General features: G+C 55.1%; 1 protein-coding gene and 1 pseudogene across 3 annotated transcripts; one reads left to right on the plus strand and one right to left on the minus strand.

Annotated features, from left to right (window-relative positions):
* LOC134729051 (keratin, type II cytoskeletal 8-like) overlaps positions 1-4,056 on the minus strand; it is an 8,395-nt pseudogene extending 4,339 nt beyond the window's left edge.
* Positions 4,057-15,241: 11,185 nt separating this feature from the next.
* PSTPIP1 (proline-serine-threonine phosphatase interacting protein 1) lies at positions 15,242-58,590 on the plus strand. Of its 3 annotated transcripts, none has more exons than XM_055098686.3 (15): positions 15,242-15,721; positions 38,368-38,468; positions 38,678-38,752; positions 45,487-45,521; positions 45,703-45,809; positions 48,055-48,117; positions 48,745-48,843; positions 49,721-49,766; positions 50,796-50,875; positions 51,474-51,572; positions 52,597-52,693; positions 53,163-53,253; positions 55,809-55,864; positions 56,105-56,238; positions 57,331-58,590. In XM_055098686.3, exons 1-15 carry the CDS (start codon positions 15,686-15,688, stop codon positions 57,460-57,462), a joined length of 1,251 nt encoding a protein of 416 aa, XP_054954661.2. In that variant the 5' UTR covers positions 15,242-15,685; the 3' UTR covers positions 57,463-58,590. The 3 variants fall into 3 exon arrangements, with proteins under 3 accessions (XP_054954661.2, XP_054954662.2, XP_054954663.2); XM_055098687.3 differs by having other exon boundaries at positions 56,114-56,238; XM_055098688.2 differs by lacking the exon at positions 48,745-48,843 and having other exon boundaries at positions 15,264-15,721.
* The last annotated feature ends 1,182 nt before the right edge of the window (positions 58,591-59,772 follow it).

The following is a 59,772-nucleotide window of genomic DNA, read 5'->3' on the forward strand; positions in this document are numbered from 1 at the left end:
GAAGGACAAATTCATTCTCCATCTCTGCACGCTCATTGATCTCATCATCCTACTTGTTCTTGAAGTCCTCCACCAGCCCCTGCATGTTGCCAAGCCCCGCCTCCAGCTTCAGCTTGTCCTGGCCCAGAGTCTCCAGCTGCTGCCAAAGGTTGTTGATGTAGCTCTGGAACTGGTGGTCCACGTTGCTCCGAGCCTTCTTCTGCTGCTGCACAAGGCTCCACTTGGTCTCCAGCATCTTGTTCTGCTGCTCCAGGAACTGTACCTTGTCGATGAAGGAGGCAAACTTGTTGTTGAGGCTCTTGATGTGCTCCTTCTCCTGGGTGTGCATGGCCTGGATGTTGGGGTCCACCTCCAGGTTAAGGGGGCTCAGCAGGCTCTGGTTGATCATAACAGCTGTGATGCCTCCGATACTGCTGGCCTTGCCATAGCCTCCACCCAGGCCACCCTGGAAGCTGCTGCTGCCCACTCAGGAGAAGCTCAAGGAGCTGATGTGGGCACCAGGCCCACTCATGTAGGAGCGGCGGCTGAAGGCCTGGGGGCCAGAGGTGGACACCTTATAGGACTTCTAGGTCACCCTGATGGACACGGTGGAGGCAGGAGTGGAGGCAGATGGGCTGAACCAGGTGGACATTCAAGAAGGAGCAGAGAAGCTGCTTCTAGGTCCCTTCTAGTAGTTTTCTAGTTTGGGGTCTTACATTTAAGTTTTTCATTAATTTGGATTTAATTTTTTTAATGATGAGAGATAAGGATCTAGTTTCATTTTTCTGCATATAGATATCCAGTTTTCCCCATACCCATTTATTAAAGAGACTGTCCTTTCCCCCAAAGGACATTATTGGCAGCTTTGTTGAAAATCAGTAGACTGTAAATACATGGATTTATTTCTGGGTTGTCTATTCTGTTCCATTGATCTATGTGTCTGTTTTTATGCCAGTACCATGCTGTTTTGGTTACTATAGATTTTTTTAGTAAATTTTGAAGTCAGGTAAAGCTAGAGGTGTGATGACTCCAGGTTTATCCTTTTTGCTTAAGATTTATTTGGCTGGCCACGCGCGGTGGCTCACACCTGTAACCCCAGCACTTTGGGAGGCCGAGGTGGGCAGATCATGAGGTCAGGAGATCAAGACCATCCTGGCTATCACGGTGAAACCCTGTCTCTACTAAAAATCCAAAAATTTAGCTGAGCGTGGTGGCGGGTGCCTGTAGTCCCAGCTACTTGGGAGGCTGAGGCAGGAGAATGGCGTGAACATGGGAGACGGAGCTTGCAGAGAGCTGAGATTATGCCACTGCACTCCAGCCTGGGTGACAGAGCAAGACTCTGTCTCAAAAAAAAAAAAAAAAAAAAAAAAAGATTTATTTGGCTATTTATTCTTTGTTAGCCTGCTTTTTTTGTAGTTGTTATAGATAGGGTCTCTGTAGCCTCCACCTCCGCCCCCACTGCCTCCCCAACCCCCTGCCCTGGGCTTAAGTGATCTGCCCACCTCAACTTCCCAAGTAGCTGGGTCTACAGACACGTCACCACACCTAGCTAATTTTTGTATTTTTTGTAGAGACTGGGTCTTCCATGTTGCCCAGGCTGATCTTGAACTCCTGGGCTCAAGCAATAAGCCTGTCTCAGCCCCCTAAATTGCTGGGATTACAGGTGTCAGTCATCACACCCCGCCTAACCTGCTATTTTTATTTGGTATTATGTAATAAACATTTGCCCTATAATATTATAAAACTCTTGGTAAATATTTTCAATGTCTGTGATGTATTTTCTGTAAAGCAATGCCATAGTTTTTAGGTTTTTGGTTTTTTTTTTTTTTTTTTGGCGAGGGGAGTGGGGGTGGGTCTCATTCTATCGCCCAGGCTGGAATGCAGTAGTGTGATCATGGCTCTCTGCAGCCTTGACCTTCTGGGCTCAAGTGATCCTCCCACCTCAACCTCCCAAGTAGCTGGAATCACAGGTATGCAACATCACATCCAGCTAATTTTTTGATTTTTTTTTTTTTTTTTTTTGAGACAAGGTCTTGCTACCTTGGCCAGGCTGGTCTCAAACTCCTGGGCTCAAGTGATCTGCCCACATCAGCCTCTCAAAGTGCTGGGATTACAGGTGTAAGAAGTAGGCTTGGACATTTAGTTTCGTTTTCAGGTTTTTTCTTTGACAAATAATACTGTTACAAATATCTTTGTACAGAATTATTTCCCATGATTCTTATTTCCTTGGGGTAGATTTTTAGTCATGGAAATTCTGGACACAGTGTGTGAACATTTTAAACTCTCTCAATAATCCCTTGATACTTATGGCCTGAGTGACTTTCTGAGATGGCTTTCTGGTGTGTCCAGTCGCAGTTATGGCCTCGTCCTTGCAGCTGTGTGGCGATATGGGAGTTACAGAAGAAGAGAAGGTGGGCATGGAGTGTTTTGAATCACACGGCTTTGGGGTTCTTACTAATCACAGGGCTGTGGCCACATGGCCTCATCCTCCTGAGATTCATTTCCTCGTCCGTGTGATGGAAGTAATAATACTACCCTCAAGCAGTTTTGTGAGGACCAAGGCCCGTGAATGCGCGGCACACAGCTCAGGGTCTGGCACACAGAAGAGCACAGCAATTGTTTATCGCGATAGCATGGCATCTCCTTGGTTGGGACTGGTGTAAACGTTTGGCCTCTGGAAGCTGAAGCTGCAGAGTGAGACCCACCAACCCAGGCATGTGTGTCCCTACATTGACCCAGCCAGGGCCCCCAGGATCCCTTCAGACAGATGGGCAGAAAGCAAAAACCAACACCAAGGTCCGAGACCAGAGAAGGTGAGCAAAGGGCTCTGAGGGCAAAACAGAGTGGGGAAGTGATCGTCAGGCTGCCTGGGAGAGGAAAAAACGGGGACTGGGAAGGAGCGGGAGGGAGAGAGCTTGGTCGGGGAGAGGAGGAGTGGACAGGAAAGGTCGAGACCAGAAGATGAGGTCCAAAGGGAAGGGTTGGTTCAGTACCAGGACATAAGGTGAATCCAGCTACTAGGTGGCCAGAGGAATGGGCAGGAATGGGTCCCAGGAAGTTCTGACAGCCAATGCCTAGTTCTATGACTAGCTCAGTGTGTGACCCTGAACAAGAACCTCACCCTTACTGCGCTCCGGTTTACCCATTTGCAGAAGTTCCTGGGTGTCCTTCGAACTTGGACAACCTCTGGCCTGGCAGTGTCCTGAAGAAATTGACAACCCTCCATCTGGACCTCCGCATAAGTTTAAAAACCTAGCAACATAGCTCCTCTGCAGGAGACAGGAGACAAGTGCTAGTGTAACCGAGTCTCTTGGAACAATGGGAAGCCTTTTCGGAAGGATTATTGGAAGAAAATCCAGAGGGAGGGGGCTTGCTTAAAGAGAGTGACCACAGCCAGAGCAGAGCAGAGTGGTGGGGAAGGAGTGGGGGGCGGGAGGGAGGCAGGGGGTGTGGACAGAGGGAGCATGGGTGAGAGGAGTGCCGAGGTGGGAGGTGCCCAGTGGGGAGCCCCAAGGCAGGGCAAGGATTGTCTTGGGCTCCCTGCCATTCACCCCGTCCCTTAATGAAGATTAGAAAATGTCGCCTGCTTTGGCTGATGAAGTCTCCTGTTTATATCGCTTGGCTAGAAGAATAAGGTCTTGTTTTCAGACCTCACTCATTCCCTTGGCTGGATACGCTTGTGTTTCAGGTTGGGTTCTGCAGAAGCAGAAACACTGAGACAGAATTTGAGGTACGTGATGTTTATTAGTGGTCAACAGCTAGGAAAGGAGCGGGGAAGCAGGCTTGGGCAGAGGGAAGCTGACCTGTGCTGCAGCTCAGCAAAGTCTCAGCTAAACCAGCAGTGTTCATCAAAGTTGTCCAGCATCAGATCTAAGTGGATGGGCCTCTATACTCCTGCCACCATCAGTCACCAGATGTAGGCTACCCCAGCAACGGCATAACCTGAGATGAGGTGGCCCTCAGCAGTGGAGGCAGGCTCTGCAGGAACTGAAAGCTGAGACTGTCTGATGACCTCTCTCCCTGCAGCTGAGCAGCAGGTCCTTCCTTGAAGGGGGAATCTGGGCTGCACATCTCCATGTCTATCACACTTTAAGCAGTGAACCACCCTCTCAACTGTACATGGCAGAGAGACAAACTTTAGAGAATACAAACCTATGCTTTGGACAGATGCTTTGATAAATGTGGATAGGGAAAATAAGTCATTGTGTTTGTACTAAAGGAGTCCCAATTAGGACAGTCAGATTCTCTGAGTCCATTGCTTCCTGATTTTCTGGCCTGGCAGTTTTGAAATATCTGGCTTGTCATATTTCACCACTTCCCTCCCCTCCTGCTGTGCTAGCTCCTGGGCCTGGTAATATGCTTCTGCTGGATGAAGGTGCCACGTTGTTCTGTTTAAAGCAAAGAGCATTGTTTCCCTTCTTTTCCTATTTCTGTGGGATTTGGCCATGAGGCCTTGAAGTCAGGAGTAAGGAGGTAGCCCGAAAGACATGGGACCTGAGTCCTCAAGAGGAGGATGCATCTGGCTTCAAGGCCTTTAGTGCCCTGCTAGTTCCCTTAGCTTGAAGTCCAAACCCTCAGCCTGGCATGAAGTGCCTGATGAGCTGGGCTGCTTCCTCCCAGCCTGGCACAGAGTGGGGGCTCAGTGAGTAAGAATGAGGAAAAATACCAGGCACAGTTGCTCACACCTGTAATCCCAGGACTTTGGGAGGCCAAGGTAGGTGGGTCACCTGAGGTCGGGAGTTCTAGACCAGCCTGACCAATATGGAGAAACCCCGTCTCTACTAAAAATATAAAATTAGCCGGGGGTGGTGTCGCATGCCTGTAGTCCCAACTACTCTGGAGGCTGAGGCAGTAGAATCTCTTGAACCCAGGAGGCGGAGGTTGTGGTGAGCCGAGATCGTGCCATTGCACTCCAGCCTGGGCAACAAGAATGAAACTTTGTCTCAAAAAAAAAAAAAAAAAAAAAAGGAAAAATGCTTATTTCTGTTAATAGTGATAATAATAAAAGGACGCATGTTTCTCTAGGCTCCACCAAACCATAGGTACTCATAGGGGCTCAGTACCAGCGATAAGCTAAAGTTGCTTGGTTCATCTGCTCATACAAAACCTCAAGTGTCGGCTAGGCGCGGTGGCTCACACCTGTAATCCCAGCACTTTGGGAGGCCGAGGCAGGTGGATCACTTGAGGTCAGGAGTTCAGGGCCAGCCTGGCCAACATGGTTAAACACCGTCTCTACCAAAAATACAAAAATTAGCTGGGCGTGGTGGCAGGTGCCTGTAGTCCCAGCTACTCAGGAGGCTGAGGCAGGACAATCACTTGATCCCGGGATGCAGAGGTTGCAGTGAGCTGAGATCGCACCACTGCATTCCAGCCTGGGCGACAGAGCAAGATTCCATCTCAAACAAACCAAAAAAAATCCTCAACTGTCTCCTCAAGGTCTACTCCAAACAATTTCTAGGAGATAAGAGGTAAAGAATAATGAGTTAAGAGCCAGAGCTCTGGACTCACCACTGAAACGAACCAGGGATCCTTGGAGAAAGGTTGATTTGAGAGCGAGGGGCAGGTAACTTACAAGATAAGCCTGAAAACTTGGGCCAGAAAGTAAAGAAGTGCTCAATAAATGATGGGGCCATAACAGAAGGGAACAGAAGCCACCCTAAGGGGCTCGCAATGGCCAAATCTGGGATAATTTGAGCATCATAATAAATAATAATAGTAACAGATTATAACTCATTGGATGAAATAGAACTTACCAATCCCACACTAATATAATTAAATGGATAAATAATTGGGAGAAGGGAAAATTCTTCCTTACGGTATAATAAATGTAGATGGAATGATGGAGTTGGAGAATCACCAACGGATGCTAAAACTAGTGGGCAAAGATGCAAAGAGAAACATGATCTACATATTTACATAGTCTCAAAGGATTTCCCCGCAAGATACTTACAAATGACTAAGGGAAAAACAGTAACTTTAAGGTGGAGAAAACTGGTGGACACTACTTTAATCGAGTGATCAGAGTTAACAACACCAATAGTGGGACAAATTGACATCACGTGCCTCCTGTTATGACGCACTGAGATAGACGCAGCATCACATATGTGGTATCTTTTGCCAAAAACACATCATCTGAGTCTAATCATGAGGAAAGCACTTGACACAAACCCAAATTGAGACGCTTTCTATGAAACAACTGGCCTGCAATCTTCCAAAGTGTCAAGGTCATGAAAGTCAAGGAAAGACTGGGGAACTGTCACAGAATTAAGGAGACCAAGAGAAAAAAACACAAAATTTTAAAGGACATTACAATTAATAAATTAAATTTGAATATGGAGTGCAAATTAGACAATAGCCTTATATTGATGTTAAATTTCTTCTTCTTCTTCTTCTTCTTTTTCTTTTTTTGAGTGAGGGTCTCACTCTGTCACCCAGGCTGGAGTGCAGTGGCATGATCAAGGCTCATTGCAGTTTCCACCTCCCCAATTCAAGCAATCCTCCCACCTCAGCCTCCCAAGTAGCTGGGACTTCAGACACATGCCACCATGCCTGGCTAATTTCTTGTAGAGATAGGAGTTTGCCATGTTGCCCAGGCTGGTCTCGAACTCCTGAGCTCAAGCAATCTGCCCGCCTCACCTCCCAAAGTGTTGGGATTACAGGTGTGAGCCACCGTGCCTGGCCAATGATAAATTTCTTAATTTAAAAAACTGTACTGTGGTTATATAAGAGAATTTCCTCATTCTTAGGAAATATACACTTGAATAATTTAAGGGTGAAGGGATACCATGTCTGCAACTTACCCAACTAATAGAAAAAAATCAGTATGCATACATAAAAATAGAGAATAATAAAGCAGTTGAAGTAAAATTTGAACAGTCTGATGAATCTGGGTAAAACAGACAGGAGTTTTTTGTACTCTTTTCTCTGAATTTAAAATTATACCAAAATAAAAATTTACAAAAAAGAAACATGAGAAGGCCTGCCTCTTCTAGATGACCTGAGGAGGTATTACTAGGGCGGGGCTTGGGAGGCAGCTAGAGAGCGAGTGCCTGCACCCTGAGGATGTGGGCTTTCATGGGGCTGGGAAGTCTCTTTGCTACTCTGGCTTCCAGCCGCTCCTCAGCTTGGTTCTACAATTTGAAGTCCTGGGAATGAGGCTTTTCCAGCTGAGCAGACAGGGCTGTCAGCAGCAACACTGTCAGGTCTACTGACTCACAGAGTCAGAGACTCACCCTGGTTGTGAGTCTACTGTGGGTGAACCTGGACTAGGTGCCTTTTCATGTTATCAAACACTGGTGTAGGCATGTATCTATCTATCTATCTATCTTTCTTTCTTTCCTTCCTTCCTTCTTTCTTTTTTTTTTTTTTTTTTTTGAGATAAGGTCTCACTCTGTCACCCAGGCTAGAGTACAGTGGTGCAATTATACACATCTCACTGCAGCCACAACCTCCTAGGCCCAAGTGATCTTGTCATCTCTGCTTCACAGGTAGCTGGGACTACAGGCACATGCCATCATGCCAGCTAATTTTTTTTGTAGAGACAGGATCTTGCTTTGTCGCCCAGGCTGGTCTTGAACTCCTGAGCTCAACCGATCCGCCCACCTCAGCCTCCCAAAGTGCTGGGATTACAAGCGTGAGCCATTGCGGCTGGCCAGAATCTTGTTTAAGCTTTAAACAAGTAACCTGCTTAAATATGTAGGCTCATCATTTCTGTTTTCCAGGTGAGGTAACTGAGTCTCAGTGAGGTGAGGCTGGACCTCTTCCAACTCTGACTCCAGGGATCATCTACCCCCGCCCCCCCCCACCCCAAGTTCCACTCCTTGCACAGGCTGGGGCTTCCCTACTCAGAGCCTCAGCACATGCTGCTCCCTTTGCCTGCACACGGGCCTATTGATTTTCCGGCCCAGCCAAGACTGAAGTTGGGGTCTCCTGCCTCTGAATCCTAGGTTTTCAGGGAAAATTAAATACCAGCTGGGCTGAAATCAAGCTTTGCCTTACTGTGAACAAGTCATTTTCCACCTGAATTAAAACCAACCCAACGGGGGAGAGGATGCTAGAAACACATTTTTGAAGCTGTTTTGAGAGACAGCTGCCATAATGGAAACAAAACAAAACAGGCTAGAAAAGGGGTTGGGGGGTGGGAGATGGTTATGCCTTTCCTTCCCTGTCAGTGAGATCATTCTACTGGTCCCCCTCTGGGCCCTGCCACCCCCACTTATTGGGCCTCAGTTTCCCATTTGTAAAATGACAAAGTAAGGAAATAGCAGGAGTTCTCCTCCAAGGTGTATGACTGACTCACTTACGAAACCTAAAATCTATACTCCCTGGCCCCACCCAGTCAGTAGGCCAAGGTTGGGACTTGGCCTTTTTCTTTTTTTCTTTTTTTTTTAACAAAGTCCCACTTCTGGTAGGCACACTTTGTGCTGTTTGAGCACCTCCAGATGGTCCCTGCAGGCTCTTCCATCACTGCAGGCCTCCGTCCTCTGACCAGTGATCGGGTGGCAGTGGATTCCTGGGACTCACTGAGGCCGCTTCCCCATGCCCACCAGTTCCTGGGCCACCTCCCGAAGGGCCACTTTGCACCTCTTTGCTGTCTTTCAAGAATCCTGACCAGCACTCGGCTTCTGACGACTGATAATGCTTGGAAACTCAGAGTCACACTCTTGTGGCTGCAAATTAGTAAACCTGAAAGCTCCTCGTCAACTCAGACGAGCTGTGTGAGTGGGAAGAGGCCTTAGTTTTTGCAACTGCTGTCCCTGGGGGCAAACTGAAAAACAAACTGTATCACATCCTGAAGGCCAAAGGCCACACCCTCAGCCCCAGTGGAGGACTCTGGGGCAAGGATATTTCCTGGAGTCAGAGGAGGGGAGCCTCCATCTGAGCGCCACACCCCTACCCCGCATGGGCTCTGCACTTCCTCCTCAGTGGGGACTTGCTTTTCCCTTGTTCCTCATCCTGTTTCTGCCCCAGGCCCTGGCCCCTCACTGCCAGCCCCACACACTCTGGGGAGGAAAGACCCTTTTTAGCGATGGGACTCCGAAAAGTTAACTGACCTGTCTAAGCCTCAGGTTCCTTATCTGTTGAATGTGGCTGTAATGCCTCACACTGTTTTTGGGAAGATTAAGTGATACATAAGGCATGGGAAGTGCTTACAGCAGAGTCTGATGCAGCATAGCCCTAGTAGGCTATTAGCGTTATTCTGGAACTCCCTTCCTGCCTCCCGGGTGAGCTCTTTCCCATTAATCAAGACCCAGCTCCCCTCCTTTGGGAGGACTTCCCAGGCCAGGCTCCTCAACAGCCTTTCTCTGTTGTCTGCGCTCAGCACATTTTCCCTTCCTAGGCTGCCTCCCTCACCAGACTGGCAGGGGCTGAGCTTGTTCATTTGCATGTTCCCAGACAGGAAGGCTCAGTCAGTGCTGGGGGGTGTGCTTCAGTGGAGCTTGTTCCATTCTGGGACAGGGTAAGTGGGGTGGACAGTGGTTGCCCCAGTACAGTAGGCATGTGCCTCTGGCCACCTGGAGGGACCCTACAGGTATTTCCCCCAGCAATAGTGAACCATCATGGCCAGGTGCTGGAACATCCCACTTCAGCCATGGGATGGGTGGACAACCCTACAGCCATGGGCAGCGTCATGACAGTGCATCCACCGAGGTCTAAATGGCCGACTCATGAATGCCCTTCTGGCCATAAGCTGATGGCAGGTTGAGAATTACTCCTGCAGGACAGATGCTCCCCTGCAGAAGGGAGAAGCGTGCGTCACTTGCCCTACCCCTTGGACTGGTGGCAATGCCATCTCCAAATGAAATTCATGGCAAGGGCCTCCTGGCTCTTCGAATGTCACCAAAGAGCTTTCAGACCCTCCTTCTCTCCCTCTTCTTTCCAGCCCCTGCCCCTCTTCAGAAGGCTGGAAGCTCTCGCTTTAGATTCTTCCTGGATAACAAATTAGAATCTTAGGACCCTCAGAGTGCAGTCCCGCCCTCCAGCGTGGTGTCAGCCTCACCTCTGAGGGCTATTCCCCCAACAACGTCTTCTCTTCCAGCCCCTGAGAACTTGGCCGAACTTCCTTCAAAATGGTGTTTATTCGGCCAGGTGCAGTGGCTCACACATATAATCCCAGCAGTTTGGGAGGCCAAGGCGGGCAGATCACCTGAGGTCAGGAGTTTGAGACCAGCCTGGCCAACACTGTGAAACCCTGTCTCTACTAAAAATATAAAAATTAGCCAAGCATGATGATGCATGCCTGTAATCCCAGCTACTTGGGAGGCTGAGGCTGGGAGAACTGCTTGAACCTGGGAGGCAGAGTCTGCAGTGAGCCAAGACTGTGTCACTGCACTCCAGCCTGGGCGACAGAGTGAGACACTGTCCCAAAAAAAAAAAAAAAAAAAAAGGAGAAAAGAAAAAAGATGTTTATTTGCTTTCCATCTTGCCTGCATTTTGTCCATTTGTCCATCCATTTATTGGTCAGGAAAGGCTTTCCTGAAGAGGTGACATTTGATAAGAGGGCCAAGGGATAAGGAGTAGTTAGCTGGGCCAAGGCAGGGTCTAGGATGGAACGGGAAGAAGCTTCCAGGCAGAGGGGTGATCATGTATGAAGGACCCGGGAAAGAAGAGAATGAGGCAGAATGGAGGAATTGAAAGATGGTCCAGGAAGCAGTACCAGAAATTGAGAGAGGCATAATGGGAGTTGAAGTTTTGAAGAGTAGGCTGGGACCAAATTATGCAGGGTCTGTAGGCCATGTAAGGGCAATGGCCATTGTCCTGAGAATAATGGAAAATCATGGCAAGGTGACAGTGGGACATTGATATGACCAAATGTGGATCTGAAAATGTCACTCTGCTGTGTGGAGAGCAGACAGGAGTGAGCAGGGTTGGTTTCATAGATGTACAACTCGTGTAAGCAAATTGTACTTGGGGTCTAATGCTCTGAGATTGCTGTCTTGGAATTCTTAATCACATTATTTTTGAATTTGCTTTTCTTAAGTACAGTCTGGTGGGACAATGAAGCATACATCACAAGGACTTGGAGCCTTGGCTCCTGTGGTCCTGCTTCCAACTGCCTCCCCTGGACTTGTTCTCAGTCTCCTCCACTTCTGCCTAGCAACCACTGCCACACTCTGCCCCCAGCAGAGACCTGAGTGCAGGCATGGGGACAGTCCGGGTCAAGGGCACACCTGGTAGCATCTGAGGATTGGCCATGGCAATGTGGCCCCTGCCCCAGGCTGGCAACACCATGGCAAATTCAACAGGCGACTCAGGGGGCTGAGCCTCTCACTTACTTCTGACCCTGGTTCCTAGTGCATCCTGGCCTGGATTTTGCAACACCCCTGGGGACTGCCTGTCCGCTGTGGGTTGGTGAGGCAGGTCCATGGGAAATGGCAACGCCTGGCTTGACTTCCCCAACCTCCGCTGGGGAACGCAGAATGCAGATGAGCATGGTGGCTGACAGGAGGAGAAGTCCAGCAACTGGTGAATTTCACACAGAACTGAGTCAAGTCAGAGGGTGGGGCGGGGCAAGTTGTCCCACAGATATTCCCATGCCCAAGGGAGTGTAACGTTAAATAACAAATCAAAAACACCATTCCAGGTTGAGAGAGAGACTACAGTAAAGAAACAAGTTTTATAGATTAGTACCTTTAACGGCAATTTTGTCCCTGCTTTTTGAGTAAGAGGTCTCACATTTTTATTTTGCACTGGACTCGCAAATTATGTAGCTGTCCAGGCAGTGAGCAATCAGTGAGATCAAGCTTGTGAAATTGATGGAGGTCCTGTAAATATTGATCCTCCTTCTGTGGCAGCTGTTGTTACTGGTTTTGTTGTTTCTGTGGCTCAGAGGGATGGATGAAGTGTCTTCAGGAGCTGAGTCCTGCCAGTCAGTGGTGGGGGCTGTGACAATAAATGTTATAAAAACTGATTTTGCATTTTATTCTCAATCCTTGGAGCTACTGCTTCTTGAATTCTTCAAGCAGATGTGTTCAGATACCAGGCAAAACAGGCAGGGGCTCTGCCTGGGAGGGGTATGCCCCCACAGCCTGGCCTGAGGCACAACTGCACAGACCTCAAGGCAAATTGTTTTGAAGCAGCTGGAACAGTCACTAAAAAGCGGTGATTTTCAGTAATGGATTCCTCTCCCCAAGGGCCTGGGCCTGGGTGTGGGTGGGGCTGGTGTGAATAGGGGCCCCCTAAGACAGTACTCTTTTCTGAGGGGCACTCAGACATCTCAGTCTTGCTCCTCCATCTCCCTGACATCCCACCAATCCACTCAAGCCCCACCGCACCTGCCCCAGCCAGACCTCATTCCTGTCAAAGTCATCACAATATCTTCTTCTGGTCTCACCCGCTCTGAGCCACTCCTTATGGAGAAAGAACTCCCTAGAACCTGTCTGTCAGTCTCTAGGCCCCTCAGAGCAAAAACCAAGTCTGCCTCCCCTTGAGGCCCCGGTCCCAGCAGGACCCTGCAGGAGTTGGTGCTCAGCAGTGCTTGTGTGCCTGGGCTGAGGAGAAGGTTGTGGTGGTCACGTGGTTGGCTTTCGGCATCCCCGGCTGCCCATTCGCAAGGCCAACCATGGGGAAGTATGAGCACGTGACCCACTTAGGGCCAAGGAGACACAAGGGAAGGTCTCCTGGGGAGCTGGGCAGAAGGGAGGGTGCAGGGGCTTTGGAGAAAATGAGACACAAGGGCAGGTGTCCTTTTCTTTCTCTGCTTGTGGCTGTGTCTGGAGTTGTAGATGAGCTGCTGCAGCTCCTTGGCCTCCAGCCCAAGGAGGAAGATCGTAAATGCAAGAGAAACTCAGAGAGACTGAGCTGAAGCCCTCATGTACCACAGCTGGAGGCTGCCCTGCCTCCAGCCCCCTTGTGTAGATGACAGCACACGTCGTCTGTGTCAGACCCTCTGGTTTATGTTCTTTGCAGCCAAAAGCATCCTCAACTGATGCGAATAACACAGTGATGCAGAATAGCATGTGCTAAGGGCTGGCCTCTCATTCCTATGGCACCATCAGCCCTGGTGGCTTCCCTAGATTGTTTTTCCATTTATTGACTTGGGTGAGAGGGTCTCGAGGTAGAACTGGAGAAAGGAACAATGAAACGCTTTTTGAATAGAGGGCTGTTAGTAAAAGTTAACTAACAGTTAACTTTTACTGTGGAAGTTAAGAGCGTGTGCTTTGGCTTCGGACAGATCTAGGACCAAAGCCCAGCCTTCCGCTTATTGCCTGCTACTTGGGTGCGTTACTTACACTCTTTAATCACTAGTTTGCCCCTCTGTAAAGTGGGGATAATGACAGTGTAACTGAGGCGGTCCGTGTGAAAAGCAGAATGATGTACCCGGTGCTGGGTAAGTACTCCAAAGCCGAATTGGCTGTCTGGTCGCCCAGCCTGGGGACCTGCAACAGGTAAGGGTGGAAGGGAGGGGAGGAGGAAGGCCTCTCTAGTAGAGAATTGCAGAGTCTCTCCAGAGGTTCCTCACATTACTTCCTTCCCCAGTTGCTCCAGCCCGTCACCAGCATGGCCCTCCATCCGGGGCTGCCCTGGCTGGACAAGTGCAGTTGGGAAAGGAAGGCCTCATGTGTGGGAGCCTTGAGGTTGGCTTTGAGGGGTGGGAGGATTTGCCCAGGTAAGGAAGATCAAGGAAGGCTTGCCAGAAGGGAGGCTGGGAACAGAGCAGGTGGGAGTGGGAAAGGTGCCTCCGGGGAGAGGGAAGAGGCCTGGCCGGAGCAGAAGTCTCTGGGAGGTGATGGGAAGGACACCTAGAGAGGCAGGGCAGGGAGCCCAGCTGTGAAAATTTCTGCCAATAAGCGGGCAGGAGCCTTCTGTTAACAGAGGGTCTCTAGTCTGCTCCAGACCTAGAGGCATCATCCCATCTGATGGATGGAGAAACTGAGCTCAGGGAGGCTGAGCCAGTGCTATCAGAGGTGGTGGTGCCATTGGGAGGTGAGGTGCAGCCTAGCTCACTCTATGGCCTACAAAGTTCAAGGGGATTTTTACACTATTAATTGTCTTCAGCTGCAAGTAACAAAAAACCTGACTGGGGCGCCTTACAGATTAAAGATTAGCTCAAATCCAAGGTTTCTGGAGGTGAGGGCCTTCTGGGGGCAGTCCCATTGCTCTGCAATCCTCCCCAAAGTGTTTCCTCTTGGGTGGCTATTTCAGAGCCTGGGTGTACCCCCTCTCTCTAAACCCTGGGCATGCATAATGGGCACTTGGGAGCTCAACTATTTCATCTGCAGCAGCTCTCATCTTATCACCCCGTCAGCTGTAAGGCAGACATCAGTGAGGGTGGTGATTTGCGGACAATCCCTGACTCACCCCATTTTGCCAGCCTGCCCTGGGCTCAGGACTTCCTGCTGCATCTTCTGCTGAGCGGGCAGGGCATGGCGTCTCAGGGCTGGGGCTGGGGCTCTAGTCCAGGGCTCTTCCTAAGGTGGTACCACACAGTGCCCCCAGCACCTGCCCACCAAACTGGAAATTCCAGAAATATTCTCGACACCGTCTCCTTTCCAAAGACTGGGTGTGGCAGATGAGGAAGCTGAGGCTCAGCGAGTTGGAGGGTCTATTAAGGTCCCTCAGCCCCTGAAGGGTGGGGTCAAAATTAAACAAAAACTGGGCCTCAGACTGGGTTTCCAAACACCCCACTCTGTGCCTTGATAATCCTGTTTCTCTCTCCGTCCATTCCCATTCACTGAGCCGGAAGCCTCCATCTTCAGAAGGGGGTTCTCTGCCCCAAACAGCGTCTAATCTGGAGACTTGCGGTGGTGGCGGTGGTGGTGGGGGGGGGGCAGTGCTGGGGCCTCAGGCTGTTCTCCCTCATCTTGCTGCCTGCTCACCTTGCCTCTGTGTGCTCACAGCCCCCCAGAGCACAGCTGTGTCTGCTCCCAGACTATGGGCTCCTTGAGAGCAGGACCTGGTTTGGGTCCCAGAGCAGCCAGGGTTTGATGAATGACAGATGCCCTAGACCTGGGTAAGCCCCTCCAGAATGGCTTGCTAGTGCGGGGTGGAGAGTCTGGCATCTCTGGGCCCAGCCTGGAAGGGTGCCGGACTGGCTGGCGGGTGACACACCTGGGGTTCCTGGGCCCCTCCTGGCCACACTGTCAGTGGGCCTCAAGCTCCCTTAGCATATGGCCTCTGGAATAAAGTGAGCCCGCACCTCGGGAGGGGCAAGCAGAGGCAGGAGCAGGATGGCAGGTGGCAGGCGGGGCTGCACAGGGGAGCACAGCAACTCCACTTCCTGTGGGCGAGGGCCCTGTGCCTGCCCCGGGGGAGGTTGCACAAACCTTCCTGCGCAGGCCTCGGGCTGCCTGCCTGCCTGCCTGGCCCGGCCCGAGCTCCAGCCTGCCTCTTCCACTGGCCACTGCCTCCCACCCAGGGCTGGCATCCCTGCTCCCTGCCCTGGGTCCCAGACTGTGTTCTCCATCACCGCAGGGTCGGTGAGGGGCTGGGCTGGACACCAGGGCCCGCCCTCCCATCACTGAGCTCCACTCCTTCCTCATTTTGCTGCTGATTCTAGCCCCAAACAAAACAGGTTGAGCTTTTTCCTCCCCTCAGAAGCTCCTCTCTGGCTCGTGGCTGCCTTCTGAGTGTTGCAGACGGCGCCGGCCGGGAAGGGGGGCCTGGGCCAGCCCTGCCAGGACTGGGACGCTGCTGCTGGCGCCTGGCCCTCCATCAGGCCAGCCTGTGGCAGGAGAGCGAGCTTTGCCGCGGCAGACGCCTGAGGATGATGCCCCAGCTGCAGTTCAAAGATGCCTTTTGGGTGAGTGAGGATGGTTGGGGGCACTGAACAAGTGGAGCGGGCAGAGCTAGGCTGAAATCTCCATGCAGGTGATGTGATGCGGCTCCGAGAGGGGAGCTTTCTCATAAAATAGTGGTTGATTCTTGGTCTTAATTGTCATGGAGGTGGCCCAGGCCCCCACCCCTTCTGGATTGGAACGCAAGTGGACTCCGTGAATGGGGGTCCTCCTCTCTGCTGCCTCGTCTGTTTTCTCCTCTGGGAGACCTCTCCCCACAGCAGGAACTCCTCAGAAGAGGGTAACACATGGGTGGGGGCTTGAGGAGGATGTGTGGGGCAGCAAAGGAGGGGTCACAGATTTAGAGACCAGACAAACTTGAGTTCAGGTCTTGGCTCTGTTACAGGCTGGGCAAGTCATTTCTGTCTCCGAGCCTCAGTCTCTCCATCTATATAATGGTGATAAAATAGAAATCAACACACCAACTAAAGCATTGGATCAGCAAGGGGATCCAAGGCACTAAAGCCCCCAGCACCTTGCCTCACTCCAAATGGTAATTCTGTTCCCCTCACCCAGCCCCTTGTCCCTTGCAGACCTTAGGGGTCCTTCAAGGAGGCAGCCAGGTGGGCAATGGCTTGCTTACTTTCTTAAATTCAACACGGGCTTAAATCAAGTCATTTCCCCCATGAAATAAGGGCGCCCAGCCAGTGGTAGAGGTAAAGTGGCTTGGCCCGGGCCACGGAGCCTGCAGCCCAGCTTGGACCCCTGGTCATCTCAGCACTTTTCCAGCTGTCCTTCAACTACCCCTCTGCCCCTCAGCTCTGGCTGTGCCCAGGGCTCTGGGGAAAAACTGAGACCTCTCTGGTTGGAGCTGGGGAATGTGGCTGTCCCGGGGTGCTGCCTCCAACCCCGAAGAGGACGCTGTGGCCCGCGGCTCAGCCGGCTGAGCCCCAGCCAACAGCCCTGCCCTCCCCGGGCCTTTTCCTGGGGCTGCAGCCAGGAGGATGAGAGCTATGGAGCCAGGCCTTCCTTCCCTTCCGGCCGGCTCCACTTGGGGCCTGTGGCCAGCGTGTGAGTGTTCTGCTTCCTCTGCTCTGACTGTACAGTAGGCAAAGGACCCCACGTGGGGAGGGCACCTTGTGCCTTTCTGGGCCTCAGTTTCCCCATCTCTACAAAGACAGGGTGGGCCCAGCCCAGAGAAGCCAATGGAGGCAGAGCTGCCTCAGCCCATCCGGAGGACCAGGCACCAGGATGCTCAGGGCCCAGGCTGGCAGCTGGAGCCCTGGGGGATGGGGGATGTGAGTCACCACCTAGCTGCCCTGCCTTGGTGTGCAAAGTTGGGGGAAGGGGTAGGGCCTGGAAACCCAGGCCACTCTGTAGCCCAGGGCAGGCCAGGACCCCTTGACTATTTTATCACTGAGACCTCTGTCCAGTCCTAGAGCCCCTGGGCCTGCCTTCCCTAGGGCAGAGCTGGGCAAGGAGCAGCCTCCATGGCAGGATCTGGGCACAGGTAGGGGTGGCGTATAAGGGAGCAGGGTGTGGCAGCAGCAGCAGAAGCAAGCAGCCAGCCCCTGTGGAGCTTCCTGAGCGGCATCCTGCCCACACTCTGTGCTCGTCGCACCTCTGGGCTTCCTGGCCTCCAAGTGCCTTGTCTCCTCTGTGTCTGGCTCCCTGAGCCTGGGGCGGGCATATAGTTTCCCTAGAGAAGGCCAGAGCAGGAAGGGGAGAGAAGTAGCCAGTGGGAACCTCTCACACTGAGTCTGGGCCGATGCCCCGAAAGGTCACTGTAGGCATCACCTGCCCCAGGGCTCTGGATTCTAATACCTCTTCCTGATGCTCAGCCCATCCCAGTGCATAACAACTAACATTTGCTGAGCACGAAAGATGTGCCAGGCGCTGTTCTCAAGATGTATGCATATTCACTCATTCAATCCTTCAAACACATGCTACTGTTATCTCTCTTATTCAGATGAGGAAATTGAGGCACGGAGATATTAAGAGACTTGCGCAAGGTCACACTGCTGGGATTAAACCCCTGGCAGTCTGGCTTCAGCACTTGTGTTGTTGCAGGATCCCTCTGTCTATCTGACATATCACTGGATCTTTTGGCTTCGGGGTAAGATAAGAGGTAACCCCTCTTATCTCCCAGAAGGGTAAGAAGATCAGACAAGGTGGCTAGAACAATATTCTGAAGCTTCATTTGTAGACAAATCTGTAAAACAGAAAAGGCACACTACTCTGGCCACAGGTGTTATATTAGGAACAGCCCAGCCAGCTTGGCCCATGTCTGGGCCTTCCCCCACCCCAGCCCAAGGCACTGTCATTAAACCCTTCAGCCTGCCAGCACACTGTTTAGAAATGACTGGTTTTTAGGCGGGGTGCAGTGGTTCACGCCTGTAATCCCAGCACTCTGGGAGGCCAAGGTGGATGGATCACTTGAGGTCAGGAGTTCAAGACCAGCCTGGCCAACATGGTGAAACCCTGTCTCTACTAAAAATACAAAAATCAGCCAGGCGTGATGGCATGCTCCTGTAATCCCAGCTACTTGGGAGGCTGAGGCAGAACAGCTTGAACCCAAGAGGCAGAGGTTGCAGTGAGCTGAGATTGTGCCACTGTACTCTAGCCTGGGTGACAGAGCTGACAGAGTGGAGGGACCCTACTTTGGCTAAACTGGAAAGATCATGTTTGATATCACAGCCCCTCAGTTATTGGGCAACCTCACCCATACAGAACACGGGGCGGAGGAGGGGAGCCAGCCCTGCTGTTTCTGGCTTTAGCTCACAGTAAGGGAGGAAGCAAAAGTGGTTTCTCAGGAGCCAAAGATGATTTCCCTAAGAGCTTTCCTTAAAGCTCATATACTACACTCCTAGGAGATGTCCCCTAGCTTTTACTCAGGTCCTATGAACTCTAATTTCACCCACAATTTTAATGAGCTTGGTCATGGGGTCTTTTAGCCTATAGATGTAGCAATTAGTGGCAGTCTGCACAGTACCTGATATACAGTTGGCGATGGATAAATGCTGATGGACCTGGACTATGAAAGGACGTTTCACAGGCAGCTAGCAGCCTGATTGCAAGGAAGGAGACAGAAACAGTCTGAAAAGCAGCTGTAGTGGCACAGAAGTAGTGGGGACACTCAGCATGGGAGCAGACACAGTCCTGTCCCTCAGTCGGCCTGTTTTTGCGATTTTGTCAGTGTGGCCACACAGTATTTATTTATAGCCTGATTTTAGCTGCAGCCGAGTGTTCAGATGCACGCTGCTGTAGGAGTGAGGCAGGGCGGACCAGCCACAGAGGGAGGGAAGGGATAATGTGATTTCTGTGATACACACAGATGATAAAGAGCATCACACCTTGGCAGGAAGTTTGTAAATGAACCTCAGAGTGGGACCTGTCAGTGAGACAAGGTCGAATCTGAGAATACCAGCTGTCCGAGCGGAGAGGGCACTGGCCTAGCACTGAGTCTAAGGCGCTGGGAAGCCCAGAGAAGGAAGGGTCCTTCCCCTGCCCCCAGTTTGTCGTGGCTCCACTCCCAGCAGGTGGCCAAATTATTGCAAGAAATATCTGTCTGTATCCTCTGCACAGGGCTGACAAGTGGGGTACTGGCTGAGGACGTGTTCATAGAATAAATGAACAGACAGTGAATGTCTCCATGGTCCATCTCCCTTCCTGAACCCATTTTTTACTTCAGTTCACTTTTTTTTTTTTGAGAAAGAATCTTACTCTGTCACCCAGGCTGGAGGGCAGTGGCACAATCTCAGCTCACTGCAACCTCCGCCTCCTGGGGTCAGGTGATTCTCCTGTCTCAGCCTCCCGAGTAGCTGGGATTACAGACGTGCGCCGCCACATCTGTCTAATTTTTGTATTTTTAGTACAGATGAGATTTCACCATGTTGGCCTGGCTGGTCTCGAACTCCTGACCTCAGATGATCCACCCGCCTCAGCCTTCCAAAGTGCTGGGATTACAGGCGTGAGCCGCCGCGCCCAGCACTTCATTTCACTTTTGTTATATTCTGCAAATATTTGGTGAGTAGGGCTGTCTACTAGGTGGTCCATGCTGGACCCCTGAGCTTCTTCACCCTGCAACATCTAATCAGATGAATGAAACTGTCTTGACCTGAAGGAAGCCACAGTTCAGTGCCGGGGCTGGAGGAATAACTGGGTCAGGCAAGGAGTGCTCTGAGAGGAGCAGTATCTCAACTGTGCCATCCTCTCCCAGGTCCCCCATCCCCTGCAACCTGTATGTCTATCCAATGGCCTTTGCAAAGATGTCATTAGATATTGTTTTAAGAGGGAAAATCTAGTTCTGGACCAGATTCTATTGAGATCCACATCCTATTCCTTTTAGGGTAGTTAAAAGGAAAAGTAAGGACCTGGGGAGGCTGGGCCACATGCACTACAGTGACTGTCACCCACCCTTTGGGTGGGAACCACCAAGGGGGTATGGGGACAATAGGCCTGAACTTTCCCCTTGACATGTGGGTGTATCTCTCCTTTGAGGCTGGGCTCTGGCTCTATCTAGAAACCCCTGTGCCACACTGGGAGGAGCTGAGCCTCCCCAAGCCCATTTAACAGGTGACAGCACCGCTGCTGAGTGGGGCAGTGACTCACCAGCTTCACACAGTGGGACCAGCTGGGCTGGTCTGCCCCTTCCCTATGTGGCACTCAGCCACTGGTGCCTTTTCCCTTCCCAGTTCTGAGACGCTGAGGTGCCCATTTATGAGGCTACAGAGAAGGGGACTGAGGGGCCCTACTCTGATCTGTCATAAAGCTGCCTGTCCCTACCCCCAGACCTGTCTACCATGGCCCAGGGGCATCAGGAGAGCCTGACATTTGCTGGGCACCTGTTCCATCCTGGGCATTTAAGGATATATATATATATATATATATATATATATATATATATATACATACACACACACACACACACACACACACACACACTTTCTAAAGAAACAAAATCAACTAATATAAGATCCTAAAAGTAAAGTGGGGAAATGGAGAAAAATAGGAAAAGAAAAAGCACCTTTAGTCTCATCACACAACTGCTAATATTATGCTGTGTTTGCATAAGATTGCCTTACATAGGTGCAAGCATATTGTGTACATAATTTTGTATTTTCCCTTTCTTTTACAAATTTTTTATTTTTGCAGAGATGAGGTCTCCCTGTGTTGCCCAGGCTGGTCTCAAACTCTTGGGCTCAAGCAATCCTCCTGCCTTGGCTTCCAGAGTGCTGGGATTACAGGCGTGAGCCACCATGCACGGCCCTCCCTCCTTTTTTTTCTAGTATTTTAAATTTTATTTTAAATTGTAGTGAAATACACATAAAATGTACCATCTTAACCATTTTTTTGGTGTATGGTTCAGTAGCGCTAGGTTTGTTCACACTTTGCCACCCTCCCCTTTTTTTAGCATAGGTCACTCCATCAGGATCACTTGTGGGTGTGGACATGGGTTCCTCATTTTCAGCAACACCACTGTTCATGGCTGCACAGTTCTCTAGCTTGTGAATTTGGTGACCATGCTGTGATTTTTTTTGCCCAGTCCTCCATTGCTGAACATTTAGGTTACTGCCAATTATTTATTATTCTGGACAGTGACACCATGGGTAGATCTTTGACTATAAAGGTTTTTCACTTGGGGATTATTTCTTTGGGCAGAGGAGGCTAATGGCTATTTTCCAGGGAAGGAGGCATTTCTGGGTGAAAGAGTGGGGCCAGTTCTCTAGCCATGGGCACTAGCAGTCACTTTGGGATCCCCCATAGTCCTCTGGTTGGGCAGGAGCTTTTTCACACAGGAAGGAGGGACCCCAGAATGGCCTGGAAGGATCAGGGCCTGTGGACGGGGCGCTGCTGGAAACCAGAGCCTGCACTGACTTTGTGGAAGGCCTTGCAGCCCAGCAAACTGCTGTGGCTTTGAGGGCCAAGGAGGCCAGTGGCTGAGGAGTGGCCCTGGTGCACTCAGAGCTTGCAGACAGTGCAGGAGGTGGGAGAGAGAGGCCCTGGCCATCCTGCCTTTGCTGCCACCAAGTACCTTCCCAGCACCTGCCTGGCTGCATCTGTCAGAAGCAGTGAGGACGGAGGCTCTCCCTTTCCTGATTGGGAAAGCTCTTTAAGACCTGGTGTTCCCTGTAAAAAGCAGAGAGCCTGGCAGTGCACCTGGTCGGCAACCCGTTGTGAAAAGTGGGGAAATAAGCATTTATACTGGCGCAGGCTTGTAGTATTAACAACAAAAATCTGTGGACGGATGCACAGGGAGCTAATTAAAGTGGTTGCCTGTTGGGAGAATGAGAGAAAGGAGATGGATGAGGGATGAGGCTGAGCGGCTGTGAACGTTTTCAGGATTGATGTTTTTATACTGTTTGATTTTTGAACCATATGAATGTATTAATTATTCAAAAATTAAATCAAACAATTAAAAATGAAAAAGAGGACATTTATTTCAAGTCCCATGAAGAATTTTTCCCTGAATCCCAGCTACTTACATCATCCCCTGAGGAGCAGCAATGCTGCCATTTGCTGAGTGCCTGTTCCATGCCAGGCATGCTGCCATTCAGTCCACATGCCCCCAAACGCATCGTCAGTGTCTTCCTGACTCTGTGATGGGACCTAAGGCACGGCAGGTCTAGGCCCAGACGAGGGTCACCTGTGCAGGGTAGAGCAGGGACTCCCACCTAGGTCTGTCGAACTCTATTGCCCACTGCCCTGAATTCTAGAGAGTTTGTTCTTGCTTCTACTTTAATTTGTGTAGGATGAAAGGATGCTTCCCTACATGTTAACACTGGTGTCTATGGATTTGGAAGTAGGATTCTCTCCATCCCCCATCTAATTTTCTGCAAGTCAATACAGAGTACCTTTGTCATTAAAAAGAAAATATTTAAAAAGAAAACTAAGCAATTCCTGCTTTCAAGAATGAGTTGGTGTTTCTAGGCCAAATTTGTGGTTTGCTAGCATGCCCTTTTCCGCATGCTCGGTGCATATTTTGTGGTACGTGGGCCTCTGGGGACCAAGAACTTCGTTCATCTGTGCCCATTCCACAGGACGTGGACAGCTGCTCAGGTGTTAGAAGATTGCAGAGGTTTGTGGTCATGCTTGCTTTGCTTTTGCGATGCCTGCAGATGGTCACTGCCAGGATTTGCTGGCTGCAGGGTTCTGGGTCGATTTGGTGTTCTGAATTCAATTTTATTCTTGATAAAAAACAAGATCTGCTTCTTGATGACCCACTTTGTGCTCCAGTCCCCTGGAACCCACGTGCTTTTCCTGGCTGCTCCTGACATCTACACAGAACTAGGGCAGCCCCTGGGATGGAGAAGGAGGGCCTTGCTTTGGGCTTTGAAGGGTGGGTGAGGATTTGAGACATGTCAGGAGGACAAACGGCACTCAAGGTGGGAGGTACGGCATGGGCAAAGGTGTGGAAGGGGGTTTGGAAGACAGTTTTCTGGCCCAGAGCATTGTGCAAGGTGACTGGTAGGAAGGGAAGGCACGAGCTGGATTGTGAAAGGTCTCTGCCCTAAGTGGTGGCAGAGATACTTTCTTCTGCCTCTCTGCACCCTCTCTGGTGGTGGCTGTTTCCTCTCATGCAAAAGAGGACAGAGGCTGCGGGCTGTGAGCGGGATGCCCTTCCTCCTCACCCAGAGCCTGGCTGACGCTGCAAACCACACGATGGAGGGAACTTTGGGTGGAAACCAAGACTGCCTCTGCTTCCAGCTAGAGAGCATGATGCCCTGGGCCCTGGGCTGCCCACACCAGGACTCTCCTCTGGGTTGGCTCTGGAAGGTTCCTCCCTCACAGACTCAGTCATGCCCCATCCTCCAGGCTTAGAAGGAAATGGGCTTCTTGGGAGGCCGAGGCGGGTGGATCACCTGAGGTCAGGGGTTCGAGACCAGCCTGGCCACCATGGTGAAACCCTGTCTCTACTAAAAATACAAAAAAATTAGCGGGGCATGGTGGCGCATGCCTGTAATCCCAGCTACTCAGGAGGCTGAGGCAGGAGAATCGCTTGAACCCAGGAGGTGGAGGTTGCAGTGAGCTGAGGTTTCACAATTGCACTCCAGCCTGGGCAAAAGAACGAAACACCGTCTCAAAAAAAAAAAAAAGAAGAAGAAGGAAGCGGGCTTCTTTGAAGCCTCACCCAACCCTCACCCACACTTGCTAGGTGGCCTTGGAGAATCATTTTCCCTTTCTGAACCTCAGTTTCCTCATCTGCAGGATGTCAGGGTCGTCATCACTTAAGATAAGGGCTTTGAGGTTGGGGCGGCTCAGGGCAGTGCTAAGGGACCACCTCCTGCTCACCACAGTGGAGTAGCAGACCAGGAACAGTTCCCAGGGGACCCAGATTTATAATTGGATATGCACCCATAGGGTGAGCCTTATACATAGATCTTGCTGTTTCAGAATGCCTCCTCCAATCATGTTCACCATTGCATGTTATACTCCACCATTAGAGAATCATTCCTTTGGTTTCAAGTAACAAGATGATCTATGTTATCTCACTTAATTCCAACAATAGTCCTGTGAGGTCAGTATTCTTATTCCTGTTTTACAGAGAGGAAACTGAGCCTCTTGGAAGGAATGTGGGCCTGGGGGATGCCACACAGATGGATCGGACTGGGCTGGGCCTGGATGCCACCTTCCCAGGTCTGGGTCAGAGAGCCCTTTGCAGTTAATGGGAGGGTGTGGTGGTTTGCTGAGGCCTGGCACACTGAGCAATGGGTGATGGAACAGGCAGGAGAGCGACAGCTCCTTCCACTGGTGTTGACAGGCCACCCACCATTGGGCAACAGGAAGTGCCAGCTGGAGCCCTGGAGACCAGCAGCCAGTGTGGGGATGTGGTGGCCAGATGGAACTCAGGGCTTCCCAGCTGTGGAAACAGGAACGGGAAACAGCCACACTGGGGAGGAAGTCAGGGGGTGATGGGCTGAGGCAAGAGCATGCCTGCGTGGCTAGAGAGAGTGACCAAGGTGGAGAGTAGTTGGAGATAAGGTAAGAAATAGAACAGCGGCCAGGCGTGGTGGCTCACACCTGTAATCCCAGCACTTTGGGAGGCTGAGGTGGGAAGATCACTTGAACCCAGGAGTTCAAGACCAGTCTGGGCAACATGGTGAAACCACTTCTTAAAAAAAAAAAAAAAAGTACAAAAATTAGCTGTACCTGGTGGTGCACACCTGTAGTCTCAGCTACTCGGGAAGCTGGAGTGGAAGGGTCACTTGAGCCCAGGAGTTGGAAACTGTAGTGACTGTATGATCGCACCACTGCACTCCAGCCTGGGCAACAGAGCAAGACTGTCTCAAAACAAACAAACAAACAAACAAAAAAAAAAAACAAAGAAAAGAGAAGCAGAGAGCCAGATATTGTAGGACTGTCATTCTAAAAAATCCCAATGCCCAGGCCACACCCCAGGTCAATTACACCCTGATTTCTGAGGGTAGGACCTGGACATCAGTATTTTTCAAAGTTCCCCAGTGCCTCCATGTGGAACTTTAGCTTGAGAGGCATCAACATAGATAATTGTGGTAATTAATTACCATTGCTGGCCAAGCATGGTGGCTCATGCCTATAATCCCAGCAGTTTGGGAGGCCAAGGTAGGCAGATCACCTGAGGTCGGGAGTTCAAGACCAGCCTGGCCAACATGGTGAAACCCTGTCTCTACTAAAAATACAAAAAAGGTAGCCAGGTGTGGTGGTGCATGCCTGTAATCCCAGCTACTTGAGAGGCAGAGGCAGGAGAATTGCTTGAACCTGGGAGGCAGAGGTTGCAGTGAGCCAAGATTGTGCCACTGCACTCCAGCTTGGGCAACAAGAGCGAACACTCAATATCAAAACAAAACAAAACAAAAATTACCATTGCCGACAATAGGCATACATCTGGTTTTTACCATTTTCCTGACCTCATTTGACTCACCTGAGTGAGCAGAGGTTAGAAGTTTTGGGGGTGGTGGTAATTATATGTAACATAAAATTGACCATTTTAACAATTTTTAAGTATATGATTCAGAGGCATTAAGAACATTCACTATTTCCTGAACTGCTTCATCATCCTGAACAGAAATTGTACCCATCAAACAATAACTCCCCACCCCTTCACAGCATACCTTGTTCTACCTCGATTCTACTTTCTAGCTCTATGGATTTGCCTATTCTAGGCATCTCCTGTAAGTAGAATCAGATAATATTTGTCCTTTTGTGTCTGGCTTATTTCAGTTAGCATAATGTCTTCAAGGCTCATCCATGTCATAGCATATGTCAGAATTTTCTTCCTCTTTATGACAAAATACTATTCCATTCTACGTATATACTTTATTTTGTATATCCATTGATCCATTGATGACCACTGGGCTGTTTCTTTGAGCTACTGTGAATAATGCTGCCATGAACATTGGTGTACAAGTACCTGTTTGAAACCCTGCTTTCAATTCTTTTAGATTATACCTAGGAGTGGAATTGCTGGATCATATGGTAATCCTATGTTTAACTTTTTGAGTAACCGCCAGTTTTACATTCCCATCAGCAATGCAAAAGGGATCCAATTGCTCCATATCTTTGCCAACTCTTGTTAATTTCTGTTTTTTTAAAATCATAGCCACCTTAGGAGGCATGAAGTAATATCTCATCGTAGTTTTGATTTGCATTTCTCTAATAATTAATGATGTTGAGCATCTTTTCATGTGTTTATTGGCCATTTGTGTACCTTCTTTGGAGAAAGTCTATTTAAGACCTTTGCCCACTTTTGAATTGGTTGTCTTTTTATTGTTGAGTTGTAGGAGTTCTTTATATATTCTAGATACTCATCCTTTATCAGATATATGATTTGTAAATATTTTCTCCCACTCTGGAGTGTCTTTTCACTCTTTTGATATACAAAAGTTTTTCATTTTGATGAATTCAATGTGTCTATTCTTTGTTTTGTTGCCTATGATTTTAATATCATATCAGAGAAATAAGTGCCAAATTAAATATCATGAAGTTTTCCCTTTAAAATTTTGTAGCTTTAGGTCTTACATCCAGGTGTTCACTTCATCTTGAGTTAATTTTTGCATATGGTATAAAGTAAGGGTCCAGCTTAATTCTTTTGCATGTGGATATCCAGTTTTCGCAGCGCCATTTGTTGAAGTCTGTCCTTTTCTCATAGAATGGTCTTGGCACCCTTGTCAAAAATCAATTGACCATATATGTTAGGGCTTATTTCTGAGCTCACTATTTCCATTCTATTGGTTATATGTCTGTCCTTATGACACTACCGCACTACTTCAATTACTGTAGCTTTGTAGTAAGCTTTGAAATCAAGAAGTGTGAGTCCTCCAAACTTATTCTTCTTTTTCAAGATTGTTTTGGCTCTTTGGGGGCCCGAGTAGAGCTGCTTTTGTTGTTCCCATTTTATAGGTGAGGAGACTGAGGCCTGGACCCTCCTGAGTTTGCCCAGCCTGGACTGGCCACGAGTCCGTGACAAACTCCTCATCATACTCCCACCCTGGGCACGTGTAGGGAGACACTTGCTTTAGAGGGCCCCTGGGTTGTAGGCTCCTCCCTGCGATTGCTCTGCCTTCCAGCTCCCCAAGAAGGTCCATCTATGACATCTCGGCTTCCTTGAGGCCCCACCTGCTCTCACTCTTCTTCAAGGAGGGTCTGGAGGGAAGGCCTGGAGGCTGGGTCAGCAACTTCCTCAGTGGATCAAGAGAAGATCCTGCAAGGAATTAATGTCTGCCCCGGCCTCAGCTTGCCTGGATAAAAATCAGACTTAAAAATCAGATTTCTGGCCCTGTGCAGTGGCTCATGCCTGTAATTCCAGCACTCTGGAAAGCCGAGGCAGGTGGATTGCTCGAGCCCAGGAGTTCAAGACTAGCCTAGGAAGCATGGCAAAACCCAATCTCTACAAAAAATACAAAAATTAGCTGGGGCGTGGTGGTGCACACCTGTGGTCCCAGCTACCTGGGGGGCTGAGGTGGGAGGATCACTTGAGCCCAGGAGGTCGAGGCTGCAGTGAGCTGTAATCATGCCACTGCACTCCAGCCTGGGCAATAGAACACTTTTTTTTTTTTTTTGAGATGGACTCTCGCTCTGCTGCCCAAGCTGGAGTGCAGTGGCACAATCTCAGCTCACTGCAAGCTCCGCCTCCTGGGTTCACGCCATTCTCCTGCCTCAGCCTTCCGAGTAGCTGGGACTACAGGCACCCACCACCATGCCCAGCTAATTTTTTTGTATTTTTAGTAGAGATGGGGTTTCACTGCGTTAGCCAGGATGGTCTCGATCTCCTGACCTCGTGATCTGCCCGTCTAGGCCTCCCAAAGTGCTGGGATTACAAGTGTGAGCCACCGCGCCCGACTGGCAATAGAACACTTTGAGGACTGCAGTCACTGAAGCAGAAGGGATTCCCTTCTTGGTCACCTCCTGAACAATTGCCCATTGACCTGGACCAGCTCTGAGCCCACTCTCCTAGGCATCAGGACCCCAGACTACAGGTGGTAGGAAGACCCAGAACAGCTGAGGATGGTTCAGGCAAGCAGAGCTGGGGGTGGAGGGCGGGAGATCAGCACAGAAGTCTGGATCAGTGTCCCTGGAGCTGCAGTGAATACTAAACGCAGCCAGGTGTGAGGTCTGCACAGCACAGGGAAGCACAGGGTGTGGGTGGGGTGTTTGGGGATATCTGTGAGGATTCTCACTGACCCTGAAACCAAAGAAACAGGTGTGGCTGGTGCCAGGACCAAGGGAAGACCAGCAGCTGAGCCTAGGTCTAGGGTCAGAGCAGGAGCCGCTCTGAAGCTGCAGAAATTTCATCCCCGTCCTCAGATAACTCCTAGTCCTCAAGGGAAGGAGCTTGCACTCAGGGTCTGGCAGTCTTTTTGTTTTGTTTGTTTTTTGAGACAGAGTCCCACTCTGTTGACCAGGCTGGAGTGCAGTGGCACCGTGTCAGCTCACTGCAACCTCCGTCTCCTGGGCTCAAGCAATTATCCTGCCTCAGCCTCCCGAGTAGCTGGGATTACAGGTGCCCGCCACCACACCCGGCTAATTTTTGTATTTTTAGTAGAGATGGGGTTTCATCATGTTGACCAGGCTTGTCTCGCACTCCTGACCTCAGGTAATCCACCTGCCTCGGCTTTCCAAAGTGCTGGGATTACAGGTGTGAGCTACTGCGCCCGGCATTCTTGATCTGAGTCCTACCTCTGTGTAGGCTGAGAGTAAAACGTTAAATAGTGAGTGGTCCCAGAGAGCACCAGGCTCCTCACACAGCCCCCAGGCCTGGGGTAGGGGGAGCATCTGACTCTACTTACAGTCGTGTTTCTCCACCATGTGGCTGTGTGTAACATGTACACTGGCTGTGTTGGGCAGAGCAGGGCGATTTCCCAGACTCCAACATAGAAGCCTTTACTTGGCAGGCGCCATCTTTGTCTCTCACTCTGACCTTGGAGCCCAGTGGCCCGCTTCGATCCTACTACACTCATGGGTGGCCCTGGGGAGCCCCTCAACTCTCTGAGCCTTGGTTCCTTGTTTGTAAATATTGTAGTAGTAAACTAACTTTGGTGATTAGAGGATTGAGAGTGGAGACGTGCAGGTTAATGGCCAAGCAAGGATAAGGAGCCCCACGTGCCATCCCCTGCAGGTTGTGGAGTCCAACTAGCCCCCCAGGCGTGGAAGGCCTCAGGCTCAGTTCCGAGGCCCTGAACCTGCTGAGGATGGCAGAGAGAGCCAAAGGGCCTCCAGAGGCTGCAGGGGTCCCTGCCTTCAGGGAAGGGCACGGGCATAGGAGTGGAGCTCCCCTGAAGCTCTAGGGGCCCATCTCTGTCTCTTGAGCAAGTCCCAAGCCCAGGGGAGCCTGCCAGCCCTCACACCTACAGCAAATCACAGCCGCAAAGCAGGCACCTCATATCAGCCCTATAAGGGCCTAGGAGTCCATGTATTCTCCCCAATTTACAGATGAAAAAATTGAGGCCAGAGAGTGGGAGCCACTAGTCTAGAGAAGTGTCCCAGCTAGGATCAAACCCAGTTCTCCTTGTAAACGCCCCTTCCCTGGGCTCCTCTCAGTTAACATGCATGAATCCCCTCGGCTGCCCTTCCAGGAGCCCGGTGAGCGTCAAATGCCCTGCATGAGGCTCCTGCAGGTGTTGTCCATTCAGTCCTCAGAGCCCCTGGAAGTGGGTGATGCTCTCATACTGATCTCACAGAGGAGGAATCTGGGCTCAGGAGGTTTGTGACTCATGCAGACTGTGTGGAACTGGCCAGAACCAGAACCAGTGCCTGAGCCCTGTCATGCCCCACTGCCTGGACTCTCTGTGGGCCTGTCCTCCCCTGGGACATCCCTGGCAGGCGTAGGTGGTGTGGGAGGGCGATGCCTGGGGACGGGGATGTGCAATGACAGTGCCTGGACCACTGGTGCCCCTGGCTGGTCACTCACAGGCAGGAGTCCATTTGGCAAGGAGCCCTGCTCTTCCTGTGAAGACGCCTGGACCCCTCCTGGCTGGCTACAGGGTCAGTGCCCCCTCCAGGGCTTGGGGTCTGGGGTGGCTCAGCTCCATCCTCGCCTGCATCAGTCACCCCCAAGGGCCCATGGCCTCCCTTCCTCACTTGCCCTCACTGTCGGCCTCCTTCCTCGCCCATTGCTGGATCCTAGTGAGCCTCCAACTGCCAAATCAGCTTGGCAGGGGCGGTACAGAGCTGTGTGACCTGGACAAGTCACTGTTATCCTCACTTCCTTGTCTGCCTGTAAGATGGAACAGTAACAGCACAGTACTAACTTGACGGGGTTCCCTGAGGACTGGAGGGGATCATGCGTGAGAGCCCCACCAGGCACCGCACACTCAATCCCTTCCCCTGAACCCGGAACCTGGTCCTGGTTCCTATGACCTCCTGGGAAGGTCCTGCCCTTTGCTGTGTGTGACTTGGCTCTCCTCAGTCTGGCCTCAGGCCACCTTACAGACACCTGCTCCATCTCCCTGCACCTGTCTCTGCTGCCTTGAAGCAGGTTGCACAGGAACAGCACTAGCACTGGACTTTCAGGCAGCTGAGCCTGAGGGGCGTGTCTCCATCTACCTCTGGCCGCCTTGTGTTTGCTCCTTGCCTCCTCTGTCACTTTTCTTCTCTTTTCTATTTCTTTTTCTTTTGAGACAGGGTCTTACTCTGTCACCCAGGCTGGAGTGCAATGGCTCAATCTCGGCTCACTGCAGCCTCTGCCTCCCAGGTTCAAGTGATTCTCCTGCCTCAGCCTCCGAGTAGCGGGGATTACATGTGCCCGCCACTACGCCCAGCTAATTTTGTATTTTTAGTAGAGACAGGGTTTCACCATGTTGGCCAGGCTGGTCTCAAACTCCTGAGCTCAAGTGATCCACCCCTCTCAGCCTCCCAAAGTGCTGGGATTTCAGGTGTGAGCCACCACGTCCAGCCCTCTCTCTCTTTTCTGCATGTTTTGGTTTCATGACACAGGAGAAAGAAGTGGGGATTGGGCTGGCCCCATGAGAGTGAAGGAGGGGAAGCAGGCAGGGGAACTCTGGCAGTGGGGTGCTTTCCTGCCTCATCATTGAGAAGGCCTATTTAAAAGAACAAAGCTTTCAAGCCAGACAGACCTTGGTCAAAAGCCAGACGCCCCACAACATTAGAGAGAGTCACCTCTCTTGTCTTCACCTTCCTCATCTTCATGACAGACAGTAGCTGCCTCGTGGTCACTATTGCTGAGGGCAGGTACCACACTCATGCGCAGTGTGTCCTTGTCCAGTGCCTGTGTTGTCCCTTCAGTGGGACCCCTGGGAGTCCCTGGAAGCTCACAGGGCTCTGATGGGGTCCCTGTCAGCCACGGGCCTGTGGGCCTCCCAGCACAGTGGAGCCCAGCCCAGGCATCTCTGGGACTCGGCCAGCTGGGCTGCTCAGGTGAGGGGCCCTGTAAGGCCCGGCAGAGGCCATCAGACTGGGACTCGGAGGAGAACTGTGGCACTCTGGAAACTCATTTCTAATCTCAAGGTCCTGTCAGCCCAGGTGAACAAAGAGTCGCTCATCTGACAACATTAATGCACATTTGTTCTCTAAAAACTAAAAGTCTGTCTTTGCCTTCTTGGCCCTCTCTCTTCAACACTTATCCTGGGCCATCTCAGACAGCTGTAAGTCATCCTCATCCCGTATTTATTTGCTTATACATGGATCGCAGCAGTACTTGAGTCAGGGGACCCCTAGACACCAAGTCCCTAGTTTAACAGGCCATCTGAGGCTTGAGTCCTCTCTGTGGAACCAGACCTGCTTACAGACTGTAGTGATGGGCGCTCCTCACCTGTCAAAGCCCCCCACCCTCTTTCCATACCTACAGCCATTCAGGCTCCTGGGAAGCCTTTCCTTGCACTGTCCTGGAGTTGGCCTCCCTGTCTCTGCCCCCATGAGTCCTGGATTGGGCTGGGAAATGCCAGCCACTAGTGCTCCCTCTGCTCCTGATGGCCCCACAGAGATCTCCAGGTGAGACTTTTCCTAGGCCATTCCCTCACAGCTTTGGCTTGGAACTCTCCCTTCCCTCCCTATCACCTCCTCCCAAATACTCTGGGTAAGCAACCGCCTTGTTTACTGAGGGCTCTGGCCATCGATCCATCCATCCATCCATCCACCCACCCACCCACCCACCCATTCACCCATCCACCTGTCCATCCATCCATCCGTCCACCCATCTGTCCATCCATCCATCCACCCACCCACCCACCCATTCACCCATCCACCTGTCCATCCATCCATCCATCCGTCCACCCATCTGTCCATCCATCCATCCACCCACTCATCCATCTACCTACCCATCCACTCATCCACCCATCCACCCACCCATCTACCCATCCATGCATCCACCCATTCACCCATCCCTCCATTTGTCCACCTGTCCACCAGTCCACCCATCCACCCACCCATCCACCCACCTATCCACCCATCCATCCATCCACCCACCCACCCATCTACCCATCCACCCATCCATCCACCCACCCATCCACCCATCCACCCATCCATCTACCCACCCATCTACCCATCCACCCATCCATCCATCCATCCACCCATCCACCCACCCATCCATCCATCCATCCATCCTTCCATCCATCCATTCATCCATCCATCCATCCATCAAGTTGTACCTGAGTGTTTGGTCCTTTGCCTGCCTCACTTTGCCAACCAGTAATGGTGGAGAGGAGTCCCATTGTGGGGTACTGACTGTAGGGCAGTGGAAGGAGCCTGGTTGCTACCCATTGACTTAGCATCCCTGTGCCTCTGTTTCCCTATCTATACAATGGGGATGATAATTCCTGTCTCAGAGGACTGTTGTAAGAAGTAGAGGGGACCAGTGTGACTGGCTTCTTTAAAGGTGCTGGGTAATGGGTCATTGAATCTGCAAGCAAATGATCTGGTCCCCTCCATGGGGCACCTCAGGAAGCAGCTGTCATAAGGCCTTGTCCTCTTGAGGGCCTCACTGAGGCGCTTCTCCAGCCCATCACTCAGCATGTCTGTGAGCAGAGCTGTGTGTAGGCACCAGGTGCCGGGATCCAGTGGGGAACCTGAAAGACCCCCCCGCTGCCTCCATGGAGCTCAGCCCTTCCTACCTCAGGTTTTCAGTCCACAGAAGACAAGCAACAGGAAACTAGGTGCTAGCAAACCCACAGTGTCAGCCACACTGGCTGCAGATGTCACTGCTGGTGTGAGGGAGGAGAGCACCCCAGCACCATGCAGCTCCATGCAGCTACCTTCCAAAGCTGCTGCTACGTCTTGCTTCCCCACCTGTGGCCCATGCTGGAGCTTTCCCAGTCATCTTCAGGTGTAACCCAATCCAGTCCAACCTAGTATCACAATTTCACTCTCATTCAATTTAAAGCTCCCTAGTTCCCCGACTTTCACTGGAAGCCTCTGATGGGGAAAAGAGAACAGGGTCAGTTTCCTCCCTTGCCATGGGGTACCCACATTGCACTGCCAGCTGCCTCTGGGGTCTCCATGGGGGGGTGGTGGGGCACAGGCCGTGACTGTAAAGGGGAGAAACATCTCATTGCCCTGGTACTGTTGTAACTGGTGACAGTGAATGCACACAGGTCAGCCCTTTCTCTCCCTGGCACCTGGGCAGGTTTTTTGGTGACCCTGCCCCACTGGAGTCCCTGACCACTCCGTTCCCTACAGCCTTCCACTTCCAACCTCTCCCGTTGCACCCAATAGTCTGCTCCACTCAGCTTCTCCTAGGGGCTCCTCTCTCCCTGTCAGGCTGTTCTCATGGACAGAATTACCAGGCAGCTCTTCCTGGCTACCTTCCATGGCCCCCACTTGGTTCCCAGGGAAGATTTTGGTGCCAGTTCTTGGACATAGCAGATAGGAACTCGGACCAAAACCCAGGCGTCCCCCTCCAAGGTTGGAGGCTTAGCTGTCCTCTGATAGATGCTGTATTCTGGAGTGCCAGGCAAGGGAGCATTTGAAAAAGGCTCTGCTCCCCTTTAAACGGAACCTCTGGTGGAGGAAGGTGTGTAGGGCGAGAGGGGAGGTGACGAGGTGACTCATTTCTTCCAGCCTGGCCCCAGCTGAGGGAAGGTGTTTCTGGTGGGGGAGGTGGCAGGCAGGCGGGGAGGGCTCGGGGAGCTGCTGCTTGCTGAACTGCCCCTGGGTGACAGGCCCTGAGTGTGGGGCTTTGCAGAGAGGCAAAGTAATGGGAAGTTAACAGCCAAGATCATGGCTTGGGATATCTGGGTTATATCCCAGCTGCACCCGGCAGGTCCCTGGGCAGATTGGGTAACCTCTCTGGTTTACCTTTTCCTCATCCATAAAATGGTAGTCATCACCCCTAGCCCAGTATCTGCCTTGTGGTGAGCCCTGATCTTGAGTCCACTGTTCTCACCTATGCGCACGATTTCACTTGCTTCTCAGGTCACCTCTAGGCGGTGAGAACTATTAGGCCCATTTTCACAGGGAAGGAAACAGGCTGAGAAGGGCCAGGGTCACGGGAGGTGTGAACCCACATCTAGTCAGTCAGACCCTTCCCAGCCTCTCAAACAGGCCCGAGTGCCCTCTCTGACCTGTGGCCTACACTAACAGGACTGTGCCCTAGAGGGGCGGGCTGTCAGGGCCCGAAAAGGGGTTAGCCTCCTGCCCCCACTTTCCCAATGAGGAAACCAGGTCCTGAGAAGTAAAGTGGCTTGCTTCAGGCCCTGGTGTCTGTGGTCTCGCCCCTGCAGCCACCAAGAGTGTTATGGGCATGAAAAGGGGGAAGTGGCGGTAGTTACAGAGGTGCTTCTCCACTCAACCCGTGGGGGTGTGGAGGGCCCTGGCCAGCTCACAGGCCTGGGCCGTGGCTCACACCAACACCCACCAGAGAATGAAGCCAGTAGGCTGTCCCTGACAGAACAGGGCACCCAGGCCTTGGCCACACTGCCTCGAGGCAGAGGCAGGAATATGTTTCCTCCCAAGAGCCTCCTCCTGGAGTCCTGGGATGCCGCCTGAGGCCGATGGCCACACACCATGGACGGCGAGGGCTGGGTCCCACATCTGGCTCAAGTGAGCCTCCCAGAGGAAGAGACTGTGCCCGCTCCCCACCTGGCACCCCTAATCCAGGACGGGTTATCCTGGGTGCCACATGGCTGGGCCGTGACCACTGGCTGTTCATGGGTTCCCCAGAGCCGCACTCCTCTGACCCAGCCTGGGCCCCAGGCTAGCCTCTGTGAATCCACAGTAACTGAATTATAGCCCAAAATACAGCTTTGCTTTGAGGTGGAGATAATTTGAGTAATCATTTTCAAGAGTTATTTTTTCAAATCATGTTTGGATGTTCCAAAATAGAAAATGGTTCCTGGGCTGTCTACTAAATGGCTGATGTAGGTATATGGCTTTGGGGACAGGTTGACCTGCATTCAGATCCCAAACTCTGCCCTTTACCCATTGAGTGGCTTTGGGCAGTCTCTTTCCCTGTTTGGGCCTCCTGTCCCCATCTTTGCCTCCCGAGATCTGTGTTGTGGTCAGGAAGATAACGCTATGATACCCTTGGTGCAGTGTGTGCCAGGTAGACTTGATAAATAGAGATTTCACAAAGGGCAGGGCCACAGGCAGCATTCGGATGACAGAGGTTGGACAGGATGAGGGGAGATGGAGGTAAGAGGAGTGGGGGACAACTAGGGTAGGTCCCCTGGGGGTGATGCTGATCCTGGGTCTTGGGTGGCGGACCCACACGACTGATTAAGTTACAGGATGATTGGTTCATTCATTTCCTAAACACATCCTGAGCCTGACTGTCCCAGCTCAGAGCACTGAGTCAGACCCATGCCCTCGAGGAGGTGGCAGGGGTGGGGGTGAAGGAGGAGGGCGCGGGCTGGGGGAAGGGGTGCAGGGCTGGGAGCCATCGTGAGCAGCCCCTGGAGAGTCAGGCACTTCCTCGGAACAGCCCAGTCCTTGTGACAGTAGCTCACTCGGCCACAGCCCCTGCCAGCAGCCCAAAGCTCTGAGCGGGGGACTGGGCGGGATCCTGGAGCCTGCAGCCTCTGGGGACTTGAGCACGGCGGTCACAGCCTGCAGGGCCTCTCGCTGCTTTCTGACTCCTCCCGAATGGCCAGCGTAGGTTCGGTTTGCTTCTCTTTCCACTCTGGGGGCCTCCATAAGGACAGAAGAAGGGTTCCCTTGGCGTCAGGGCTGGGTGTGGGGCTGGGCTCCAGGTGGCCTCTCCAGAGGTATCAGGAAGGAATGACAGGTCCCCTGAGAGTCCAGATTCTTGTCCTGACTCTGCAGCCTCAAGCAAGCCATTTCCTTCTCTGGCCTCAGTTTCCTGAGGAGTGAGGGAAGCCGCACAAGGTGGTTCCCAGTTCTCAGGGCGGGGGGGTCTGTGGCATTCTGACATGAATGCTGGTGTCCCTCCGGGCAGGGGCAGGAGGCTGAGGCCCCAGATTTGTTTTTCTTCCCAGCCGCCAGGAGCTCTGACCTGAGGGTCTGGAGTGAGGGCAGAGGCTGAGGGGTGGGAAGGGGAGGGCTGCTGGCTGCAAGCAGCTGCCCACCAAAACCACAGAAATGGAAGCCTGGTCCAAGCTAACCCAGTGATGCCAACCTGGACATGGGGGTGGGCGCCTGCCTCTGAGGCTGGGGGGACAGCTTCTGGCCTTCCAGGCTAGACACGCTGCTTGTTGCTCCGTGGACAGCTGAGCCTGGACCAGGCCCTCCTCAGGAATTTCTAGGGATGCTTATGGAGGGGGTAGGAGCTTGGGGTCCTAAGTGTCCTACAGGCCAGGAGAGTCCACCTGCTGAGGGTGGGCTGGAGTTGGTGGGGAGGGGGGGCACTGTTGGGGCAATTTATGCCATTGCTACCCCTACTTCAGACTCTTCTTAGACCTTGGAGAATACCTTCTCCTTCCAGCACCTGACTCAAATGCCTCTTCCTGCAGAGAGCTCTCCTGGATTTCGACTCCATCCCTGTTCCCCTCACACCCCTAAGGTGGCATTTGAGGGGAGACATGGGTCAGGGGAAGGAGTACCAGGCTTTACCTGAGTCATGTGTGTGCGACCCTGGAGTGTGCATGACCTTGGAGACTGTAATGTGTGTGGTCAGGGGAGCTGGGACTTCTTCCTCCAGTCTCTGAGGCTTTAGGGGTCCTCAGGGATAGAAAGGAAGACAGACTAGGTGCGGAATGTCAGGCCTGCCTTGGTGCAGTTGGTGACAAAAATCCTGTCTCCCCAGCACCTCTCAAGCTCCCCTGGAGTAAGCCTGCGTGCAGTGCCTGGGAGAGCTCGGGGGGTTGTGGCGGGGAGCCTGGCCCTGGGACCCACTCCCCAGGCCTGGGAATGTCCTGGGAGACCTCTGTTCCTTCATAGTCCTTAAAGACTACCTCCCTCCCCCAACTTCTCACACCCAGCTTCCCACACCAGCAGCTCAGACACACACCTGGAATCCACTGCACAGTGAGAAAGGAGAATTGGGTTGGCCAGGAACAACAGCCAGGGCAAGCAGGGCAAGTGCCAGGCAGCAGAGGGTAGCTGTCCCTGGAGAGTTCTCTGAGGCTCCCCACCCCACCCCAGTCCAGAGGTGAATGTAGGGTGTGCTTGCACATGCTCTGACCTTGACTGAAGTCACCCTCCATGCCCACCTCCCTGGATCTGCATGAGGGGGGGTTTCCTGAGCCCACAGAGAGCCCAGCGCAGCATCTGGCACATGGCTGATGCCCAAGAAACCGCAATTGCTGTGATGGTCATGGAGACTGCACAGTGCTGAGGTGAAGGGCAGGGACCCCAGCCAGACAGCCTGGGGTTCAAGGCCAGGCCAGCCACTTTCCAGCTGGGCCACTCTGGATACGATCACATGTCACCCTCCTACACCTCGGTTTCCCCACTTAGCTGAGATAGGGATATTGGAAGGGTGGCACCGTGAGTGAGTGAATTTCAGGGCTGGCTGTCATCAGGGGGACTTAAGGGTGGCCCTTCCCATCTGCTATCTCATGCTGATGTGTGTCCTGTCCTGTGAGCTCTCCAGATGCCAGGCCCGGCACCCCCGGCCCTGTCAGCTGGGTGGGGCTCACTTATGTACCTGACACCTCTGCAGATGTGAGGGGACCTCATGTGTGCCTGTGTAAAGCCAGGTCTGGAGTCCCAAGAGCTTGCCCTGAGCAGGGGAGATGGAGGCAGGAGGGAGGCTGTTCCCAGAGATGGTGGGAGGGTCCCCACAGGGCTGTGCTCAGTGTCGCCTGGTCGTGGCCCTCATGTGTCCTTCTGTCCTGTGTCACAGTGCAGGGACTTCACAGCCCACACGGGCTACGAGGTGCTGCTGCAGCGGCTTCTGGATGGCAGGAAGATGTGCAAAGACATGGAGGAGCTACTGAGGCAGAGGTGAGCTGCTGGGCAGGCCATGGGGAGCGCAGGCAGGAGGCAGGTGCCTTCCGCTCAGCTCCTGGGACAGTGGACGAGGCCCCCATCCCAGCCAAACTCTGTCAGAACACACCCTGCTTTAAAAAACTCTCCTGTGTTCCCTCAAACCTGGGCCTCCCCCAGAGGTGGCAAGTCACTGATGATCTTTCAAATGCCCTTTTTTTTTGCAGGGCCCAGGCAGAGGAGCGGTACGGGAAGGAGCTGGTGCAGATCGCACGGAAGGCAGGTGGCCAGACGGAGATCAAGTAAGAGCTCCCGGGCCCTGGGGCTCACTCCTCTCCTCTGCTGGCAGTTTCTGGGCCTTTAGATGAGGTTTAGGTCTTCCTGGCATGGGGGAGGCTGGGCAGAACCAGGGTAGGTCTGGATTGCTCCTTGGTGCCTAGTTATCGGGCATTCAGGGTGAGGCCAGGTTCTGTGAGGGAGGAAGCCCGAGGGTCTGAGTTCTGGAAAGGGTCTGGGCAGGGGAGACAGGAGGCCATCCATCCTCAGTCATTTGCAGCGCAGTCTGCACCAGCCTGGGTGGCCTCCACTGAAGTCCTGAGGGGCAGGTGACAGGCGTCTCCACTGGTGGCTCAAGTCCCCTGCAGCACTGGCTCAGCATGGGCTTCAAGGATGGAGATGTAGCCAGAGACAGGGGTCCAGGAGGGGACACACCTGGGTTCCGGTGCCAGCTCCTCACCCCCCAGCTGTCTGACCATGGGCTGGCTGCTGACACACTCCGTGGCTCCGTTTCCTCATCAGTGATGGGAAAGTAACGCAGCCCTCCTCAAAGGAAGAAGTGGGCCCATGGGCTTAGCTGAGGCCTGGTTAGAGGGCAGGCCGTCAGGGGAGTGGCTCTGATGAAGCGGGAGTCTCCAGCCCCACAGGTCTCTGCACGCAGACTGCTGGGGTGGGAGGCCAGGTGAGGAGATGAAGCTGAGTTCAGGACACAGCCACCCTAACAGTGGAGTGGAGGGGCTGCTCTGGGAAGGCCCAGACTGTCCCCCTGGGTGAGGACAGAGCCAGGCCAAGGGGCAGACAGACCACCGGCCTCCAACTTCTTGAAAGGGCTCTGCAGAGTCCTCCTGCCGAGGGGCCCTGAGCCTGACCCTGCAGCTGCTGTGAAACCCCTTCCCTTCCTGCCTTCTCCCCCGAGAGAGGAACTGAATGTGCCATACTCTGAAGGTCCCCCAAAGACACCAGGCACCCTGGCGGCTCCTGCTTCCAACCAGGAGCCAGAGATCACAGAAAGGCTTAGATGTGGCATGAGCCGTGTGTGAGGCCAGAAAGTTGCACACAGCCCTGGGAGGACGGAGGGCTCTGAGGAGCCCTTGGAGCTCTGGTCCCGGCTCGGCCAATCTGAGCTGTGGGACTGTGGGCAAGTCGCCTAGCCTCTCCGAGTTTGTTTCTCATCTCCCACTCCAGCGAGCTGCCGTGCAAATCAACAAGAACATGGTCTGAGGGCCTCCCAAGGGAAGGGCTGAGGGCCGGGTGCAGGCTGGGCACAGAGGAGGGCTCAGGACATGGTGAGGAGTGAATGGACGTATGCAGGGAGGCGTTTTCTGCAGGAAGCAGTGCCCAGAGCTCTCAGCCAGGGGAGGAGCAGCTGCGGGGGCCTGGCAGCATGACCAGGGGAGCCCCTCCTGGTCTCCTGGCCTCCCGGCCTCCAGGCCAGCTGGAAGAGAACTTTCCCAGAAAGAGAGGGTACCTCATGGGGAGAACTCAGAGACTCAGGAGAGGTGGAGAGGGTGGCCCCAGCAGGGCACAATGGGAGCCAGGCTGGAGTGGGTCTGTGTGATGCAGGCTCAGGGGATTGTGAGTCACAGGGGATTTACAGCAGGGAAGGAGAAGCTACCCACAGAAAATACAATAGGGGTGGGGAGCAGGGTGGGCCTCAGGAAGCGGGAGGTACGCAACATCTTGCTCCATTTGTAGAACTAGGAAGGGGCCAGGTGGAGGCTCTGGGCGGCCCTGATTGCGCCATGGTTATTCAAGGCCAGGTGGGGCAGGGTCTGCCCTGACTTATCCTTTGTGTGGCCCTGGATGGTCCTCCCTGTCTCTGAGTCCAGGGTCTGTACCTATGGAAGAGGATGGTCACTTGGAGAGGTGTTCTGGGCAGTCACAAGGACAAGCAGAGAGTGCCAAGCCACAGGGGTTCACTGCACACAGTGGGGCTCCATAGTGTTGCTCTTGACCCGTGTGGCATGAAGTACTGTTGATGAGGCCATGCAGCTGTTCCTTTCAGTATAGGCCAAGCATCCATCCTCCATCCATTTAGTCACCATTTAATTGAGGACCTACTATGTGCCATGCCCTGGATGGGTCAGGAGGATTCACTAATTTAAAATAAAATAAAGGGCTTTGCCATTCCTTAGCCAGAGTCCAGCACAGTGAGGGTGACTTCCTTCTCCTTCCTAGTCCTTTGCATTAGGGCCCATTTATGCGCCACCTCCTCCAGGAAGCCCTCCCAGACACCTTGCCTTGCCTCACTGTCAGAGTCTTGGCTTAGACCCAATTACCCCTCCCCATGCCAACCTGAAGGGCTTTTGGTGGGGAAGTGTGAGCAGTGGCCGTGGACCTGTTTCCTCATCTTAGACTCCTGTGGGGGGGGTGTGTGTGTTGGCCCTCAGGAAAGGTGACCCGGCTCTTCAACATCGGGGCTGGTGGCCCACCCTCCAGGGCCCATTCCTGAGTAGGGGAAGCCCCTGGCCTCCCTGAGGCCCACAGCTGCCCCCCAGGTCTATGGGATGCTCATTCCCTGCCCCTTGCAGAACGGGCAGGGGACTGGGGGATGGGAAGGCTAGGAACAGGGTGCAGAACGAGGACAAAAGCCAGGTGGTTAAGTGACCCTATAAATAGCCTAGTGAGCCCTGAGGGCAGAATTGCTGCCTGAAGGTACTGCATTTCTGCAGTCCCCTGACCTCAAACCAGCCGGGAGCCACCCTCAGGCCTGGAGGCTCAGGCCACTGAAATTAACAGGAGGTTACATCTTAAGTGATTTTTGACATGTACCTCCTTCACATGTTAACTCAGCAAACATCCGTGGGGCAGTGGCAATGGAGGATGGACAAGTAAGACCCAGTCCCCAAACTCCAGGGATCCCCACCAGCGCTTTCAGTGCATTTTAAAGACAGCATTAGGGCCAGGCGCCGTGCCTCACGCCTATAATCCCATCACTTTGGGAGGTTGACCTGAGGTCAGGAGTTCGAGACCAGCCTGGCCAACATGGTGAAACCCCGTCTCTATCAAAAATATAAAAATTAGTTGGGCATGGTGACGCGAGCCTGCAGTCCCAGCTACTCAGGAGGCTGAAGCAGGAGAATCACTTGAACCTGGGAGACGGAGGTTGCAGTGAGCCCAGATTGCACCACTGCACTCCAGCCTGGGCTGCAGAGCGAGACTCCATCTTAAAAAAAAAGACAGTGTTAGTATTTGCAGGGGGCTACCAACATTGCTGACATCACATGTCCAGCCCTGCAGAGACTTTGCCTGACTCTCCTTTCCAGCCTCTGGGCCTTTGCTCCTGCTGTTGCCCTGTTGCTCCCCTGCCCAGTCCCACCCATCCCTCAAGGCCTGCCTGAAATGTCACCTCCCTCAGAAAGCTGTCACCTCCACTCCCCTATTGCTCATCCTGCGTCAGGTAAGGTGCTGGGGGTGCTGCATGCCCCCAGAAGCTGCACAGGGCAGGGGTTTGGGAAACAAAGGAAAATCAAGGCAAGGCCAGCTTCCTGTAGCCCCTCTGTGGTTACCAGTGGGCAGGTACAGCCCCCAAGGGGTGCAAGTTTGAATCCTCACGTCCCTGCCTCACCCCCAGTTGTCACAAACCAAAAATGCTGTGGTTTTCCTGTCAGAGAGATTTTTAAAATTTTTTTCATGGTCTCTCTTCCTCTGAACTCAGAGAGAATGACGACATTGCTGAGGATATTGGCGGGAGAGAGCCAGGCCCTGTTCCTGTCAGATGTCCCCTGACGCTGGCTCATCGTGGGCACAGCCTCAGCACAGGCAGCCGAGAGGGCTACTCCTGTCAGCTGGTGGGCAGGCAGCAGGGACACAGTGGGGTCAGAGCAGGAAACACACTGGAAATCTGGACTGTATTTGAGCACAGAATTTCAGACTGAGCTTCCTGAGAGCTGAGTCAAAAAGGGCAATGGGATGAGTTACACATGAAGGCACTGGTGACAGATGGCAGTAGGCAGAGGCCTGTGCAGGACCCTGTCTTCAACATGCGATGGAGACACAGTAGAGGTGCTCAGGGAGATCTTGACAGGTTCCCTGCACAGACGGTGGGAGGAAGCAGGAATTTCATGGGGCAGAGAATGACTTTATGTGGCCCCCAGATCCTCCCCAAGATCAGAGCTCAAGGCTGTTCACTTTGGGGGTTCTGGGGCAAAGCTGGGCTCCTCCTCTCATCCACAGAGCTGAGGCTGCCTCCTTGAAATTTCATCTGGGGCCAAGAAAGGGAGGAGTGTTCTGGGCCTTGTTGTGTGAGCTGAACTAGGGTGGCCTGATGGTTCCAGCAATGGGGACAGGGGACCTGGGGCAGGAAGGCCTGCAGCCCAGGGGACAGGAAGAGGGGCATGGAGGGGCCAAAGCCTGCTTGCCCAGGTACCCCAGACAGAGGTAGCACCAGTATCTATGCAGTACCCAAGGCCTAGCCAGGTCATGGGGACAAATGGGAGTTCAAGGTGAGCACAGACCATCACTGTCAAGACTGTCCCAGGGGTGGGACAGAGGCTGAATGTCCACCTGGCAGTGCTGTACGTTCAGGCAGGCTCCCAGCTTTCAGATGGGGGCTGGGAAAAGGGCCAGCAGCTCCCAGAACCTGCGATTCCTTACAGCACCCCTCAGCCTGAGACCATGAACCGGGGTGGCCCACAGGTGGGTTTGGGGTTGAGAAAATTTAGATTATGAGCCTGGGGACAATGAGGAGGAGAGCCAGGCATTGCCCCTGTCCTCAAGGGCTCATGGTTCAGCTGCGTGACAGACATCCGCTGGGCCAGCCCAAAGTGACATCAGTGCTCAGAAAGGACAAAAGAGGATGCCAGGCAAAGATGCAGCAATGGAGATGGGCACGTGCAAAGGCCCTGAGGCAAGATGGAGCCTGGCACCTGGAAGCAACGGGCGGAGGGGCAGAGAGCAGGGCTGACAGGTGGGAGGTGGAGGTGGTGCGGCAGGGGCTGCAGCGGTGGTGGCAGCTAGCGTAGGACAGTCATGAGATTTAGGAGATAAAATAGAAGGTGGCGGCAAGGAAGGGAGAGGACAGAGCCTGGTGTGACTCCTGGGTTTCTGGTGTGTATAGCTGGTGGACAGTGGTGTCTTTGCCAAGAGGGGAGCCCTGGAAGAGGAGAGGTTTGCAGGGCAGGTGCTGAGTCCGGTTTTGGACACGCTGAATTTGAGGTATCTGTCAGATATGAGACCCAAAAGGTGAGGGCGGGGAAGTGGATGTGTAGGCCCTGAGCTCTGGGAGGGGTCTGGGCATGCTGTGGTCATGAAGGAGGCGGGGCTGGAGGGTGGTGTGCGTGAGGGCTGGGTTGGGGGTGCGGGGACCACGCTGTGCCTGGAGGCCTCTAACTGAATGAGTGGGACTGAGCTGAGGGGTGAACTGACAGGAAGCAGAGGGATTGGAGGTGCCACTGCTGGTGAGGAGTCAGAGAAGAGTCCTGAGCCCCACAAGGGAAGGTGGGGTCACCACACAGCCACCCCTCTCCTTCTTCCTCTCCCTGGTTCCACCTCTTACCGCAGGGTGGCCACGGGCGCAGCTCCTTCACTCCTCTGACCCTTGGCTTCTCATCTGTGAAATGGGATAATAAAGGCACCTGTGCTGGCAGAGTTGTGAGCAGTTCTGACGTCTGGATGGGCATCAGCAGCGCTTGGGGCCGGGCCCCACCCCGAAGCCTCAGCCTCAGGAGGTCGGGGAGGAGCCTGAGAATCTGTATTTCTAACAGGCTCCGCGGATGCTGATGCTGCTGGTCTGTGACCTCACTTTGGGATCCACGAGTTTAGGGCGAGGGGCCTGGCCCCCACCGATCTCCCCCAGGCCTGGATCCCCAGGCTCCTGCCAGGCTACTGCTCCTCCTTGGCCTCTGCTTCCCCAGGTGTCTACTGAGAGGAGAAGCCCCCTGAGAAGCCTGCCTGGTGCGCTGCCCCCTTCACCCAGGGCTGTACGGTGGGCGTCATGAGGCCATATGGCCGCCAGGGGGCAGCCGAGCTGCTCCACAGAGAGGCTGCAGGGAGAGCCAGATAAAATACTGGATGCCCAGGTGAACGTGAATTTCAGATAAACAACAAAGACTTTAAAAATAAAAGTCCGTTTTAAATACTACAAGGGGCATACTATACTCAAAAAGTGCTCGTTCATCTGAGATTCACATTGCACTGGGTGTCCTGTTTTTATGTGTTCATTCTGGCAGCCCCCGCCCATCATTCCCTGCCTCCTATGCGCAGTGCTGGGCCCTTCCCTCCCTCCCTCCCTGGCAGACAGTGCTCACCTCTCACCTCCTGCACCCTGCCCTGCTAGCCTCTCCCACGGCCATCCAACCTCCTCCAAACATCCCCCGGGCCACCTGCTGAGAGCCCATCTGAACACTGTCTCCTCCCCTGTAGCCTCACCCTGGGGCCATTTGGTACCTGCCGAGGAGAGAGGGCTGTGAGTGTGGGAGAGGAGTTCAGGGGAGGGAGGGAGAGTCCTGAAGACAATCCCCTCTTCTCTAAGAATGCAGCTAGGAGCACAGATGGTGGGGGCCTTCGGTACCTCCTTCTTCTGCCACATTGCAGAGGGTTGATTGCTTTAATTTGCAGAGAGCTTTGTCTTCCAGAAATCAGTTTGGGGCCCCAGTGGATGGTCACCATCTGGCTAAAGGGTCCCTTGGTTCTAGAGTGACCCAGGGTCTTCCCACCAAAATAAAAGTCCTCCCCACTACCCACCCCGCCGGGAGGCAGCCTGGACTGCAGGTTCCCGCTGTGCTCTCCTCCTCCTGACCTGGACCTGTCTGTTTTGCAGCTCCCTGAGGGCCTCCTTTGACTCCTTGAAGCAGCGTAAGTCCCCTACCCTGGGGCAATGGGATCTTTTGGGACTGCGAGGCTGGTGGAGGGTTTGGGGGGACAGAAGATGAGGTGTTGGGGCTGGGGCTGGGCTGGTCCACACAGGGGTGAGTTGTGGGTGGCTGAGGCCCATCAGATCTGACACTGGGGACCAGTATCCATGCTCTGCCCCCAGAAATGGAGAATGTGGGCAGCTCACACATCCAGCTGGCCCTGACCCTGCGCGAGGAGCTGCGGAGTCTCGAGGAGTTTCGTGAGAGGCAGAAGGAGCAGAGGAAGAAGGTGAGGCAGGTGCAGGGGGCGGGGAGCTGCTCCCCCATTGCCAGCCTCTCAGTTGCTGTGGGGGTAGGGGGCTGACCTTCCTGGTAGAGCCAGTGGAGGGCGGCAGGGGTGGTGGTGGGACAGCACCCCAGGCTTTGGGGCTTGAAGGTGATCTGAAGTGGGTAGGGAGGGCAGAGGCCTGGCCGCTGGCACTAAGGCCAACTCTTAGTCCCAGAGCCCCATGGAAGGTCCTTCCTGTGGAGCTGCCTCACGCCTAGGAGGATCCTACTACAGCAGACTCTAGAGGGTCTGTGGCAACTTGGCAGTGTCCAGAGGAGGCAGTCTGAGTTGTGGGGGTCACTGGAAACTGGTCTTGAGTCCAAGGATCAGGGCTGATTGTCCTGGAAAAAGGCAGACTTGCAGCCAGTCACCCCACAGGACTGCCCAAGGCTGAGGGGTCAGACACAGACTGGGGTGGGAGAGTTGTATGGCATTGCTTAGCATCCAAAGGTACTTCTCACCCATATGTAGGGCATGGCTGTCCCGAGACAGAGTGACTGCATGGAAGTGAGGTCCCCATCATGGGAGGTGTGTAAGCAGAGGCTGGCAGATGCTTGTCAGGGAGGCTGCAGGGCTGAAGTTGGATATAGGTTCCCTGGAGGGCAGGCAGGACGCAGACTGGCCTGGAGGCTGGGCTTGGGCCTGTGAGGATGGGGGCTGAGTCTCTCAGGGCCTTAGTGATGAGGGTGGTGCCCTGCATAGGGTGGGAGGGCAGCACACAGACCCGCTTCTTGCTTGGGGAGGAAGGATCGTTGTAAAGTGGCCGAAGAACTGAAAATGAAAAGTCACAACTGAGCCTCGAAGGGGAAGAAGCTGTACCTGAGGCTAGGGCCAGGCTAGGCCTGGGTGTCCTGGCCATACCACTTCCCACCTCTGTGCCTCAGTTTCCCTCTCACAGGATGGGACACATATGTCTACCTCCCAAGTGCTGGGAGCTCAGCCCAAGCCATGCGCCCCTCAGTCTCCACAGACAGGGCTCCAGCTCTGGTTAGCAGCTCTGCTGGCAGAAATGTAGCGTGGCTGCCTGTGCCACCTGCCCATCTGCCAGCTGGGCTTTCAGGATTCTAAATGTGGGGTTCTGAGCAGACAGGGGGTCCCCAGAAGCCAGCCCAGGTTGAGGTGCCGGAGCAGGCACCCTCTCTGAGCTGGGACCTGCCCGCAGAGCCTGCAGAGAACCTGCCAGGAAGGAGGGACCCCGGCCCTGCTATTTTGGGCCCTCCTGTGGCCAGAGGAGCTGCACTGGCTGCAAAGGCTGTTTTGGAGAGAGCTCTCTTTCCCCAAGTGGCCAGGGCCCCGCAGGCAGAGCGCTGTGTTGTAGTGTGTGCCATGTGTGTCTGAGCCTCTGTGTGTGTGTGCGTGTGCCACAGAGCAAGGACACATGCTTACAGGATGGTACACACGTGCCTACGCTCCCCTGCATATGCCTGTGAGCATGTGTCCTTGTCCAGCCCTGTGCACTTGGGTGTTTTGGGGTGTGTGTGTGTGAGTGCCTGTGCCTCGCTGGTCTCCCAGCTGGCACAGAACCCCTCCCCTGAGACCCCAGGCACAAACTGGCTCAGTTCTCCTCCTACCTCATAACCCAGTCATTGTCCTGGCTGTTTTGCCTTCTCTATCAGAACAGGAAGCCTGGGAGGTGAGGGGAGGCTTTGGCCCCAGACCTCGGCACAGGGGCCCAGTGGCCACTGTGCCTGCATGTGGCCTGTGGTTGTGTGTGGGTGACTGTGGGAGTGTGTACTTGTGAGTGGCATCTGTGGGTGTGCACAGGAATGCCTGTGATCATGCGTGTGGGCAGCTAGGGATGGGGCCTGTGTGCCTCCGAGTTAATGTGGAACTCTGCATGTATGTGTGTGCCAGAGTGTACACACACGTGTGAGCGACTGTGATGCCTGCAGAGGCTCAGGGATGCAGGATGAACGACTGTGTGCGCACGTGTGTTGGGGTGGGAACTCCCCAGCTGGAGACGAAGCTCTGGCCAAGGTCTGCAGCAAGGACCTCACGGCACACCCATGCCCTGTGATTCTCTGTGGCCTTCCATTGTGAGGGTCACTGTGAAGCAGCAGGCTCTGGGGGAGGGAGGGCAGCCTGTCACCCTCTCTCCAGAGCCAGGAGAGGTGCTGCGCCTCATCCCAGGGACACTCCGTCCTCTTGGCCTAGGGGAGCCTCCCGAGGCCGCGGCCCTCGGCTCAGAACCTCGTGTCCCCTGCAGTATGAGGCCGTCATGGACCGGGTCCAGAAGAGCAAGCTGTCGCTCTACAAGAAGGCCATGGAGGTGAGCGCCAGGGCCTGGGGCCGCGGCCTTCCCTCGAGGAGCAGCGCAGGTCTCAGGGTGCGATCCTGGGCTGTGGCCCCGGGCAGGGCATTTGGAACAGGCTGACCTCAGCCTTGGTCCTCGGCCTTGGGCGCACCAGCCTGCGGGGCGCTTAGGCCCGTGCTGGGCGCTATGGCCCCGTGGGGATGGTCCCGGGCCCTTCCCTTGGGGGACTCGTGAATGAAGGGCAGATGAAGTCAGCTGGGGACTCCAGGGGTGGAGGGAGGAGGGACCCCTGAGCTGGATCCTGCGAGACGCTGGACAGGAAGGGAGAGGGGCTCCTAAGAGGGCGCGGCGAGGGGCGTGGCGAAGGGCGTGCCCTCGCCGAAGAGCACAGCCCAGGAGGCGGGGCCCGGGGCAGGCCGCGCTGTCCTCAGTGGGGAGGGCCTGAGAGCAGGACTGCCAGCAGCCCCCACGCCTTCTCCATCTCCTTCCGGACCCCCAGATCCCTGTCCCTGGTGAGGATGCCCCCACTCCACCCGCAACCCTCGCCAGGGAAAAAGGGAGGCTGGGCTAAGGGAGCCTCACTCCCGGGGACCACAGAACAGGGCTGTGCAGCCCCCAAGTCACGCCCCTCCACACCCCCAGTCCAAGAAGACATACGAGCAGAAGTGCCGGGACGCGGACGATGCCGAGCAGGCCTTCGAGCGCATTAGCGCCAACGGCCCCCAGAAGCAGGTGGAGAAGGTGCGCTGGGCTGCTGGGCTGTGTGGGTCGCCCAGGGCTGGGGGCAGTGGGGGAGGCACGGAAGGGGTGCCGTAGACACCCCCAGGCAAGATCTGCATCTGGGGATGCTGCTTAGCCCTCTCTGACCCCCAGTCTCCCCATCTGTGAAATGGGTTTCCTAGAGAGAACCTCAGGCCACGGACAGGCAGGTCAGCTGGATCCCCTTTGCCACCGTCAGGCGGCACTCAGGGACCCATTCCTCGGTGCAGGCCCACTGAGGCCCACAGGGCGATGAGAGCAGACGCCAACCCTCACACAACCTTGGAGAAGGGCTCAGTAGGCCCATGTCACAGAGAGGAAACTGAGGCTCACAGTAAGTGACTTGTCTAAGGTCTCAGAGCCAGGAAGTAGCAGAGAAGGGACCCCCAACTCAGGTGGTCTAGAGCCCATGCTCCTGATGCTGTGGCCCCTAGGCCAGAGTGGGGGTATCAGAGCTCCTAGAGCCCAGGAAACACATCACTCATTGCACAGACAGGAAGGCTGAGGCCCAGAGAGGGAAGTGGCCTGAGGGTGAGCTGGGGGCAGTCAGTCAGGGGCCAGAGCCCAAGTCCCAGCCAGGGGGCTCAGCAGTAGTTGCACCTCTCCTGTGGGTTGTGGTCTCACTCTTCACAGGCATCCTCCTGGGCTCGGTTCCTGTCTTTGTTCCCTTTCCATGGAGCTAGCCTGTGGTTCTCTGTGGGTGGAGGTTGCTTGTGGATGATGGCATCTGCCCATAGTTGGCTCCTGAATGTCCCCCCCAGGGTGGCCGGGGAAGCTGTGACAGTCACTTCAGGTCTGCTGGGGTGGGCCCTGGCTCCTGGGGCAGGGGCTTAGCGCTGCTTCCCCTCTGTTTCCTCAGAGTCAGAACAAAGCCAGGCAGTGCAAGGACTCGGCCACCGAGGCAGGTATGTGGGCCTGGCTGCCCCGTCCGACCGGGGCGGAGGCCTGGGCGGTACTCCCCACACACACCTCCTCACCCTGGGGACACACACACTCCCCCTGGCTGCACAGTCATGGGCGCGGCGCTCTCATTCCAGCTATGTGCCGTCAAAGTAAACGCTGTGTTCCCCCATTCGCCAGCCCTTCTTGGCGCTTCATGTATTCAGTCCTCACAGCTGCCCTCCGAGGTGGCTGCTGTTATTGTTCCCTTTCTTAACAGATGAGGAAACAGAGGCACTAAAAGGACCAGTACTTGCCCCAGGTTACAGCCAATAAGTGGTGGGGGCTGCATGTGAACCCAGGCCATCGGGCTTCAGAGCCCAGGACTTGCATGGCACAGCCCCAGGAGACAGAGCCGCTCATCTCTCACATGCATGTGTGCACACACACTCTCAAGCTCAGGCACACGCATGTGTGCACATAGCCTTCTCTGGGCCTCTGTCCTTCACTTGATGCCCGAATCCTACGAACACCCTTGTCCCTGCTGGTGCCCCACCCACCAGACACAGCACCCACCCTCCTCCCTTCCCCTGGGAAGGCCTCTCCCTTCTGCTCTGCCTTTACTGGGACTCAGCTACTCCCTCGGCTGGGGGACAGGTGACCTCCAGAGATCTGGGCACAGAAGTTGTGACCCAAGCCTGTGGGACTCCACCTCTCCTCCAGCGCCCTCTCAGCTGCCTTCTCTGAACCTCAGTTTCCCCTCTGGAAAGTGAGGTGGGGCGCCCAGAGATGCCCAGAGGCCAATACTCTGGACTTGCATATATGAGGCTCCACTCCAGCCCTCAGGCAGCTCAGAGCACAGTTGGGGAGCAGCAGCAGCACCAGCGTGGGTGGCCCTGACGGGCATTCAGATGAGGCCCCGCCAACTGCTAGGGCAGCTCCCATGGAGGAGGCGGGGCTCCCAGTGGGAGGAAGCATCCAGGATGGGACCTGCTGGAGTACAGGGGTGGAGGAGCTCGTGTCAGGGCCCTCCCTGAGGCTGCCTGCGCTTTCAGAGCGGGTATACAGGCAGAGCATTGCGCAGCTGGAGAAGGTCCGGGCTGAGTGGGAGCAGGAGCACCGGACCACCTGTGAGGTGAGTGGCCCACGTGGAGCCTCGTTTTCCCCAGCTGGGAAGTGTGAGACGCCCATCCCTACTCCAGCTGCTTAAAGGGGCCCAAGCGAGGCAGTTGGGGAAGGTACCTGTTACTCACTCGTTTATTCAGCCTCCTGCTCACAGGCCTGTGCTGGGCCCTGGCCCTGTTGCTTGTCGCCTGGCCTTGAGTCCTGGGCCCCTTCGTTGCAGGCAGGCGTTCTTCCACCCTTTTTGTTGAAGCCAAAACTGGGACTTGGACTAAACCCACAGCCTCTCTGGGTGCTGCCGATGGACAGGGCCTGGGGAACAGGGCTCAGGACTCCCGTCCGAGGTCCCTCTCACTACCCTTCTGCCTCGGTGTGGTGCAGCCTGAAGGGATGCTGGGGCAGGGACCCCCTGGGCATCTCCACCTCCCTCCCTGCAGCCTCAGGGCTGGCCCGGAGTCAGGATGGGGACCCCAGGGCACTCTCTCCTTTGGACTGGGCTTCCAGCAGAGAGGGCTGGCCTGGTCAGCTCCGGCTGAGCTGTGAATGGGGCCCAGCCTGGCCGGGCCCTGCAGCCGCCTCCTCACTGCTCACCTCCCTCCCACTGCCCCCAGGCCTTTCAGCTGCAAGAGTTTGACCGGCTGACCATTCTCCGCAACGCCCTGTGGGTGCACAGCAACCAGCTCTCCATGCAGTGTGTCAAGGATGATGAGGTGGGGGCTGAGGGCCCTTGGTGTGGGGTAAGGGAGGGCAGCCTCTAGGCAGCAAAGCGCCCAGGTCCATCTGAGCTGGTGAACAAGCACCTGGTCCTCTGTGGTCCAAGCCTGGCCCCAGGGGTCTCAGGCCTCAGCAGCTCAGCCTTTGCCCCCAGAACCCCAGGACAGGAGCTCAGTACCACACAGGGCCATGGCTTCTCTGCCTGGAAGATGATGACTCTGTGGTTCCCCTATCTGACTTCCTCCTTATGCCTCAGAGCCACAGAGCACCTGCTCCCTCTGCCGGGGATGGGAGGGGAGGTGGACACAGCTGTCAGAGGTTGGCAGAAGCTGGAGGACCGTGGCTGCTCTGCTCTAGGCCTGGTGCTTGCAGGAGCCGAGGCGCAGTCCTTCCTCTGCTCCCCACATCTCCAGGGTGTCCTGGTTCCCCTTACTGAGCCCAACCTGCTGGGTGGGTCCTCCCCAGCAGAGAGGGCCCCCAGCCAGGGTCCCTGAGCTCTGTGGATGGATGCAGCCCAGCACACGGCTCTCCCGGGCAGCCCTGGCCCCCTTGCCTGCTGTGTTTCCTGCCTGACGCTCCTGTCCGGGGCTGTGGGGGTTGATTTTCTTGTTGTTTTTGCCCAAGTGACTCGAGCCCCCTGCTGCCTCCTCACCTCCTTGAGGTAGAAGGGCGAGCTCTGGATCCACTCTCCTAGCCCCGAGGCCTGGCTGTGCTGGATTCTCGCTGTGACCTTGGGCAAGTCACTCTCCTCTGAGTTTCCTCATCTATCCAATGGGAAAAGTGGGGTCTACCTTAGAGGACAGGTGTGAGTTAAGTCCCTTGCACAGGGCCTTGCACACAGAAGGTGTTCAGGAAACAGGAAGCTGTCAGCCAGGGCCGTGACCCCTCAGGATCAAAGACCCCGAGCCGCGCACAATGGCCTGTGAGGAGGCTGGTGGGTGGGGGCCGCTGGCCAGAGTTCAGGCCCACAGAGGGGCAGAGTGGGCATCGGGCTGCGGCCTCTGCTCTTTCCTGCCCCAGCTCTACGAGGAAGTGCGGCTGACGCTGGAAAGCTGCAGCATAGACGCCGACATCGACGGTTTCATCCAGGCCAAGAGCACGGGCACAGAGCCCCCCGGTGAGGTCCGGCTTGCGGACAGCGCAGCCTCTAGGTGCACTGAGCCCCTGGGAAGGCCCGGCCCTGAGCCTCAAGTGCCAGGACAGGGCTGGGGTAGCTCACAGCTCCCTTCAGGGCAGAGAAGCCCTAGCAGGGGTTGTGGGGGGTTGGGTCCCAGGCCTGCTGCCTCCTCTCAGGCAAAGCTAAGGGCATGATGGCACTCAGAGGAAGAGGTGGGGATGGGGATTGAGGTGAGGAGCTCCCACGGCCCCCACTCCCCGCCTGTTTGGTTCCACTGGATCACGGGTCCAGAATATTAGGTCTTGAAGGTACCTACGGTGGGGTCTCTCATGGGAGCAAGACAGGCACCTCCCCAGGCACCAGGATGGGCCAGGGCCAGATTGGGAATGTAGGGCCCCAGCTGAGTCTCTGGCAGAGCAAGAATGGGGTGTTGGGGGCCGCCCTGGGGCTCACGGCTTGCTGTCTGCAGCTCCGGTGCCCTACCAGAACTATTACGATCGGGAGGTCACCCCGCTGACCAGCAGCCCTGGCATACAGCCGTCCTGCGGCATGATAAAGAGGTGAGGCCCCGACAGACGGAGGGAGGGCCTAAGGCTGGGCCAGGAAGTGGGTCGAGCCCCTCCTCTGCACCTGGCCCTTCCTCGTTCACTGAGCACCTACTATGTGTCTGTATCTGGTGCCCAGTTTAGGTGCTGGGCACTCTGTGGAGACAAGATAGGCTCAGTTCAGCCTATGGAACCCTCAGCTCAAGGGACCCAGACACTAAGTGAATAATCACACCCCAATTATTCACTAGGGGAGGTGCTCCGAGCTCTGGGGAGGCCCCTATGCTGGCTTCCTTGTCCCTGGGGCCTCATGTGAGCCTGGTGCCCTGTCAGGCTGCAGTGGCAACGCTGTCTGGCTGGAGCAGGACTGGGGCATCTGGAGAATTCTCCAGGCTTTTCCAGGGCCCCTTCCCCGGCCTGGCTGCAGTCAAGTGCCAAGGTCCTAGTGCTGGGCCTCAATGTGTGACCTGGGCAAGTCATTCACTCTCTCTAAGGCCAGGGCCCTGAGTGTTGGGGTCAGATTCAGAATCTAAGGACTCTCCTGGTTCAGGCCTTGAGTGACGAAGGTGACAGCCCATTGGGAGCACTATAGCCAGCTTAGGGAGCCCTCGTAGCCAGGCCTTTGAGGGAGGCCATGTGCCCTGTGAGCATCCACAAGGGTCTGTGGATTTCACATGCTGCCTGTGCCCCCACCGCCATGCCACCACTCTTCAGCCACCCTTCAACCAAGAAGGCCCTGCCTCTGAGAGGTAGTGGACTGTGGGGAGAGGCTGATGCAGTTCCCGGCCCTTCCCAAGGACCAGCTCATTCCAGGGCCTCAGGAGCCCCTGGAACTTCCTACTCCTGGGAGGCAGAGGCTCGTGGGAACCACCCGTGCTTAGAGAGGAGCACACACACACCCTCTTTGAGAATCTTGTGCAAGCAGTGACCCCAGGAGGCAGCACACCCGCAGCCTCACATGCTACAAAAGCTTGTGAGACAGGCTTCCCTGTGCCTGGTGAGGACCTGGATCCCAGCAAAGGTGGTCATTTAAGCAACTGGACAAAAGAGCTCACCTGAAGCAGTATCAGGAAGGGGCAGAAAGGAGTGGCCCCAGAGAGGATTAGAGAGAGAGATGTCCTGCAGGGCCGAGGGAGGCCTGGCTGCTGGAGGGGGCTGGTCAGGCCTCTGGATGGGGCATCTAGAAGCCAGGCAGGGCTGGGAAGAGGTGGGGGTCAGTGACTGGGAGTCAGAAGTGTAGACAGTCTGGGGAAAAGAGGTGTGGGGCACGCAGCACAATGGCTCGGCAAGCCCTGCACACCTTTCCCCCTGCCCTGGCCGCTTCCTCCTCCTCTCCCCAGCCCCTGCTGGCTTGCACCCTGTCCTTTGCTGCCTGGGGTGCTGGCACGTGTGTCTGCCCGCCTGTGTTGGTGTCAGGCCCTCCCATGTGCTGGGTCCACGCATGTCCACCCTGCGCATGTGTGTGCACTCCTGGGGCCTTGGCCCTCGGCCCCTCATGTGGGAAAGGCCCCCCACATGCCACCTTGAATTGCAGGGCTGCCCCCCACAGGCCCCTGAGTCATGGCTCAGCCCCTCACCTGCATTCAAGATCCCTCAGGGTCTGGTCCAGTCTCTATTTCAGTCCTGTCCCCCACACACCCAAATTGGTCCACTCCACAAACCCCACCTGTGCCATGCCTCCTCCCCTGCACCTGAGCCCTCCCTCTCCTGGTCACCCGCAGTGCCTCGCTCCCCCTTCTCTCCTAGTAAAGCTTCACTCATCTTTGAAGACTCAGCCCCACCCCACCAAGAAGCCCTCTCGCCTTGGAGGCAGTGTCAGCCTCCACTTGTTGAGCCCTCACTACTGCCCACTTCAGGGGGTGCCCCCAGCATCTGCCGCATCTGCCTCATCTGCCTCTTCTGTTTTATTTTCCTTTATTCAGTAAACCTTCATGACCCCAGCTCAGTCCAGGCCTAAGCCTGGTGCAGGGGCAGGGGTAAAATAGCCCAGCGCTGTCCCAGAACTCCTGTGAACAGGGTGGCTCAGCTGGCCTGATCACCGTGGGCCCACAGGGAGGAGGGCTGGCTCGGCCCAGGCAGTGGAGGCCTCAGCAGGGCACGTGAGCCAGGCTTTGTGTGGCAGTGCACCCCCCACCCCTACCCACGGCAGAAGCTGCTAGGGCAAGCTAGAGCAGGGGCCTGGAGGGTGAGGACTGGGCATCTTCCCATGAGGCCTCAGTGCGGAGGTCCTAGAACCCCCAAAAGGCCATGGGAGTCTTCCAATGAAGCTACAGCTTTGGGGGTTCTAGGATCCCCCCAAGGGCCCTGCAGGGAGCAGGTGCTGAGATGGCCTGCAGAGGGTGCCAGTGGAGGGCATAGCTGGGGAAGGAGGAGCCACCGGGACTACTTTCTGGGGAGCCCTCCTGCCTGAGGGGCACCTCATAAATGACATCCATGCCTGGAGGCTAGGGGCACCGCAGCCCTGGCAGAGCGCGTGCAGCTCTGAGACCTCTCCCTGTCTAAACCCTCCCTCCCGGTGGGTCCCTGAGTGTGGGGTGGGGGCACTCACCCTCTTTCCTCCCTGTTCCCAGGTTCTCTGGACTGCTGCACGGAAGTCCCAAGACCACTTCGTTGGCAGCTTCTGCTGGTAAAGGGGATCAGGAGGGGACCCCCAAACACACTGATCCTGGTGGGGAGGAGAGGTCTCCCACATGGCACAGATGGGGCCACTGAGGCCCTCAAGAGGAAGTGTGTGTCCCCCAACAGCAAGTGTGGACAGCAGAAGGAAGAGGCAGGGCCCAGCATGGAGAAACCCCATTCTAGTAGGACCTCCAGGGGCCAGTGTCCCCAGAAAGGGGAGGGGGTCCATGTCTCACCCTGCTCTTAGCCTCCACAGAGACCCTGACCCCCACCCCCGAGCGGAATGAGGGTGTCTACACAGCCATCACAGTGCAGGAGATACAGGGAAACCCGGCCTCACCAGCCCAGGAGTACCGGGCGCTCTACGATTATACAGCGCAGGTGAGGCCTCTATACCCCAAACCCACCTGTGCCACCTCCCCTGCACCTGAGAGCTCCCTCTCCCATCCAGTGCCTTGAGTCCTCATCTCTCCTCACGGTTTCACTCATCTTCGAGCATCCTCTCCTCAGGAGGGCACGTGTGCCCGAGTGTGTCCACACTAGCAAGGGTACCTGGGAGTGTGCTTGGATGTGAGCTCTGAGAACAACACCCAGGGCTTGCGGGGCCTCAGTGTGCATGTACTGATTGGAAGCTGGTGTGCAGCAGGCCTGTGTCTGTCCGGGCCTGTACACAGCACACATGTGGAGCACATGTACCTATGCCGTCCACACAGGCTGGGCGCTGAGTGGTGCACACATGCAGGGAGCTGGCAGAGCCTGGAGCTGCCTGCAGGTCATAGCTTGAGGGCCAGGCTCTGTGCCTTTGGGTCAGGGCCCTGTCCTTCAGGGCCATGGGTGTGGAAAACTGTGGCCAGAATGAGTCTTGCTATGGGGCCAGGATTGATTTTCTGATGTCCATAGGGTGAGGATGAACCAAGGCAGCCACAGGGCAGCTATGAGAGTCCTTTCTGCTCCCTGCTTGAGGGGAAGAATGCATAGCCAGACCTCACATCCACCTGGACTGAGGCCAAGCACCCCCACATAGCCAGGCAGGCTGGGTGTGGACTCCACTGATGAGGCCAGGGCTTGGGGAGGCAGGGAAGCCAGGCCAGGAGAGTGATGGGGTACTTGGATGGCAGTGGCTAGCTGGGGCTGGGGACTGCAAAGGGGAGGCTTGTGGTAAGCTTAGGCATGAGTGTGCCCTGGGCTTGGGGTATGATGAGCACCCGTGACCCCTGACATGCTCCAGTCACTGCGTCTCCAGAGTGGGAGAGGGGAGGTGAGGCTGGGAAGAAACCCAGGTTGGGGGAGGCCTATGATGACAAACTGAGGGGGATGGGAGGCCTGGTCCCTTGGGTTACCCCCATCCTGTGTCCCCAAGGGGCTGCCCCTGCCCACCCTGGGAGACATGCCACATTTACTGCTGGGTAGGGGAATGCCAGGCCCCTCCCTGCAGGCCCTTCCAGCGTCATGTGCTTTCAATCTCTTGGCCAGAACCCAGATGAGCTGGACCTATCCGCAGGAGACATCCTGGAGGTGATCCTGGAAGGGGAGGATGGCTGGTGGACTGTGGAGAGGAATGGGCAGCGTGGCTTCGTCCCTGGTTCCTACCTGGAGAAGCTTTGAGGAAGGGCCAGGAGCCCCTTCGGACCTGCCCTGCCAGTGGAGCCAGCAGTGCCCCCAGCACTGTCCCTGCCTTGCTAGGGCCCAGAACCAAGCGTCCCCCAGCCCCGAGAGGGAGCCTGTCTCCCAGGGAATAAAGGAGTGCGTTCTGTTCTCCTTGGTGCTCTGGGGTCCCGTTCTCTTTTTCTCCTGCTCCAGTGTCCGAGTGCTCAGTTCAGAGGAGGCAAAGGAACAAGGGAAGGAGCCTGGATGGTGGAGCTCCCCAACTTAGCCGAGGCTTCAGCTATAGTTGGAGAAGAGGCCTGGCCCCAGTTGCTAGGAGCTCCCCAACTCAGCAGAGGCTTCAGCTATAGTTGGAGAAGAGGCCTGGCCCCAGTTGCTAGGAGCTCCCAGACTGCCAGGGAGACACAGTCACACCTGGACAGAGGACACAGGGATGCAGGAGGATGTGGCAGGGGCAAGAAGGGGCTCAGCAGGGCTGCAATGAGGAGAGCAGGCTTCTTGGGGGCAGAGGGTTGAGCAGGTCCATGGCTGGGCAGCAGTGGCCAGGCCAGGGCAAGTGCGTGGGCAAAGGTGAGGTTGGGGGTACACCCAGGAATATTCTGAGGACTCAGTTTGGAAACAGGAAGCTGGGGATGGATCTGGTGGAGAGGCCATGGTGGGAGCCCAGGAAGACAGGCTTGTGGGTGCAAGTGGGGCCTGGGGAAGCCACTGCTGCCCATGACACTCCCCTCAACATGGCAACCCCAGCTGAGCAGGGGTCCATAGCCCAGGCACGTTGGCCTCAGGCACAGAGGGAGCTGTTCTTGAAGGCCTTCAGCCCCTTCTCTTTTTAGTCCCAGGAACATAACTTTCACTGCTGGCCAAGCCCTGCTCCAACCATGATAGGCTTCATCCATGCCAAAGGCATTGGGAGTGGGTGTGGAGGAGAGGGCCCCTGGCCATTGACCACTCCTCAGTCCTGGGAGTGGCCAAGCCGGCCCACCTCACACGGTCCTGGGATCCCCACCCCACACCCTCGTGGGATCCCCACCCCGCTTCGGAGCCAGGCAGGCCCAGGACTGTAAGGGGTGGGATGGGGGACACAGTGGTCCTCCTCTGCTGGGACCACACTGATGAGCTGCTGCAGGGCACCGCTGTTCCCCACAGGGACGGAGAGAGGGAGGGGCGAGAGGGAGGGGCGAGAGGGAGGGGCGAGAGGGAGGGGCGAGAGGGAGGGGCGAGAGGGAGGGGCGAGAGGGAGGGGCGAGAGGGAGGGGCGAGAGGGAGGGGCGAGAGGGAGGGGCGAGAGGGAGGGGCGAGAGGGAGGGGCGAGAGGGAGGGGCGAGAGGGAGGGGCGAGGGGGCAGGGGAGGGGCGAGGGGGGCAGGGGAGGGGCGAGGGGGGCAGGGGAGGGGCGAGGGGGGCAGGGGAGGGGCGAGGGGGGCAGGGGAGGGGCGAGGGGGGCAGGGGAGGGGCGAGGGGGGCAGGGGAGGGGCGAGGGGGGCAGGGGAGGGGCGAGGGGGGCAGGGGAGGGGCGAGGGGGGCAGGGGAGGGGCGAGGGGGGCAGGGGAGGGGCGAGGGGGGCAGGGGAGGGGCGAGGGGGGCAGGGGAGGGGCGAGGGGGGCAGGGGAAGGGCGAGGGGGGCAGGGGAAGGGCGAGGGGGGCAGGGGAAGGGCGAGGGGGGCAGGGGAAGGGCGAGGGGGGCAGGGGAAGGGCGAGGGGGGCAGGGGAAGGGCGAGGGGGGCAGGGGAAGGGCGAGGGGGGCAGGGGAAGGGCGAGGGGGGCAGGGGAAGGGCGAGGGGGGCAGGGGAAGGGCGAGGGGGATAGGGGAGGGGGAGGGGGGAGGGGAAGGGGGAGGGGGGAGGGGGAAGGGGGAGAGGGATGGGGGAGGGGGAAGGGGGAGAGGGATGGGGGAGGGGGAAGGGGGAGAGGGATGGGGGAGGGGGAAGGGGGAGAGGGATGGGGGACGGGAGAGAGAGGAAGGGGGGGAGAGAGAGGAAGGGGGGGAGAGAGAAAGGAAGGGGGGAGAGAGAAAGGAAGGGGGGAGAGAGAAAGGAAGGGGGGGAGAGAGAAAGGAAGGGGGGGAGAGAGAAAGGAAGGGGGGGAGAGAGAAAGGAAGGGGGGGAGAGAGAAAGGAAGGGGGGAGAGAGAAAGGAAGGGGGGGAGAGAGAAAGGAAGGGGGGGAGAGAGAAAGGAAGGGGGGGAGAGAGAAAGGAAGGGGGGGGAGAGAGAGAGAAAGGAAGGGGGGGGAGAGAGAGAGAAAGGAAGGGGGGGAGAGAGAGAGAAAGGAAGGGGGGGGAGAGAGAGAGAAAGGAAGGGGGGGAGAGAGAGA

This window comes from Pan paniscus, chromosome 16, assembly GCF_029289425.2.
Source record: "Pan paniscus chromosome 16, NHGRI_mPanPan1-v2.0_pri, whole genome shotgun sequence".
Classification (NCBI taxonomy): Eukaryota; Metazoa; Chordata; class Mammalia; order Primates; family Hominidae; genus Pan; species Pan paniscus.

Excerpts from the sequence above, each read along its gene's own strand:
- PSTPIP1 (XM_055098686.3), top strand. The coding sequence starts at position 15,686 with ATGATGCCCCAGCTGCAGTTCAAAGATGCCTTTTGG. Across the intron at positions 48,844-49,720 it reads CCCAGAAGCAGGTGGAGAAG|AGTCAGAACAAAGCCAGGCA; the intron begins GTGCGCTGGGCT and ends CTGTTTCCTCAG. Across the intron at positions 55,865-56,104 it reads TTCGTTGGCAGCTTCTGCTG|CCTCCACAGAGACCCTGACC; the intron begins GTAAAGGGGATC and ends CCCTGCTCTTAG.